Below are 72089 nucleotides of genomic sequence, written 5' to 3'. Positions count from 1 at the left end.
CCAAGAAGGTTGTCCGGTCTTTCCCAAATCAGAAGCCCTGGGTTGATGCCGCGCTCCGGGTCAAGCTGAGAGCCTACACTGTCGCCTTTAACTCTGGGGACCCTGAGTACAGGAAGGCCAGATACGACCTTCTGAAGGCCATCAAAGCAGCGAAAAGGGCTTACAGGACCAAGGTGGAGTCCAGCTACCATGGCTCTGACCCCAGGCGCATGTGGAGTGGACTTAAAGCCATTACTGACTACAAAGGGAGAGGCTACAATGAGACCCAGTCCAAGGGAAATACATATGTGAGGATGCTGTTCATTGACTAAAGCTCTGCATTCAACAGCATCATCCCCTCCAGACGGGTCTCCAAGCTTGTGGACCTGGGACTAAGCACCTCCCTCTGCAAGTGGATCTTCCACTTCCTGACGGGGAGGCCACAGGTGGTGAGAATCGGTGACCGCACCTCATCCGTACTGATCACCAACACAGGCACCCCCCAGGGCTGTGCGCTCACCCCTCTCCTGTTCTCCTTGTTCACTCATGACTGTGTGGCAACGCACAGCTCCAACCTCCTTGTTAAGTTTGCTGACGACACAACCATCGCGGGCCTCATCTCTGACAGTGACGAGTCAGCTTACAGAGAGGTAATATATTACCAGTAATATATTACTGCAACAGTAATACATTTCACTCCTACAATATTCATAAATAATTGTTGAATGAAAATGGTCAGTTCGATTACTTGAAACATACCCTGTACATAGGCCTGGGTTTCTGAGATGCTGCCACCAGGGTCTGAAGAGATGCAACCCTGATTGCTGGAGAGGGCCAGCTCCTCAACGGGAGTGAAGTCCTGTGGAGGAGGGCCCCCCCTTCTTTGCCTCTTTGTTCTTCCTGTTGGCTACACTGTTGACTCTACTTGTTGGCCTTAAAATATGTGCAAGTATTGCCTACTGCTACTTATCGGTTTAAATTATGTTTTTATATTTATTTTTTATTTGCTCCCACGATCGTTTGCCACTGCCAGGGTTGCAACTAAAATAATACAGAAACAAAAGTTTAACATTATGGAATGCACAAGTATAATTATGATCCCATCTTGTGCCTGGGGCAGTGATATCAATAAGTCATGTAACTTAGGCATTTACAGCGTCTGCTATTTTCTGCCAGCTTTGCTTCCTTGATTTGGCACCAGCGACTGTGTTGCTTTTTGCCTATATTATATGTTTGTATTGCTGATGTTTGTAGGATTATTGTCTGCTCCTCCTGCATGAAATATGCGGCTCTCGTTTTGACCATGTTTGCGATTGGACATTGTTAGGTATATTTATTTATCAAGAAGCTCACAGAGTCGTCGGGTTCAAAGAAGGTTCAATGGGCCTCATTCACCAAATGTTCTTACGAACAAATTTGTTCTCAAACCCCACTTACGCAGTTTTCATGAAGATTTTGGCATTCACCAATGTTTTCTTATTTGGGATTTGTTCTTCGGTAAGAACAGTATTTATGCACACCCAAGAGCACTCTTGCGCACAATTGAGAGCTGACATGTTTGCACAAAATATATAGTTATACCTTTTTCGTCCGTTCTAATTTCAAATTGAATATTTCTCTCCTTTATAATTTTCGAACAAATAATTATTTATTTATTTTTTGTTTGTTTTAATAAATACACAATACACTTTCACTTCTGCTCATTTGTAAAGCACTTTGAATTTAGCCTAATAGTTAACGCTCACTTTGAGGACTGCCTGAATACCAAGAACATTTTGCTGGAGCGATCCAAAATCCAAAGGGTGGGGATTCCGCCGTGTAAACCTGAACGGTTTACCTGAACCTGAACCTGAACGGTTTACAGATCGCGATTGGTCAAAAATCAATCGTTTTCCGAGTACGGACAGTTTGTTGGAGTGGGTGGAAGCAACGAGATTGCGTGCATTGTTTTAAAAGTCGTTTGCAGCCGAGACATTTTAGTTATTGCTAAAAACATTGTTGTTTCTTTTGCAAAGAAATGGAAAGGAAAAGAAAAGGAGAAAAGGGTGGCGCAGAAAAAGCAAGAGACAAAAAAACAACAGGCTAAAAGCATTATACATTTTGTATTACTTTTAGCCGATATATAGGCTATATATTTTAAATGAAGGAAAAGAAATGGGCAAGAGAAAAAGGCAAAGGAATATATGCACAACATGTTTTTTTTACTTTAAAAATTAAATGTGCTTTTCAAATGCAATTGTCTTATTTGTTCTGTTCTGTGCAGCCACATGTTAAACGGGGCAAGAGATGGAGGCTGTGGTGACAGGGTCCAGTGGAGAGAATTTGACAGGTGCAGCAATGCAACTGTACACTCTATGTTAACAGGGTTATTATATGGAAGTGTTTGTTGAATTGATTTTCATTATTGACTATAGTTAACTGATTATTGTTCTTTTACAACATTTAAAAGCAGATGTAGAAACAGAGAGAAGCAATGAAAAAGAAAGTAAGGGAGAATTGCCATATTCATTTTTAGATACTGTATTGAAACTAATTTTGTTAACAGTCTTCGATAGCACTGCATGATAAGTCTTTGAAAAAGTGTTTGAAAGTCCCGGGCTGGTTTTCGGTCCCAGTCCGACCCTGGGCCTGACCATGGACGGATTTAGAAACCACGTGCCCCTGGGCCTGGATGTGTCAAGGCCTACCCCCCCTCCCCGCCTTTTTGTCAGGAATAATATTGATATTATTGTTTAAAAACGCAAAAGTACTCGAGTAATAAACAAAATAAACGATGTTTATATTCCAATTATATTTAATATTGTACATTTGTAGCTCACACAACCCTCTCTCTCTTGAAAAATGACCATCATAGGCTTAGCAATATTATGTCTTCAATAAATAATGTGTGTTGGGGGTGCTTAGACACAGCTCTAATGCTATTGTTTTGCACTTGCTTTTTGGATTTCTCCCTACAAAGTTGAAGGGCCCATATTGCTCATAGTACTCAGCCCCTCTAAAGTACTATAAACTGAGGGGATAAACACTTGAAAGGTATCGTTATGTTTTCTTTCTTGTGACATCTTCAAAGTGAATGTTTGGGCTATTTTTTTTTTTTAATCAGTAGGACTTTTGGGGCCCTGTTAAAGACATTAATGACTTAAGCCTAGCATATACCGGCTATGGCGCATCGTGTCATATCATCATATCAATACAATACATATCAAGTTAATAACAGCGACTTCACGCAGAGGCTCTGGGTTAGGGGCCCCCTGAGCTCATGGGCCCGGTAGGGCCGTTGGTCAATCCATCCCTGGGCCTGACCCAATCAAATCCAGGAACCCCCCCTTCCCCTGATTCATAATATCGCCTCCCACAGGCCCTGAGAAACGAGCTGTTGGCTAATGCGTATGCTGGTTCAGCATCGTTAATGTTTAGCATCGCTAAAATGGAAACACGACCAGCAAAGCGCAAGGGAGGCGCAGGAAAGTTATGGGAGTAGGCAAATTAACAAGGACTCTCAGTAAGGAAGGGAGGCTGTGTGTGTCTGTGTGTGTGTGTGTGTTTTATGCGCACCCAAGATGAATCTTACAATAGTTAAAATGAACAGTAAACTGTTAAAGTTGCTTAACCAATATTAAGCAAAATAGTAATAACAATAATGGAAATACAATATCAAATAACAATCAAAAATACCATAAATATACAGATCATTACTCTGAAAATTAATCAATTATTTAAGTGTAAGATCAACAGATAAAAAAATAAAATATTATTATTATAAAATAATAATAACATAAGTCTTGAGACCCCTCTTGAACGATCCAAAACTATCACATCAACACAGAACACTAGGCAACTCAAATCATAGAATGCAGGCATATTTTAAGAGGACTGTCTGCAGGGAATGTGTCTGACCAATCATGGTGGGTGTGGGCCGTCTGGGCCAAAAATGCCAGGGCCAATTTTTTGTCCCAGTCCAGCCCTGGTTCCTTGGGTGTCTCTCTTCCGCTTAACCATATTGGGGTGCAGTGTTTCTCTCCCTAAGCAGAAAAATATAATACACAGCAGTATTCTTTTCAGACTGTATAACAATCTTGCTCAAACATTTCCCTACTTTTTATACAAAATGAAAAGAACATTAGCCCAAAAATCAAATTAAAATACAGTTGATTAAATCAGAATGAAATCAATTGCTGTTGATAAAATCAAGATATATGTAACAATTAATGAGACTATGCAACATTATAGCCAAGTGGTATGAGTACACTGGACACAACGGGAAAACCTTAAAGATAGGGGGGAAAACCCGCCATCACTGAGTGGTCATTCGACATCCATGCACCCTATCGGCAGTATCATTGTTTAACACTTCGCAAGATTTTCCTTAAACAAATCATGGTGATTTCACTCAACATCACACGTGGACTTCATTATATATAGGACCTGCAACGTTTAGAATATCATCATAGGCTTCCTCAATACGGTTCTGCAGGTGTTGATACATAGTCCTGGTAAGGCCTGCATGTATCAGCCGGGCCATTAAGCCTTTAATGCAGGTTATGCAACAACAACCACAAGTAACGAGTGCAGCCACTAGCAGGGTAAGGGGGATCATCAAGGAAGAGATCATTGTGCTCCACCTGCCGAACCATGCCTCCAACATACGCTTGAATGGATTCAAACCCTGCAGTCAACTGATTACTTGCCTTATACTCATCAGGAACCCCCCGTGGTATTCCTATACCATCTATATAGATATGAGGGTCAAATGCTCCTCCCGGTACCTTAGAGCGCTTCTGCCTGGTGATACCCTTCCTTGAGGATTGGTTAGCTAAGGTCTAGAAGTCTGATTTGGGGAAGAGATGAAACGGAATGAGTAGTTGAGTTAGTGCGCAGCTGCCCTGCCAGTTAGCAGGAAGCTGAGGGCGTAGTCTCAAATCCCGACACAGCCAACACAAGTCTGCTCTCATTGTGGTGTGGTTAATGAACCAAGTTGCCGCATAGCTACCGTGATTCTCAGTGATATCAATGGTGTGGCTACAATAAGTGTGGAAGAGTTCCTATATTGTAGCCTCCTCCTGTTCGTAAGAAGCAGGTGTAATTTCCCTGATACACTGTCACTGATGGTGGCACATCCGTTCTCTTAACTTGAGGGAACAATAGGGACAAAGTCTTACACTGTGGTCGTAATGGCGAGTAGGATGTTCTGAAAAGTAGCAAAATACATAGTAAGCCTGCAGGATCCTTCTCAGTCAGCCTAACGCCAGGGACACACTGGCTGCAAAGCACCTGGAAGCGCCGAGAAGCGCCACGATCGGCTACGACTGAGCAAAAGCTGTTCTCACCAGAAGCACATTTCTCCGCGCCGGTCACCAAGCCTTTCAGCTACTCTTAGCTTTCTTTTACGCTGACATGGTACATGAACATGGCATTGGCTATATCCCAGCATTGATCCTTATCTAGCCTACGTTGTCCTTGTAAATTTGTTGCTGGGGGTCATACAACTCCCTGTGCTTTTCAACTTCGAGAAATTATTTGATGTTGTTCATCTCCTTGAATTTCTCACTGATTTTAGAAATCGACTTGGGGGTTTTCTCTCGGTAGGATATGTCTGCATGCGGGTGTGTGTGTTGTGTGCAACGCGTGAACAAGAAAAAAAACTGTTCCTGTGTCTGGTGGTTTCGGTGTACAGAGAAAAAATGCCTCTTCGCTCAATTGGATATACCTACAACCAATCAGAGCAACGTAGTATGTTGTTTGTTAAAAACAAATTAAACCCAAGTGCTCTTTTATGACGTTGATTACGTTACTGTGGATCATCTGTCCATCATCGTATAAAGCCCGCCCTGACAATTTAATTGGTCCGAACAGCTCCTGTTCAAACATACTTTTTCCCAAAACTAGTGACCCCAGAACCAACTTCCCGACCAAATTCAACATGTTGAATATCAGAAATCCTGATGTGTGGGGGGGAATCCCAAGGACAAATGCTGAGTTTATCACGTGAAACGAAATATCCAATCAGAAAGCAAGCTGAGAGAAGACGGAAGCATAACAAACGGAGTCATGGCGCAGCAGAAAGTTAAATGGAAATGATTTGTGGCAACGGCAAACCCTTTTCTTTTTTTCCGTGAATTTTCTGTGAAAGTCATTGCAAAGACTATCATCGCAATGTCTTCCTGCATATCGTCCGCCATGCTTATTCTTAAGTCTCGAGAGATTTAGCAAGATTTCTTATGTTAACAGTCGGGACACTAGTTGGAAATCTGTTTGTGTGTGGTGTGCTGTATTTGTCAAATCACACCACACACTGTAGGAGCGTAAAAATCGTTTAGTGTGTCCCCAGCATAAGGGAACACTTCTTAAAGCTGCATGGAGATAGGAAATACAAGAACACAACACTCGCTGAATTCAAAGTGAAGAGATCCAGATTTGATGAAAAGGCTACTCTGCCTGTTCTCGGCTTTGTACCCATCGACAAACCGATCCTCACAGCATCGTACAAAGTTGCGTACCTGATCGCATAGCAGGGCAAACCACACATCATTGGTGAAACACTCTTAAAAACAGCTGCGTTGAAGATGGTGAATATCATGCTGGGAAAAGCTGCTGAAGATAAGTTCTCAAATTGCTCTTTCAAATGACACTATCAGCAGCAGAATAGACGACATGAGCGATGACATCTTGGCTCAAGTAATTGCAGATCTGATTTCAAGCCCAGCAAATTTCAGCCTCCAACTCGATGAGTCCACAGACGTTTCCTATCTAAGCCAGCTTGTTGTATTTGTGCGCTGTGAAAGACATCATAAAGGGAGATTTTTATTTTGTAAGCCTCTTACAACACCAACCAAGGCAGCCAATGTGAAGAAACTCGTGGATGACTTCTTCAGACAAAGATATTTGGTGGAATATGGTTTCTGCAGTTTGTTGGAATGGATTTCCAGCCATGCTGGGACGACACTCTGGTTTTGGAGCGCTGGTGAAACCCGATGCACCACACAATTTTTAAGCATTGTGTCCTTTACAGGCATGCGTTGGCAACAAAAACCTTGCCTCCAAATCCGGCACAAGTATAAAAAATGATAGTTGAATGTGTGTGAACTACGTGCGAAATAGTGCTATGAAGCACCGCATCTTCAAGGAGCTGTGTAATGAAATGGGTCCTGAATTTGAGGTACTTCTGTACCATTCTAACATTCAGTGGTTATCCCGTTTTTGTGAGAGTACCAACATTGTCATGTCGATTGCTTCGAAATTCTGAGTTTATTCTCATTTTGGCGTACCTGGCCGATATTTTTGATGCTCTCAATCATCTAAATCGACAGATGCAGGCGGTAGAGTCAACATCATCGAAGCAGAAGAAAACCCGAAGGCGTTTACAAAAGAACTACCTTTATGAAACAACGAACAAAGAATAATACATTCGCAAACTTTCCCCTGCTGGACAACTGTGTAAGTAAGATTGAAGTCTGGAATTGGAAACATTTCTGTACCTGTGGAGCCTAAGCAAGCAATTGCCATGCACTTAGATGAGCTCGCAAAGTCTCTCAACGGATACTTCTCCACCAGAGTCATATCCAGCATGGGTGAGACAGCCGTTTAGTGTTGCAACAACAGATGTCAACGATGAATACCTCGACAAAATCATTGAACTTCAGCAGAGCCAGCTTCAACAGTAACTCTTCAGAATAACAACACTCTCAACGTTTTGGTGTCATGAAATCGCACTATACCCTCTTATTGTTAAGAACGCCCTTGAGATACTCCCACCGTTTGTTACAACGTATCTTTGCGAGAAATCCTTTACGAGGATGGTAGACCTGAAAACTAAGAAAAGGAACAGACTTTGTTGCGAAAATGATATGAGTGGCACTTGCAAAGGTGAAGCCATGCATTTCTGAACTTGTATCTGAAAGGCAACAGCAAAAGTCACATTGATTTGCAGTTAATATTCATTGAGTTATGTTTGTGTGAAATTCATGTTTTGTTGGTTTTGTTCTTTGAACACAGTAACAGTGTGCAACTGATGCATGGTTCATTTTGTGCGCTATTAAAATATATACCTATGTTTTGAAGAAATCGTATTACATTTTTCCAATTACGAAGGGTTTGGTGAATGCACTGATGAAGCTTGCAGGGTTCCGTACGTCCAATAAGGTTAAGAACCACTGGTCTAGTGGAAGATCTCTGTGTCCTCATGCAGAGGGTAAGCGTTTGGAATCCTGTGTGTAGAATTTTGAAGGCAACTTCCATTTGGGGTTGTCTGACCAACATCCGGTAGTGGCTGCTTTGCATAAACACTGCTTCAACCAGCTACACCACCAAAAACCATCCTGGCACTTGGATGCCATTTGGCAATCCACCTAGTTGATGCATGCGTCATCAGTCGGAAACTACACTTTTCACTCTTTATAACTAAATTAAGGTCAAAACACTAAGCAGGTGGTAAATTCCATTTAGAATATATTTCTGACGGTCCTAATTCAAAAGAATAGGCTACTATGCATAGGCCTACAATACTGATAGCAAACATGTTAGGAAACAGTCCGTCAGCATTTTTGTAGGATATATCTGCTTCTTAATTGGCCTTGCTGACAATTCATACATGCCCCTAGGTCACAACCAAATAAAACGCTGCCATATTCATGACTGAACTCGCCCAGTATAGCCGCCCACACTGCCCATTTGAATGAGAGAGAGAGACGGCGATATCTCGAGAATATTTCCATTTTAGGCTCCGATCCTTATGGCCAAATTCTACTGCTCCGTTTCACGGAGACGGACATAGGGAACGCCCTCTCCGACATGGAATGCCCTCTCCGAGCCCCTTGGAGAGCTGTGCGTGCACCTCCTGATTCACACATTCACTGAGTCACTTTACGGATACCCCTTGGCTGTGATTGGTCTGTATTAAGAACCGCTTGCGTCAGGGGCGGGGTTGCCGTGACCAACAAGACAAACAGAATCCTTTGACCGCCATTGCTGTAAGTTTACAATTCATATTTCAGCTAAACAGTACATGTAAATCAGCATCTGAATTAAAATGTGACAATAAATGGGCAATGTAGATGCTGAAAATGTGCTTATTTTATTGATGAAACGGCTAATTTGTAAATGTGCGCCGACTTTTCGATAACTTAGCTAGCATTGCATTGCAGCACCACCTACTCTTCTGGCAGTGAATTTTTTTTTAGCACCCACAGCTTCGGAGTACTATAAATTCAACCAATCCGTCCGACTCCGTCTGTCCGTCCGTAACGGAGTTGAAGTAGTATAAATCAGCCGTATCTGTCCGCTAGTTAGTCATTTTATGGATACCCAGTATGGTCAGTATTAAGAACCGCTTGCGCCAGCGCCGTGACCAACACGACAAGCAGAATCCTTTGACTGCCATTGCTGTAAGTTTTTACAATTCATATTTCAGCTAAACAGTACATGTAAATCAGCATCTGAATTAAAATGTGACAAGAAATAGGCAGTGCGATAACCTAGTTAGCATCGCAGTGCAGCACCACCTACTCTTCCGGCAGTGAATTGTTTTCAGCACTATAAATTCAACGAATCCGTCCAACTCCGTCCGTCTGTCTGTCCGTAACTGAGTCGGAGTGGTATAAATCGGCCTTTATTTGTTACCCCCAGTTCTCTTTTGTCCCTTATTATCTGCCCCTGGCTTGCCCCAATTAGCTTTCCATGACATATAAACATTTATCTTGTGCATAACCCCTCCCAGGGACGGACTGGGAGTCAAAATAGGCCCTGGACTTTGATCCAGACTGGCCCACCAGAACTGGTCCTGTATGCGCCACCACAGCGAGCGCCTTTCTAATGCATGCAAATTCAGTGCGTGATGTGATGCTAGTGTTGGAGGCTCAAAAGTGGTTCTTAACGGTGTAAGAATTAACAGGCTTGGAGTCGAGGAAGTTGATTATAAATGCTTTCGTCTTTATTGCATAGGCTCTTAAGGAACACACGCGGAACTTCTCTAGCCAGAGAAGTCTGACATGTAATCAATAGACAAGTACTTTTATACAGCCCTACCCACGTCACACAAAAATCTTGGCATTCAGACAACACATACTTGTTCAAGATAAACAGATGTATCCGCTCTATTTGTTGGGTTCCTATGATACCAGGGTCGTTCTAACTAGGGGAACACGCTATCAGGTCATCCTGACCTGGCTTCCTGATGGTAAGAACATTCTAGCGGGAGCGGTGAGTGAACCACAAAGTAGTTCTGAATATGGGACAACAACAATGTCTCAACTTTAGACTATTTCCTTACTGGGGCTGTTTCTCAGCCTTAGCTGACCTCTGTCCTGGGCTACTCCCTGCACGTACCACCTCACCCTCACATAGGCCCAAAAAAGACCCCAACATACCCCCCTTATGTGAACACTCGTTTACATACTACGTCAACAATCTATTTTTGGGTAACCTTTAAACATTTAAACATTGAAAAAAAAAAAAAAAACCTTACAGAAGAAACAATTTCTTTTAATTTTTGACCTATAGGTGAGTATATGATTAAGTAATAAGCTAGTGTTTGTCTGTAATGGAGCTGTCCAGATTGTTGTTGTGTAAACAAGGTGCCCATTCTTAAGGAAACCTTGGTTCAGTCTACTCATGTGGTTGTAAGCCTGCAATATGTGTGAGTATATAACCTTCCTTCTGGCGTGATAAGTACTCCCGATCCTCAAACACAGTTTCACAAAAACACGATGGTATACGATCAAACATTAAGTCCACATATACAGTTTACAGCAACATATGCAGTGCCCAAATATCTGTTCAGAATTGCCTTTGTTCCTCTGTATTATTAGATCCTGGAGTAAAACTCCCCCTTGCTTGCTAGGCCATGTTCTTTTTGGGGAGAAACCATGGATGATTCAACACAAATGGGTTTGGGAGGGCAGTCCTCCTCAAACCTACACTGATTAACACACAGATCAATGAGTCACTATACATCAATCAATTATACATAATAAAACAGAAATTAAACTCATAAAACAAACAAAATTATGTGCTTGGTATACTCATTGAGTGATGTTCCACGACCTTGAAGCGGCTCGATTGATTTGGCAACGCCTGGTGTGGCCTGGTTTGGGACATCATTCAGCCACTCTGACCCTCCGCTCCCTGACCCCCCTTGCCCCACACTGGGACAGTGTACAATTCCGGGGCAGAAAGCCTGTTTAAGAAAAAGAGTATGTGAGTCATCCGACTCCTGCTTCTTAGCTACAATGGGGAAGGCATAGTGGGTTTTGACACGAGACCGGAAAATGGGTATGCAACAGCAGAGAATCAATACAATGGCCAATAAGGTTAGCAGCACAGCTATCCCTATCCTTACCCAGCTAAACCCCCAACCTCCCAAGCTTTGTCTCATCATTTCAAACCATTCAGTTTTGTGTCCAGCATTATCCTTCACCTCCTGTCTCAGTGCTTTTAAATCAGTCATGGCTTGTGCAAATCTTCCTGTAGGTGCAGTGTTGTTCGGTATGAATGTGCAACATACCTGTCCAATCAGAGTGCAAACCCCCCCACGCTCTGCCAGCAGCCAGTCCAATACCTGTCGGTTCTGCCAGGTCATTGCTAATGTTGATGACAGCTGCTGGCCCAGGGCGGTGAGAGCCTCGTCTGTATAGTTAATGAAGCGCTGCTGATTATAATACAGGTAATTGATCCATTCAGTGTTCTTATTTACCGTTATCCAGGGCAAGATGGACTCAAACCCTGAAGCCACCTCATTTCTAGCTTTAAAATCATTGGGCACCCCCCTTGGCTGACCTATGGCATCGATTGTTACATCAGACGTGAAAGCCCGCCTCTTGCGAGGAGTCTCCTCCAGTTTCTCTGTGGTTTGTTTTAATTTGAAGTGGATCAACTGGGTGACAGCTTGTGCTATACATATTGCAATGAACTCTGCTTTGCTCCCCCCTTCTCCTAAAACATCTCTTGTCAGCCCACTTACCTCTCCCTCACCGAGCAGTTTGCTCAGGAAGGGGATTCTGCGGTGTGGGTGTGGGGTCTATGGGGTCTGCCAGGATCGTCCCCTGCTCGCACAGCTGCACGTCTTTTAGCGGCTGCACGAGTGGGGCTGTTGGAGGTCGATGGTCTCTGGTGCTGGCCCTCTTTGGTGAACCTTCCCTGGCTTGACCCCTGGATCTGGATCTGGTTTTACCTTCTCCTGGAATGAGATACAGTCCAGGAACAGGATACTTCTGTGGTCAGGGGAGTGTCTTATTGACTGTCATCATAATGGAGGTGAGTTTTATAGAAACCGGGACAGAGAGATGGATATATTGCCATAACAGCTTCAAACTTAGTGTGTTTAGTTTAGTCATAGCTTTTGTGAAACTCCATCAGAAACAATGTGGATGTAGTATATACATCACCAATCTCTATTTTCCTCTGCTACTCGCCAGTTGTTCTCCATGCACAGGCAGTGGACTCTGGGAGATGTTAACTCAGAGCCAACAAACATTGTTAATGTCATCAATAAACCCTGGTTCTATCAACCTAAACCACCAACCACCTAGGCATTTGTTAACAATTACTTTAGTTTCCCATTTCAAATGACAATATTGCTGTTGCATTCACCTCATGTGTCCCCGTTTCACTCACCCCCCTTCTTCCCAGTTGGGAAGCAACCAGGAAGGGATTGTTGTTATTCGGCAGCTGAGTTTCATTTTCTGATCCCTCAACAGGGAGCAGGGGTTGAGTGACTGTTCGCCGTTGTCCAGGGTGGCTTGGTAACTTTGAGCCCTGGATTTGGTCCTTGGTCTTAAGCACAACCTTGACTTCTGAGGCACGAGCAGGAAGCTCTCAGTCTCAGGCCCAGTTGGAGGACTGAGAGTTAACCAACGTCATTCTTGTGCTTTGCCTTTAGGACAGCACTGTCCTGTACTGTATCAGGGAAATCAGAGTCAATAGTTGTTATAGGTGTAACCAAGTTTGATGTGGGATTTATAACGGTGCTTCCAGATGGACCACATGGTTGACCCTTCAAACTGTGTTGTGGTCATCGTTGCTCGTGACCCTGTGTTCAGGCAGTGTTTCTACACGGGGGTGTTGACTTTTCCCCCGGTCGCCTTTAGTGGAGATTCGGCCACCAGGCTGGATACTGGTTGGTTTCTCCAAGGCTCGTCTCTCCTCCTTCTCCTTACTCGTATTCCTACAAAACATCTTCAACAAAAAAGCTTCACCATAGTCTAAGGGTTAGACTATCAAAATTATAGATGTTACTACTTAGGGTGTGCTTTGCTTGTCTATCAAATAAGTTATCAATTTAAAATTGCCTCTGTCTCTGAGACCATAGTCCAAATTTTTCCTATCCCCCCTTCCCCCCATCGCATAGTTCATATCTATGCGATTCCTAAGGGATAGAAAAAATATGTTAGTCAGTGACAACCCAAATTCTTCATATTCCTTCACATATTTATAATATTTTTACCTCTTCTTTAGAATCTCCTAAACCCGTGCCTCCGTCAACCGAAATTTACCCCGTTCAACAAGATTCGCAATTTTGTGGTGTGTGTAAATTGTGATTGGATAGCCCATGGTGAGTGTTGATGCCTTCTCATACATGTGGTGTATTGCGGCTAAACCTTGATAGCAAGGCGGCAAGGCTGCCTCAACTGGTGTTAGTTCACATGAATAGTACGCAAGGGGTTGCTTCCGCCCTCCGCTAGAGGACTGTGTCAACATTGCAGTGGCGTGGTGTGTGCGGTTGGATACATACAGGAAGATGGGTTTCTCGTAGTTCGGGAGGGCCAGAGCTGGTGCCTGTTGTAGACTCAGTTTGATATCCGTGAATGCTTTCTCCCCCCCCTCAGTCCATTTCAGTCTGGCCTGTAGAGAGGTGACTCCTGCTTCTTTCATCATCTCTCGAAGGGCAACGGCTACTGGGAAACTAGGCCCAGCGCCAGCCCTTCTGGCTCGCTTACCCACTGTCAATTTTGACTGTAGGCAGCAGGGGGAGCGACGAGTACTGCTTGTAGGCCGGACCTGAGTTGGAGTTTGTTCAGCTTCCGCGCATCCTCTCGGTCACTCTGCAGCCTTTTGTTTTCATTGTTCCTTTCTCTTAACACGGCATGGGTGATGTGTTCGCAAAACTGGGCAAAAGGCATGGAATAGAGACCCACTACATCTGCCAACCGCCCCTGAACAGTCTGTGAGGCCTCGGACGACCCCTTGTCGAAACATGGCTTGTTGCAGGACCTCGTCTTCTGGATTTTTTCCCAGTTCAGCTCTCCATTTCCCCAAGGTTTTGTGGATGAACGCCATTGGTGGCTCAGATGACTCAATTGTCTCCCCAGTGAGCTTGTCCAGCCTCACCCGATCCGGAAAGAGGGTTCTCAGACTTTACCAGACATCGGTGCGGATTGCATTAAAGAGATCTCCGTCTCCTGCATGTGAATCTAGGATGTCGGCCAGATGCTGTGAATGCATGACGTCACTCAAGCCTCCCGTTCCTAAGGTGCGCCCTAGGATCATTTTGACGTCTCCGATGGCTATGTTGTGGCCTAGTGTCTCTTGCTCGAACGCCTTAATCCACCTACTCGCTCCCTCATATGGATTGGGGAGCCGAGCAATTAAACCAGTCATGTCCATTGTCGTCCAGGGCACATAATACATCTGAGTTCCTCTGACCAGGATGGGTGCTTGATAGAATGCAGGAGGCCTTTTGGTACGGGCTGGCCTTCCCTGACTCATTTCACGGCTTGGGAGGGGTTGGACGGGGCTCTGGGCAAGGGGAGGGTCTGGGGTCGTGGATCGGGCCATGAAGATGGATGAAGACCTTGGGTTCTCTGCCTCACCCGCAAACAAGGTCTTACTGGGTGGGGTAGAGCTGCTCTTCTCTTTATCGTATGGGGGAGGGGAGGCTCTATCTAGAGTCCCGTGATCAGTTTTGGCTGCTAGCAGGCAAGCCTTAACTGTGTCACAATAGTTCCGTCCTTGATCTTTGTACAGCTTCAGAACTCCAGCTTCCTCTTTGTGTTTCCTGAGTTTTTCCTTGACCGAACCAGAATGGCTGTGGTTAGCGACCAGAACCCTCATGTCGTTGCAGAGGCTTAGATCAAAGGTCCCGTGCTCCGGCCATGCCGGTGTCATCTTGGCAGTGCACTTGGCCCATTTCCTGTTCATCTCGAGGAGACACTCTCGGAGAAGAGGAAATTGGAGGCTGAGCACCTCCTGGGCGGCCACGCGCGGAGGCCCAGCTGGCACGGTCTGGTCAGGCGACAGGATAGCTCTCGCTCCCCCTCCCATCGGGCTCGTTGGCACACTTATGATGATTTTGGAATGGGACAGGCAGATCTAGACTTAAGGATACGGGTGTTACTGGCCAGTTTACATACATATGCTATTTGCATACATTCATTTTGTTATTTATCGTTTTGTAAATGTGTTTGTTGAACGAGGCAAATATACAGCTGACAGTAATGGAGACACACATTGTTTTTCCTTTTTATTTTTATTCAAGGCAACAGTATTTCTACTCCTCCTTTAGAAGTTTTTCAAACAGCAGGGGTCCAAATGCCCGGATCAGCGTCTGTAATGTTCAGAGAACAGCATGTAAGACACTTTTACCACATTTGATCTTGCTTATTGTATTTTTTAATTACTTTAATTATTTCTCGACTTGAACATTTTTACTAATTAATTTCATAAGTTTACATTCGGTAATTTCATCAGTTAAATTATTGTTCTCATATTCTCCTATATATTCATTCTTTTCTTCTATTGCTGATTTACGATATTCACACATTGCTCAGGGCGACGCCTTTATTTTGAAAAACCTTGCTCACCCCCTCCCATACAACTCACTTTTCTGAAGTGAGCCTGGAACAATTGCGCAACAGCCGCAATCTCCCATGTTTCAGACTCAACTTTGCTGATTTTGTCAGGGTTTTACGTGTTAATATCAAAACAGTCAATAGTCGTTTTTTACCTGACTCCATTTCACACATGTTTTTAGCATTTTAACTGAGATTTTAGTCTTGCCTTCCTCTTTGCTCCTTCAACAGCTTTTTTGAACACAGCTGCCTTAGGAACTTTCGGAATTTCGCAAGACTTTAATTTTTTGGAATACGTCATAAAAACACAGTTTTCTTATACATTATATACATTATCTACGGATATCCATCTACTAAGTTTTTTATTATTATTAAGTATTAAGATGAATCATACGGATCGCTACTCCTAACTCACTTTCGACTAAGAAATAGCTGCAGCTACTCTCTGCTTGTCACTTGCTGTTAATAGTGTAACTTTAGACAGGACGGATATTACAATAATAATTTGTTTCTGAGGTCTGTTGAAAACGTTAGTCACGCAGATGCTCGTCGAATTGTTAACATCTTTGGCTAACATGATTTTTCCCAACAGCCTTGTTTTGAAGCGTAACACAATTACAGTCATCACACACGTATTGATAACCATTGGTTGGTCAATTGGCGATTTGTCCAGACTTTTTGATTTTTACCGTTGCTAGATTCAAAAAGTCCTAAAAAGTTATGCCCTCAGTTTACTCGAATATTGTTTACAGAGGCCCATATCATATCCTTGTACCTAAACATCGAGTTATAATAGAGATCGCCGGATAAATCCTTGCCCGAGTTTACAGGGTACGACAGTAGAAAAGCTTTTAGCAAGGAACATTTAACATTCAATCTTCCTTTCATTCAGGGAAACATACATCCTAGCAATTCAAACGCATTTGTAACCAATCCTCTCCTCCATAGCCTTTTCACTTTATCTAGTTCAAGATTCGTATCTAGGCATTCATAAGGTTTCACAGGTTTTTCCATTGCCTACCTTATCCAAATGTAGATGTGGCGAATCACGTCGGGGTCACCAATTGTTGGAGGCTCAAAAGTGGTTCTTAATGGTGTAAGAATTAGCAGGCTTGGAGTCGAGGAAGTTGATTATAAATGCTTTCGTCTTTATTGCATAGGCTCTTGGGAACACACGCGGAACTTCTCTAGCCAGAGGGGGGGGTCAGATGGCTGAGCGGTGAGGGAGTCGGGCTAGTAATCAGAATGTTGGCGGATCGATTCCCCACCGTGCCAAAATGACGTTGTGTCCTTGGGCAAGACACTTCACCCTACTTGCCTCGGGGGTAATGTCCCTGTACTTACTGCAAGTCGCTCTGGATAAGAGCGTCTGCTAAATGACTAAATGTAAGTGTAAATGTAAGTCTGACATGTAATCAATAGACAAGTACTTTTATACAGCCCTACCCACGTCACACAAATATCTTGGCATCATTCAGACAACACATACTTGTTCAAGATAAACAGATGTATCCGCTCTATTTGTTGGGTTCCTATGATACCAGGGTCGTTCTAACTAGGGGGAACACGCTATCAGGTCATCCTGACCTGGCTTCCTGATGGTAAGAACATTCTAGCGGGAGCGGTGAGTGAACCACAAAGTAGTTCTTGTCCCATAACTGAATATGGGACAACAACAATGTCCCAACTTTAGACTATTTCCTTACTGGGGCTGTTTCTCAGCCTTAGCTGACCTCTGTCCTGGGCTACTCCATGCACATACCACCTCACCCTCACATAGGACCAAAAAAGACCCCAACACTAGTTAGGGACTTCCACGCTTAATGCGAGTGCGAGCGAGCAAAATGTTTTGGCTGATTTGAGCAAAAAATTGTTTTGGGAGCTTTATGTAAAACAAACAAACATAAGTTTTTTTCAATTGATAAAACAATGCCTAGTGAAGGTAATTACATTTACTAGCCTGGTTTTCCATCTTTATATTGTCTCTACCAGCTAGCTTTCGATCTGTCAGTGTCACTTGTGTATAAGCGGCATTAACGGTGCGTTCACACTGCAGCGGGGCGGGCAGAGCGGGGCGTCGGCTTTCAATTCATTTTCAATGAAACCAGGCGTTGACACACGCGTAGGGCATTGTGGGTAGGCGAGCGGGGCGTCGACGCTTGCGTAGGGCATTGTGGGAAGGCGAGTGGGGCGGCGAAAGTTTGATCTTCTCAACTTTATGTAAATGAGGAGCGTGAAAACGCCAGCGATGGCCAATCGGGTTGGTTTCTTGTTTCTTGTAACGTAGCAACTGTTGGTCATGGTAAGCATTTCTAGGTTTGACCATTTCAAGATGGAAGAGCAACTCATCGTATGTGTGTCTTCATACCCAGTTTTGTATGATACGTCTATGTTCGATTACAGAGACGTAAACAAAAAAAGTGATGCCTGGCACAGGGTTGCTGAGGTTGTCGGCGTCCCTGGTGTGTTGTATTTTGTACTTTAATTCAGTTTCTTCTCATTGTGTAACTTTCTTCTGTGCTAGCTGCATAGTCTAGCTAGCTCACCCGTCACACGATTGACATTCAACGCTGAAATGCTGGCAGCCAGCCACTCGCTATCCATACAGTGAATGTGTAGTGACAAGTCATAATGTAGCGATTGATTTGCAGAGATTGAGTAATACAATAAAAGGTTACACATGTCAACGTTTATGTCTGATGCATCTTTTTTTCCAGCCGGAATAAGACCCGTTACATAGAGTGCGGGTGGCATTTATTCTTTCACTCGGCCTAAAAAGATCATGTCAGATCTAGGATTTGTGCTTAATGTGTGTAAAAGATGTATTTTGTCTGCACATTTGCCATGACATTATACGAACTACAACAGTGATTTAAGAAAACTATAGCTCTGAATGAATCTGTCTGAAACGCCCCCGAGCGTAACGGTGTGTTCACACTGCAGCATTTTTTACCACTCTGCACCGCCGGCCTTCCCACAGTGCACCACGCTCGGGGGCGTTTCAGACAGAGTCATTCGCTGGCGATTTTCACGCTCCTCATTTACATAAAGTTGAAAAATCCAACTTTTCGCCGCCCCGCTCGCGTTCCCACAATGCCCTACGCGGGCGTCGACACCCCGCTCGCCTTCCCACAATGCCCTACGCGGGTGTGTAGAGGGGTAGGACCCAAACGCAGGAGAGAAGCATGGCATTGCGAGAACAGAGGTTTAATAATAAAAAAACGGGACACAGAACGGTACTCACACGCAGACAGGTAGCAGTAGCAGTAGTAATGACAAGACAAAGACTGGACACAAAACAGAAACCTAAATACACAGAACCAAACGACACACAGGTGGACTCAATGACGCTAACGAGAATGAGACACAGGTGAAGACAATGACAGGAAAACACTTGGACAGGGCAAAACCCAAAAAAACAGGGGGGGCACGGCTGTGGCCGTGACAATTATAAGCGGCCGTGACAAAGCGTTGGTATTTGACGACTTGGGAATGAGAACGGGTTGCTATTTCCCAACTCCATTCAGTAGGCTATCTTTCTGGTGCAGTTCCCATAGAAGTCAATCAGCCTATATTAGCTGTAATGTTTCGTATGTAGGCTGTGTTTTGTCTGTACAAAGAGCAATAGTCGATCTCCCCTCCTAATCATCAAGTAGTGAATCAACGATTTTGGGCATCAGCCATTTTAAAATATGTATTTTTTGTCAGATACTTTTTTTGTATGGACAAGTGTTATTTAGAAAAGACAAATACAGTAGCCTATGTATTTCCCATGTATCTTTAATGTATCAGATATTAGGCAATGCATTGTGATATTTATTCTGTCGCCCTCAGTGATGGAGATGCACATAAATACACGTGAAATTGTCAGAATCATGTCATATGTACTTGATGTTCTATGAATTATTCAATTTTTACAGTACTTCAACCAACTTGTTTGCCTGTGTACGTTTTAAGATATTATTTTGGAAGTGTTGTTGTCCTTCACAGTGGGCAACCAGACTTAGGTTGCACATTGATGACACAACAGTGGGTGGTGGGCTGGGCATCTGGCCAGTATGTTGTACCACAGCAGGCCAGGGCTAGCTGACAGAAGAAAATCAGCTGATGAGGCAAAGACATGCTAATGAGTTGCATAATAGCTAAACCCTAACACTTCATCCTCGGCAGACAGCCATGGAGCAAAGGAGAGGACTGTAACAGAGGGGATTTGGAGTGACAAGCAAACATCCTGCCAAGAATGAGACAGAAATGTATCTCAGTGAGAGCGATAGCCTGCCTGCAGTGTGAGGCACTCAGCATTTTGTGGATAATTGTGACTTTCCATTAATCGTTTGTTAATCTCCATGCCAGAGCCCTTTAAAATTCTTAATTATCAAATATGCTGCAGTGGAGATGTTCAGCATGACAGGTGGAATGCCAGAGACTGGGGGAGAGGAAATAAAAAATGAGAGTAAGTAAGAAGGGGATGGGTGGAAATGCTACAATGTACACACAATGCATGCCAATGTTGGTTCTACTTGATTATTATCCTTACAAACAGTTCACTCGACCTTCATGTGTAACTACTTGACCTTCTCAAAGTCCATTTGTCAAAGTTTTAAAACCCTAACCCTAACCCTTATATTTGATTTATTAACACAAAGAAATTGAGGCAATGTGTACATTTACATAAATACACCTCTTTCAGCCATTTTGTATTTGATTCAATTGCCAATTGAGCCATTCCCAGACATGGAATACACAAAGTTCAGTAACTGGATAAGAAAAAAAAAAAGCTGTTTCTCCAATGGCTAGCATTGTCAGATTTGGTCCAAGTTCAAACAGCTGTAATTCAGTCATATTTTGACATATCAAGGTGAAATTGTTTATGGTACTTCAAGGGCGTGTCACCTTAAAGCCTATTAGGTTTGAAAACCCATCATTCAAAATGACATTTGATTTAGTGTCACAAACATATTGAGGCAATGTGGACATTTACATAAATACACCCCTTTCAGCCATTTTGTATTTTATTCAATTGCTATAAGTAACATTTTTAAATACGTCAATGATACATATCCGTACACAATTTCAAGTTAATTAGACCTTTGGTTCAAGAGCAGAGGAATTTTTAAGGTTTTCCCAAATTATAACTGTACAGGAAAATCCATCAGGCTGACCTTATGGGTCCTTGAGGCTTTTTTGTTCGCCATGAGAAATAAGGCATGCACACCAAGTTTCATAAGAATTTGAGCAATGGGGTGGAAATGCTATCACTTGGTGTGGGGGGTACCCACTCAGATGTATTATCACTGTGCCAAATTAGAAAATTAGTTACCAATACCATGTTGAGTTATTGTGGCGCAAGGAGAAGAGGAATAATAACAATTATAATAATAAAACTAACGAAAACAATAGGTTTCCTCCTGACGGAGGAACCCTAACTAGAGAGGGTACAATTTCTGGGGAAATTGTGGGGTGTGCTTGCATCGGTTGCAGATGGGTCTGTTTTTTTTACAATTTTACAACTGATGTTTCTGTATATATTTAAAATAAGTATTTATACTTATTTATGAAGGTGAATATGGCATAATCAAAAAGCATACATTTACTACTGCTCGTTTACACTTCAAAATACTGAGAGTGAAGTTGTCGAATGAAACAGGGTTTTTATTCAGCCTCACATAGTTGAAACAGTTGCATCAAAATGAAGAAATTGAGCAATCCTGTGTAAAAATGGTCCTAACCTACAGGGGGGTTTCCAAAATCCTATTCCCCTTATGCAGTAGGCTACCTACTGTACAAAATAAATACTGATTTTCTGCATCGTTAAATAGTTTATTCAAGTCTGTTGTTAGAGCATTGTTATTTAGGATTGAAACATTTGTGAACTAAGCAAGATAACTTTTGGTTGTATAAGATGAACGCAGGTCTATTTGAACATTTTAGGATGTAGGATATAAAAGAAATGGGATTTCCTATGTGCTTATGTTAATCACAATCGGTAGATCAAGATAGGGAGGAGGGGTGATTTTAGGCGGGCAAGATGAGCTTGCCGAAATTCACACTCGAGAAAATTGCACATTAGCCTATGAAAACCTGAACAAAACACAATTATTAATTGTCTTGGAGGAGTCCAATAAAAGGAGAGAAAAAAATAAGTATGAAGAGCAAACGTAGGCTAAATAAAAATGTTACAACTGGTATTTCTGTATATTTTATATAAAAATGCATACTTAATATTTATGAAGATTGCATAGATTTAAGAGCGTACATTTGCTGCTGCTCACTTACAATTCAAAATACTAAAAGTGAAGTGTAGAATGAAACGGTTGTCTTCTCATTTCCCCTGCAAGAGTGAAAAGTTGGATCAAACGAAGATATTGGGCAATCCGGTGTAAAAATGGTCCTAACCTCTATGACTTAAACGTCCGCAAACTCACGCATTAAGCCTACTTATATTTAAATTTATTCATTTAGCAGATGCTTTTATCCAAAGCAACTTCCAAGAGAGAGCTTTACAAAAAGTGCATAGGTCAATGATCATAAACAACGAGATAGCCTGAAAACCATTGTGGGCAGACATGAGCATACATTGTGATAAGCAGTGGGTGCCAATGGGAATAAACACAAGAGCATGTAGTTAAACAAATTACAAATTAAACAACATGAACCTCAAAAGTGCAAGAGTGTACCTGTAGGAAAGGAAGCAACAGTAATATAATTAAAGCGAGTACAAGTAGTTAAATCAGTTACAACTAACCAACAAGTGCAACAAGTCCCTCAATAAATGTAATTGTGTTCCTGGAGGAAATAAACTAACATCGGATCCACCAAATCTTTCTTAAGTATCGTTGTACTCCCGAAACAAGTGCTTTTTTAACCTTTACTGAAGGTAAAGACAGGAGAAGAGCTTGGGTTGGGAGGCAGGCGCTCTTGAGAGGTGGGACTACCAGACGGTTGTCAGAAGAAGATCAAAGCTGGCGTGTGGGGATGTAAGGCTGGAGGAGAGACTGGATGTAGGCAGGTGCAGTCCCGTTCACCGCTCGGAAGGTCAGTACCAGGGTCTTGAATCTGATACGTTGAATCTGATGGGTAGCCAGTGAAGGGAGATTAGGAGGGGGTAACATGGGAGCATATGGGTAGGTTGAAGACCAGGTGGGCGGCTGCGTTTTGAATCCTCTGGAGAGGGCGGGTTGCGCATGTTGGGAGAATGGCGAGAAGCGAGTTGCAGTAGTCCAACTTGGAGAGGACAAGTGGCTAGCAGCTGGGAGAGCTTATCATCCATGGTAACCCTGAGGTTTCTGGCAGAGAATGAAGGGGTCACCGTCGCAGATCCCAGGGTGATTGAGAGATTGTGGGAGATGGAAGGTTTGGCTGGGATGATGAGAAGTTTTGTTTTAGCGAGGTTCAGCTGGAGGTGGTGCTTAATCATCCAGGCGGAGATGTCTGTGAGGCAGGCCTCGATTCTGGCTGAGATCCCCGGATAAGTCGGAGGGAACGACAGGTACAGCTGCGTGTCGTCAGCATAGCAGTGGTAGGAGAAGCCATGGGAGGTGATGATCGGTCCAAGTGAGGTGGTGTACAGGGAGAAGAGGAGGGGTCCAAGGACAGAGCCCTGTGGGACACCACTGGAGAGCCGGTGGGGGGCTGACACTTGGCCTCCCCAGGAGACCTGGTGGGATCTTCCCGGCAAGTAGGTTGTGATCCACTGAAGTGCAGTGCCAGAGATGCCCATCTCAGAAAGTCTAGCAAGCAGGATCTGATGGTTAACCGTATCAAATGCTGCAGATAGGTCCAGCAGGATGGTGACGGATGACCTTGAAGCAGCTCTGTCAGACTGGAGGGCAGTAGTGACTGACAGGAGGGCAGTTTCTGTGGAGTGGCCAGTCTTGAAGCCTGATTGGTTGGGGTCTAGTGGGTTTTTCTGAGACAGAAGGTTTGACAGTTAGTTAGATACAGCACATTCAATTATTTTTTCAAACAAGAGTAGTAGTGATACTGGTCTGGAGTTGGAGGACGGCAGGGTTAAGAGGGTTTTTTGAGTAGAGGGGTAACCCGGGCCTGTTTGAAGGCAGAGGGGAAGGTGCCAGAAGTAAGAGAAGAGTTAAGGACATTGAGAAGAAAAGTTATAATAGAGGGAGAGATGGATTGGAAGAGAGGAGAGGGGACTGGATCAACGGGACAGGAGGTGGGGGGGTTAAGAGAGGATGAGGTCAGAGATCTCTTTCTCGAACAGGGGAAGGAAAGAGTTTAGACATTTAGTTGGATCAGTCATAGAGGGTGAGTGAGCAGGAATTATAGGTTCAGGGAACTGGCTACTAATATCAACAACTTTCTTCTCAAAGAAGAAGTAATTTGCTGACAGTGAAGAGGGGGGGGGGCGGGGGAGGTGAACTAAGGAGGGTTGAGAAGGTAGAGAAAAGTTTGTGAGGGTTTGAAGCAGAGTTAATTTTGTTTAGGAAGTAGCGAGTTTTAGCAACAGTTATGTGAGCAGAAAAAGATTTAAGGAGGGAGTGATACTTATCTCAGCTGCGCGAAGGGTGGATCGTTCTTCACGAAGAACATCTGTGAGCCCCGGGCAGGAGGGAGAAGGTAAGAGGAATTGGAGGGAGAGAGAGAGAGAATTGGATAAAGAAGTGATCAGAAATGTGTATTAGGGTTGCAGAAGTTAAGTCAGTGATACAGTGACATGGCAGGATGAGGTCAAGCTGTTTTCCTGCCTTGTGGGTCGCCGGTGTGTTCAGCAGCGTCAGGTTGAAGAAAATCAGGAGAGACATAACGTCGACAGCCTGCGTTCCTTTGAGGTGGATGTTGAAGTCCCCAAGGATCATCAGCGGGGTTCCATCATCCGGGAGGACGCTGAGGAGCATGTCCAGTTCCTCCACAAAGTCGGATAGTGGACTTGGTGGGCGATAGAGGAAAACTAAGAATGCTTTGACAGGATCAGTTAGCATCACATAATGATGTTCAAATGATTTGGCAGTGACAGAGAGTGGGGTGGATGTGTATTTAAGATGTGGAGAGAGGAGCAAACCTGTCCCACCACCTCGCCCGGTTGAGCGGGGTGAGTGAGAGAACGAGTGGTTGACGGAGAGCGCAGCTGAAAATGCGGTGATCTCTGGGCGAATCCAAGTTTATGTCAGCGGATGGGCATCATAAACCCCCTATCCACCAAAGTGAAACAGGAGATAGTTCGGAGCTGGTGCTAGAGCCAGTTCGGAGCTGGTTAAAGAACGGAGCCTTCTAAGAACCAGTTTGATTTTCCACGGGCTAAAGAGCCACCATAGAGCCACGTCATTACGTCATTGTATACATCTCATCTTTCGTAGCAACGCTAGCGCGGAAGCGCCAACCACAAAGCAGATCCCATTTTGCTGTATAGCGCTTGTGTATTACATTTGTGTTAAATATAGACTCAATAGCTCATAACATTTGTGTTTGTCATCTCACTCATTTTATAAGATCGGGAATCGAACCGGCAACCTTCTGATTAATAGGCTGATTTCCTAACCGCTCAGCCATCTAGAAGGTATTCTAAGGAAGTTGTCAACGGCAGTATTTCAAATGGAATATAAATACAGTAAGATTGACATTTATTTAGGGGGAAATGGCTCATTCAAAAGAAGTTTGCTGGAAGCGATCGTAAATATTTCAAATATTTTTCCATATAATTTTACCTATATTTAAAATATATTCCACAATATATTGAACACATATCTGTACATTTATTTCATGTATATCTTTCCATATAATTAGGATTACCCCGTCTTTAAGGTGACTTCCCCCTTAAGTACCCTGCAAAGTTTCACCTTAAAATGTGAAAATATGACTGAATTAGAGCTGTTTGAGCTTCGACCAAATGTGACTATGATTGCCATAGGAGAAACGTCTTATTTTATTATTCAGTAACTGAACATTGCAAAGTCTAGATCTTGGAAAGGCTCAATTGGATGAGAGGTTGTGTTGGTAAATGAAGGGTTCCAGGTTCAACTCAAAAAATTTTTTTTACAAAACAGTTTCTAGTTTTCTGGGTAATCCCGGTGTAACTATCTATTATGTCAATTTTACAATATTTTGCCATTTCGAAGGAGGAATTCGCCATTGCTGCCTGCAGCTATATTTTTTACATATAATTCAAATATGTTCTACCATATATTAAACATACATGTGACACTATATCTTTACATATATTACCAATACATTTTCCAATATAAATCGGAATACATTATGGTGGCATTTATAGATATAAAATTGCATATATTTTGGGATATATATACACATATATTATATATTCATGTTGAATATGTTGCAATATATGGAAAACGGCAATCATTGCTGTATTCTGCAATATATTTCAATATATTACATGAATATATATTATAGTTTATAATATATTAGTAATATATTTATCATCAATATATTATCCCATGTATTTTCCAATATACTACAATATATTTTCCTTCCGTAAGGGGGAATATTGCATTCATTCATTAAGAACCCCCCGCGCGCAGGCGCCTTAACTGACAAGTGCTGCGGTAAACCCTGCTTAGTATGACTAGTGCAGTGCCCGTGCCCGTGATGCAGCCGGTGATTAAGATGGTGCGTTGTTGATCGGTGACAAATACACACACATTGAAATTATAGATAGATATTGGGAGTCAGATGGCTGAGCGGTGAGGGAGTCGGGCTAGTAATCAGACAGTTACCGGATCGATTACCCGCCGTGTCAAAGGATGTTTTGTCCTTGGGCAAGGCACTTCACCCTACTTACCTCGGGGAGAATGTCCCTGTACTTACTGTAAATATTGCAGTGTCAACATGCACAACATTTATCAATCTATAAAGGCAGTAATCTGTCTGTTACACTCAGCGTGAGTTGCTTATTTATAGTAATATCACATTGCCCATACATCTCCAATCATTAACACACAGAGGGAACTGAATTCAGTTTCTTCCTGCAATGCATGATCTTGGATGTTTTCCTTCCAGAGGTCAACTCTTCCTCATCCAGACAATGAACTTTCAGGATATCATTTGAATATCAAATTTTGATAAAGAATACTTGCGACACTTTTTTCATAATTCAGCAGAAAGCTTCTCATCAGCACTTCATGTAGCATCGTAACTGACTTGGAATCATGTTTGAATATGTATGAGTCTAACAACATTGACACACAATTTGACCAGAGATTTCAAAGAATTTCCTTTATTTTGCAAGGTTAACTTTCCGGTATTCTCTAACTCTGATATTTCACTATTATTGTTAATTAGTTGGTCTACTACTGGGCAAGTTTAAACAGAGCAAGTCAGACAATTATAATCCTGGACACATTAGTTTACAATAATACCTCCTCTGTCTGCACAGGTGCAGAAAAGCCGAACCACTCAAAAGAACTGTTCCCAAAATTATGATCTCTATCTCACTATGGAAGAAGGCATGCCACTAACATTCTAAATAAGGACATTTTATCTCATCTGGGGTCTCATTTATAAAGCTTGCGTACGCTCAAAACAGGGCTGAAAATGTGCATACGCCACTTTCCACCCCAAGGTTGTGATTTATAAAAAACGAACTTGACAGGAGAGTGTGCGGTCCTCCACGCAAACTCTGACCCTCCCGTAGGCCTACACACATTTTGGAAACAGTTGGAATTGGCAATGCAGATGACCGCACTGTAGTCAGACTGCAGAAAGTAAAGGTGGGAAGAACGATTACTCGTAATATTTATAAACGTGTGTTTTCCTCACACACGTTTTTTTCACTCGATTTCATCATTATTATGAAGATTAAATCCAGCAGTGTTATTTGTGCTTGTACTGAGTGATAATTGTTCCATAAACACCTTGTAATATCCAACTCAAATTTTAAATCAAAATTCAGCGCTGTCTTTCTCACCATCAGATTGTCCACTACGGGGGTGTACTAAGGGGAGATGCCCGACTGCATGGAATACAGGATAACATCACATATCCTACATTTAGATAACTGCAGAACACATTGGATAACTAAATATATTTCTTTAATATTGTGCATATATCATCATGTCAAAAACTGGAAATATAGTCGTTAAGCTCCAGCGCAATCGCTACACTCTACGTCCTCGTTATCAGTAGCCTGACGTTGTCACACTCATAATTCTAGTCAGAATATGAGTCTGATAACTCTCCGTTGGGCTGTGAGTATGGGGCGGGTTTCAACCGAACTTGTAAAACAAATGCCTCTTCGCTCAATTGGATAGACCTACAACCAATCAGAGCAACGTAATATGTTGTTGGTTGAAAACAAGCCCCCACCCCTCGCCCCTCGGCTTGAAGCAACGGCCCCGGTGGATGTAGGTGGTATTGCATGTACGGTTAAGTTTCCGACTCTTCCGGTCGTTTTTATTCTATTACCTCCATTCAACATTTACAAAACTATCTCCCTCAATAATTTTTGTTTGATTCTCGAACCTGGCTCATACTACTAGCTTTTTCATAGAATAATTTTTCCCGATTTTTGCTAAGTTTGAAACCAATCCGAAATGGGTAAACTAGCAACCCATTTATTTGCTTAGTCAATGAAAGTTGCCTGCAAATGTGCTGGCGGATACTAACAGGGCACGAGCACAAAAGTTCATATTGGCCGATAGCCGATTTACATGAGCTCTCGGAGCTAGGGAAAAAAAGAGCCACTGTTTAAAGTTAGACAGGAAGACACGGAAGTGGAAAGATGGCCGCGTCCAGTCTCGCGATGTCGCTTGCCTCACTGCGCCACTGAGCACTTTTCATAGAAATGAATGGGGAAGCCATCTTGGAAGACAAAAGTAGTTTACTCTAGTTATATTAACTTTATGGTTGAAAACTAATTCAACCCAAGCGCTCTTTGGTGACGTGGTTGATTACGTTACTGTTGATCATCTGTCCATTATCGTATAAAGCCCACCCTGACAATTTCATTGGTCCGAACAGCTCCTGTTCGGATATAGTTTTTCCCCAACCGAGCTTCCCCAGACCCAACTTCCCGACCAAATTTGTTTGTGGGCAGGACTAAATTGGACTGGCAGCCAGGCTACGTTATCAGTCCAGACTTAAATAGATTACTGTTCATAACAAAACGCTTTTGTTTTCAAATTGTATTAACGCGGTATCACTGGCACAGTTTACGCCATTCGCACAGTTTTTTTTATTGGTGATCCACCGGCAGCCAAATAATGTTGTTTTCAGGCCTCCGCCAATAGGCTATGGCCAAATCCCGATACTCCCCCTTACCCTTTGTTTTGCGCATTCCCGTGAGAGCTAGTGGTGTCCCAATACTCTTTTGGAGCTAGGGGTAGGGCTAAGACGAAGGGGTTTACACCCCTTAAAACCAAGTAAGATCGGGAGCTTACTTGTAACCTAGGGCTATGTGAATACTGCGCGACCGGCAACAATGTAATATTTTCGGCATAATTAATTGATAAAAAAATTATGCGAAAGTACCATTTTTCAGAAAAACGTAATTTTAAAAGAGAATGTTTTAGACATAGATATATTTTTGCTTGGGTCTATAACTTATAAGTGTGATCTATCAATACCAGATGGTATTTTGTACAAATGCAAACAACAACTTCAGTATAATTTCATTTTGAACACAAGTTGAACAATGTTACTTTCGACCCCATCAGTTGAGACGAAAGTAACACAGGGGTGGGTCAAAAGTAACACAACGATACAAGCTAGATTTTTTGTGTTACTCTGGTTTTTATTACATATACCTGACTATGACCTTGTTAATATGTAACTGCAAACATATTTTGTCCATTAGTTTAGCAAAAAAACTACTTTACATTTCAGTTGCATTAACTATTTATTATCATTTTTTACTGAATCAGACCTCTGTCTGTCTTTCTGACCCTCACTCTTGGCATATTCTGTTAATATAATATGACATAAACATGTTTTAATAAATGCTTTCCACAAACATAAATTCACCACATATTGCAGTAGCGGCGGGACAAAAGTAACAAGTGTTACTTTCGTCCTGACACGAACTCCTGACATTTAAACCAGATTTACTTTTATACTGAAAAACTCTGACAAGGCAACCGTCAGAATATGTTAGAGCACTAAATAACCTGTAGATTGATCTGTGACTGTGACACATAAAACGTGAAACACAACTTCTAATTAGCAAAAAAGGACCGCCTCAATAATTCACTTTGCGCACTCGAAAAGTGCTTTCCGCACCTAACAGCGGCAAACGATGACGAAATCACGTGAAATTTGGCAGGTCCATCAATGGTTGCATGCAAGTTGGTGCTGTCATAACTTGGAAAGCAAATTAAGTCAGGGCTCTGAGAAAATCGCTTTGTTACTTTTGTCCCGTGTTACTTTCGCCCCCGCTCTCCCCTATCATTGCATAACACTACTTGCTTTGGAGATATCGATACGTGCTAGATGACGTACCCGTAACCAAGTGGCGTCCCATTTCTTAAAGGTCACATGACATGAAAACTTCATTTTAGGAGGTTATTTAACATTAAATGAGTTCCCCTAGCCTGCCTTTGGTCCCCCAGTGGCTAGAATTTTCGATAGGTGTAAACCAAGCCCTGGGTGTTCTTCTCCGCCTTTGACAAAATGAAGGCTCAATTGCTCTGTTTGAAAATCTCCCCCTAGTAACGTAGATAGGAGAAAGGTTACCTCCCCTTTCACTGCTTTGCCCGCTGAGATCATCTGGCCCGCCCATGAGAAACTAAGCTACCACCGTACAAGGGCGAGTGCGATATCGGTTTTTACTGGAGAGACATCATGGCGAGCAAACAAACGAAGCATAACAGTTGCTCAGTGCTTGGATGTACAAATGCAAGCACAAATCTTTTTTGAGTTCCTTCATTCGAGCCTCTGCACGACCAGTATCTTAATTGTATTTTCGCTGGAAATGCACCGACACAACTTCCCAAAGTTTTGTATGTCTACTCCAAACATTTCAGCCACTACTGTTTCCTGAACTTGAGCCAACACAATGCTGGCCTTTCTGAAATTAAATTCTGGATCATTACAAAATCTCCTTGGTTAAGCTACAAACCTTGGACAAGTAAGTTAACTGACGCTATATCATTTTGTTGCTTTAATCTATATGGTTACCTAGCTTGCTACCCTTAAAATGTGGCTGCAGCTAACAGCTGAGTTACTGTTGCTAATGTAAAGATAAATGGCATCAAGTGTGTGTGTGAATGCAAACGCTGTAACGCCAGTGTTGTACACTTCTTTGTTATTTGGATAACCGTTATGCTGTTGGTGTTATGGCGCTCGCGATATCCGCCTTTACAGCAACGGGGGGCTACGAGCCATTGCGATACATCCGTTGTAAACATTAGCGCATGTTGCCGCCCCTCTCCTCCTCATTAGCATTTAAAGCTACAGACACAGAAACAGCGCGTTTTGTGGAAAGCTCATTGAGGGACTGCTCGTAGTGGCTGTAACTATGCATCAAGGCTGAATTTCGGGAAAGATACTTCAGATACAGTATTAAGGAACTATTAAGGCCTATATAAAAGCATCCAAAAACAGCATTTCACGTGACCTTTAAGTTTATGTAGCCTTACCCCTCAGTTTCGAGGGCTAGGGGTAAATTAAGGGTTAGGGGTAAGGGGGAGTAGTGGGATTCGGCCTAACAGTGTCTGAGAAGTTGTCACGCGCCATAATTTACCGTAAAGAACAATCGCATTCCAGGGTCATTAATATACTGGATTAGCGTTCATGGGGTGATTTGCATTGACCATTTATGGTAAAAAATTGGCCTGTTCAGGGTGGGGTGAAATGCTGATTCACGTACGCACACTTGTGGGTAATCTGTGATTTATAAAGGGAACATTGCTTACAGGTGTGCGTACGCACGGTTTAATAAATCAGTTTTTGGGGGGGCGTACGCCTTTTTAGGCTTTTGGGCATACATACACTTTTAGTAAGAATCCTATGCATAGTTTTTATAAATGAGACCCCTGGGTGGTAAAAATAGTCCCATGCAGGTAGCAAACTTAGACCAATGCAGTCTGGTCTAGTCAGTGCGTCAATGAATATGTCTGTTGATGTGCAGAGCCACACACTGTGTACTTTACTGTTAATGTAAGCACAAAGGCCAATATTACTAACCCTGAAGTTGGAGAGCACTGAATCGAACACAGTCTTCATACATAATGGAATTCCTGACCATCTACATAGCAGATTGAGCATCACAGCAATAGCAATGTTGTTGTGTCAAACCCAAGTATGTGGCAAAAACACACTTTTTAAATTATTTCTTTCTTTCTCTCCCTAAGCGTTATACTTTTTTAGCAGGTCATTCTGCCAGTGCCTCTTGCGATCAGGGAAGGCGTTGGGCACACGGATCTTCTTAAAGTCCTCAATACACTTCTTCAGGTCCTTCTCCATCATCTTCCGGTCCTCCTCTTCTTCTCGCAGGGGGCCTCCGTTTTCCTTGGCGGTGGAACGGGGCAGGGTCGTCAGGACAAGGGTCGTAGGTCGCCGAGGGCTGAGATCCGGGAGAGGTGGTGATGGAGGAGGGGGGGTGGAAGTGGATGATGGTTTAGAAGAGGGGGGCAATGGTAGGACTGGGGGGGGAGGAGGCAGGTCGGGAGTGTCAGGGGCAAGGGGTGTAGATGGACGTGGTGGAGTGTCAAGTGGAGGGCCTTGTCTCAGGTCCAGGCTGGTGTTGGTCTCTGGTTGACTATATGCTTTCCGGGGTAAGGGGACTGTGGTGGGTGTAGTCTTCAGATGGGCAATAGCTGGAAGGTCAGAGGTCATGGGTTTCAGAAACACAGGGCTTCCACCTGAGGAGATAGAACAAAAATAGCAGAAATACTGAAGTAGAGGCAGAAACAGAAAGAAGTCTGCATGAATATTGAGTTGAGCCAAATAAACACCACAGGAATCTGCTATGTATTTATAACCACAATCTAACCATCCATTGAAAGAGAGAGACACATAAAACAAGAGACCTTAACAATGTCATATTTGGTTCACTTTTAAGTTTCTACAAAATAGATAAACAGAGACAAAAAACTTCACGTAAAATACTTGATACCTTTCTGTCTTTATTCTGTTTTAGTCAGCCTCTCTTGCTCTAACATATACATTTTGAATGAGTTAAGTCTGCTTTATTGGCATTAATTTTTAGGCTACACATAGTTGCCAAACAGTTGATTTGAAAGATGTAAGATAAGATAATTCCTATTGAGTTTTAATTGTATTGAATTAATTTCTGCAAAACAGATAATCATTGATTGCTTTCTGTCTTTTTGTGTGGTTTAATATTTGTTAGAGGCGTTGCTGGCAGGGAGACTAGCTCTTCACTGGCCTCCACTGAAATCTTCTTACCATAGGGACTGAGGTAAACTCACCCTGGGAGACCAAGTAGAGGCACAGAGGGATGTAGAGTAAGGAGGTTAAGTGGGTGACAGCGGCACTAGAGGTAGCGAAAAGTAAAAGAGGGTGTGAAGAGGAGAGGGTGCCAAAGCAACATAAGGAGAAAGTAATACACTCTCCTGCCCTCTCTGTATAGGCAAGCCTGCCTCTCGTCACTTGCCTTACAAGGAACACTCATGCCAGGTTGTATTAGCTGGTGCTGACAGCTTCCAATGCATGCACACACTCCTGCTCTCCACAGGGCCACACAGTCACAATGGATCACACAGGGTCTCACACAGACATTGACAGGCGCACACACACACACACAGCCTGTGTGCTCCCTTCTCCAGCAGGGCTCATTGGCAAGCTTATATAACTGGAAAAACTGTGTGTGCCAAATGGAGGCAGCACTGAATATTCTGCAGTACTCTGCCTCTCTGCATGCATAGCTGATGTTTGTGTGTGTTTGCAAGTGTTTGTGTATGTCTGTGTGTTTACTTGTGAAAGAAAAAAAGAAAGAAAGAGAAAAAGAAAAGTAGGAAGGAAGGAGTGGAATGAGAAGGTAAAGCGAGAGTAGGGTGGCTCAATGTGACACAACATTTTTCTTGTGTGTGTATCAACATTTACATTTATTCATTTAGCAGACGCTTTTATCCAAAGCGACTTCCAAAAGAGAGCTTTACAAAGTGCATAGGTCACTGATAACAACAAGATGGCCCCAAAACATTGCGGTTAGCCAAAATATGAAGCACATATTGTGAACAACCAAAATAAGTGCCAAAGGGAAGAACCATAAGAGCATGTAGTTAGTTTGTTGTGATTGCAATCTCATTATACATGTGAGAGGAAATACATTCACTCCATATCCCCCACTGTGACTCCAGAGGGAAAGGAAAACATACTGCATTTGTATGCTCTCGTTTCTCTCCTTCTCTTTCACTCTTTCTCTCATAACATATAGTGGTCCCAAAACCGCGATTCACAAAAATACACAAACACTCACCTGCATTATGCTCTTTCTGCCTGTAGGTAATACTGAATTATAGATTCATATGTATATATACTTTAACGGTCTTAGGTTTACTGGGGTGACTTACTGGGTACCCACACAAAAGCCATGGGTGATGTTACTGGGGCAACCTACAGTAAACCCACATTTTTCGGTTTTCATCCCAACTAGTCCACCTAGTCACAGTAGCCTATTGGAGACATGTTCTACACTCAAGAACTGAAACCAGATATTTTAAGAACTAAATATTACTCCATGGGCTCAATGGAAGAACCCATCTGGAATCCAATACTAATAGACACCCCAAGGGTCTTCAGGTGATCTTAGTCTCTCATTTTGTGTTGGTGACTGATTGCTAGTGTGGTGCCTTGAACACAGTGACACTCTCATCCCCATTGCAACGCCATAATCCTACTTGAGAGACATAGCATTACAAATGCAGAGTGGTAAACAGGTTTGAGACGGCGTTAGAGACAAAGGTGTGCTATTTAATGACATTCCAAATTAAGCATTACTGTAGTTGTCTCTCTCACAGTCACACATACACATCTGTTCAATTGAATTGATGTGTGTATGTGAGAGAAAGAGACCTATTAGAAATGATGAGGTGCATTAGAGATACAGCTTGAGTACGTCTAAAGAGGTGGATTTAAAAATAGAGATAAAAATGTTGAAAGTGAGACAGAAAGAGAAAGCTGATAGTTTTGCTTTTTTATTTCTCTAAGGTGACGGAAAGGAAATTAAATTTTACCTTGCCTCTAAGTCTGGAGGATGTATGGGGGGGGGGGTATGACAGAGGGATGGAGGGATGGAAAGATGCCTCACCAATGGGGACTATTTCTCTGTGCCACTCGTAAACCCACACACTCCCATGCTCACACAACACACACAATAATATACACACACACACATTGGAAAACCGTTGTGTTACATTTAGCCACCCTACTTACAAAACCTCTACGTCTTTCTCTCTCTTTTTCTCCTTTCTCCATGCAACCCACACCCATCCTCTCCACTGTTACCCTACATTTGTTTCCCTCTGCCAGTTGGAAAATTGGTTAACTGTGTCTTGAAGCCTAAGAGAGTGTAAGAGAATATAACCAATCCATGTCTTAATAATTTTGCAATTCACAATACCTAAAAGTTATATTCATTCCTTGAAATCCCCCTCCTTGTTTATCCCCCCCAAACTTCTCCCACAGACTCTTTTCTGAGATTCTTCTTTCCCCTTCCTCAACCCTTCTCCGACTGTCTTCTCAACCTTATATCCCTGCTTAAATACATTGATGTGTATGTGGTCGTGTGTGTGTATATTTGTTCCAGGGCGGTGAAAAAGTGAGGACAGGCCTGCGAGTCCAGATTACTCTAAATTAATAAGATTAGAACCACAATCCCAGATGGTGGACGTGAAATTTAGCCCAGCCCTTATACCCATACAAACACAAACACGCATGTGCACACACACACTACTGCTCCCCAGCTCTCAGCGCTCACTCTCACTGCATACAAACACAGACATACACTCAAAGAGAGAGCTTATAACATGCAGTGCATATGTATATAAAAGATTCATAAGAGATTGAGAGAAGTGGGTTTTGGCTATTTTTAAAATGTTTGTATCCTTCCCTCTCTTGCCCTGCATGCCCCTTGTCCTACCCTTACCCAATCTTTCCGCTTTTCTCCCCTCTTTCCCACCTTCCTCTTTCCGCCCACCGCTGTTGTATATTGCCTACTTCTGAACACTGTAATCACAGTGCTAATGGATGCACTGCAATTACCGTCCATCACTTTCCATTATGAAACGGCTTCTTGGCTACAGCTACATCAGAACACAGAGAAACAGAGAGATAGAGCATGACGGGTGACGGTGGAGAAGGTGATAAAGAGAGGAAATGAGAAAGAGACACATGGACAGAAGAGGTGTAAAAAAACCTTGGACCTGTTATTATGGTGTGACAGCTCAAAAACCTTAACCACAACAGACTTGAATGAGTGTGTGTGTGTGTGTGTGTGTGTGTAAACTTTAGTGTGTCCGTGGCAGGTTACTGAAGCGCAGTGCTTGGTTTACTATAAATAACTGAATGCACAATGCAACAGTGCCCCAAGCCTCAACTACTCCACAGTACGGAGTGGACGTTCAGACACGCCAGTCAGGCCATAATTAAAACACACATATGTACACACACACACACTCAAACACTCACATACTTATATGAACATGTCCATGAATATATGCACGCACACAGAAGGAAGTTTCACATTCTGCTGGCCTGTTCAACCCAAGGCTGTTCCTACTAAGTGCTCCATCAGACACAGCTGGTACTGGAAGGGATGGATACCCGGGGATGGCAGGATGGTGGGGGGGATGGCAAGAGGGTTGAAGGAGGGCAAATGTTGGGAGGACAGAAGGGTAGGGTGGCAGGAGGGTGGGGTTGGGAGGGCAAGATAGGGGTGTGGGAGAACAGGTGGGTGCAGTTAGGTGGGCCTTGGTCCCCTCTGTTTTAAGGGCCATTTTATAAAGTAGCAATAAACATTTGGGTGTAAAACAGAGAAAAAATTGAAGAGAGAGCAAGTGTGTGCTCATGTGTATGCGTGCATGTGTGTGTGATTGAGTGAATGTCTGTGTGCACGTGCATGTGTGTCTAGAGAGCCAGTAAGTGCTTGTTCAGCACATCAGGGAACCAGAGTGAGTGCTTCATTACCCCGCAGTGACTGCTAACCAGCCATCTGGCCCCGGGTCCTTACAACTACATACTGCAAACCAGAGCCACATGCACACACACACAAACCACAGACCCTGCGCCAATCCCAGGCACAGCGCAATATGTAATCAGATCCACAGCTGTCTCCAAAACAAAACAAACACTTATTCTATCAAACCATGAACTCAGGTGGCTGAGGGGTTAGGGAATCGGGCTAGTAATCATAAGGTTGCCGGTTCAATTCCTGACCATGCAAAAATGATGTTGTGTCCTTGGGCAAGGCACTTCACCCTACTTGCCTCAGGGAGAATGTCCCTGTACTAACTGTAAGTCGCTCTGGATAAGAGTGCCTGCTAAATGACTAAATGTACATGTAAACTTGCAGAATGCAAGAATGCAGAGCCAGTAATTAGTATAATAATAATGCTTACGTGCACAGGTATCAAAAAATAGGTTGCAGCAGTTTGTCTTTCAACTACAATTGCAAAATCCGCGATGTAGTGATGGGTCATTCGCGAATGAGCCGGCTCTAAGAGCTGAATCGCATATCTTAAGAGCCAACTTTATTTTTAATAGATTAATATAGCCTATAGAAATTAAATGATTAAGTAATAATGAAATAATGAATTATTTCAATGTATTTGAAATAATTGACTAATTAAAAGAACAAAATAATTATTATATAGGCCTTAAAGGCGCACACACATTCGTTTTGACGGTCTGATCAGCCTCACATTCTGTTCTTGTCAATCATACACGCGGTGTCAACCAATTACCCAGCTAACACATGACGTTGCGGCAACGTTGCCAGTAAGTGCTCAGTTGGTAACCCGCGACGTTACCTTCTGGCAACGTCGTGGCAACGTCGTAGCAACGTTATAAAGGGAATGTTGCCAGTTGGTCCCATGGGCAACGTTGCCACGACGTCGTACCTTGGTCGGCTGGTTACGTTATTTTTAGACCAGTGGGCAACGTTGCCGCGACGTCGTACCTAGGTCCGCTGGTTACGTTATTTTTAGACCAGTGGGCAACGTTGCCGCGACGTCGTACCTTGGTCGGCTGGTAACGTCATCTTTTGGTCCGTGGGCAACGTTGCCTCGACGTTGTACCTTGGTCGGCTGGTTACCTTATTTTTTGGTCCCATGGACAACGTTGCCGCGACGTCGTACCTTGGTCGGCTGGTTACGTTATTTTTTGGTCCCATGGACAACGTTGCCGCGACGTTGTACCTTGGTCGGCTGGTTACGTTATTTTTTGGTCCCATGGACAACGTTGCTGCGACGTTGTACCTTGGTCGGCTGGTTACGTTAATTTTGGTCCCGTGGACAACGTTGCCGCGACGTTGTACCTTGGTCGGCTGGTTACCTTATTTTTAGACCCGTGGACAACGTTGCTGCGACGTCGTCCCTTGGTCGGCTGGTTACCTTATTTTTGTCACAGGACAACGGATCTTGAGTGCAATATAGTGGTTTATATATATAAATGTAGACAATGCATGTAATTCATGTGCTGCTCAGCCCCAGCAGGTCATTGGTCATCAATGTTCTCATATGCAGACACATAGCGTAAATAAAAAGACAGAATGCGGAATATAATTTAGTCTTTCATTCTTTACTATAAACATGTACAAAAGCAATCAATGTGTGATCATGATTAAGCAAACATTATTTGTAGGCTATAGCACACCAAAGCTGTATGACACACAATGCAAATGTGTGCTCCAATAGTTTTGTAATACAAAATGGTTAAATGTGACCAAAAGGTAAGCGACTCTTAAGAGTTTCATTTTCAAAGACAAGTCATCACAAAATATTACAATTCTTCCTTAGCAAACCTGCCCCTCAGTCTGCCCCTGGGCAACAACTTTGCGCATGCCCATTTCAACGCATAGCTGAAACTGGGCTTCCTAAACAGTTTTTGCCGGGGTCCTACCGTCTTTCACACAATGGATTTTACCTGGAAATAAGTTACTTCAAAGGTGAGTTTCTTTACAGACATAGTTTTAAATATATAAACATATTTTTAGAAATTGGATGGGGCATATAGGTTAGAAATTGAGTTGTTTATAGCGTTATATCAGATTCACATTGTTTACGTTGGGATTTCGCTAGCTAGGTTAAACCCTCCAGAAAGTTATTTTGAAATACTGAAAATGCATACATGTTATCTAAGTTTAGCGTCTCAAGAATCACCCTCAAAAGAATCAGTGAAAATAAACGTTCAGAACTGTTAGAAAACCTTGTCCCAAAATAGTTTATTTAGCTAGCTAGCCCTGAATTTTCAAAGACGCTAACGCGTGGCTGATCACGTTCACAGTCGGTCATGGCATGTACAGCAATGGCGTCTGTAAAAGTATCATGTCACTAATTCTTCCAATTTGTACATGACATTTGTTTTTGGATAAGTTTATTCGTTTTAACCTTTAGATGCGTGAGTTCTAAATATGTCAGACACTTTCACCAGAGTACGTGAGTTATTTTTCCAAAACTGAAGCTATGTAGCTTTAATTAGCTTTCGTTACCTAGCAACCTAAGATAATACTCGCACCAATTCTACTACTTGCTAGTGTTACTTGTTAGCCTACTAATTGTACATTTTGAAGCCATACTGTAGTGTTTATTATATAGTTTCTGCCCATCGGAAAATAGTTGGTTGGAATGTTCAGGATCACACATGTGCGACGCTACGCTGTGGGGCCCTGCTTTCGAACGATCACATATGTGCGATGCTTCTTCAGTATCAATATACTAATAGGCTACTATGTACGTAAACTACATTCCACTTTCATTTCTGTACAGGTGATCCGACCACCATCACAAGTACTGTGTCCCTTGGAAATTATGGTAAAGTAATGAATGACCGTTTATAACAGTGACAATAATTGTATGAGCCATGGCAACCTTAAAGGCTATGCTTTGAAGCAAAAGTATGACTTAAAACGTTTGCATCACCAGATGCCATACTTCTAGGTGTCAACTCTGGTCTGGTGGAGGAGAACCCATAGGGCGCCCCGGAAAACAGCTGGCAGCCAGGCAAGTGCAAATATAAGACACTCAAAAAAATACTCATACCATTGCCATCGTAAGGCATACCTAATTGTAAGGCATACTTAAGTTGTTCTGATCGTGGGGGGAAACATATTTGTCAAAACAACAAATGTTGTCTTACTAATGCTTTGTATACCCCATTCAGCTGTACCATCTTGGGCAAAGACCAATCAAGGTAACATTTGTTATGTACATCAATGTTACAGCTAATCTAGAAGAACCACAGTGTATGCCAATCATGCAAACTCTTGTAAACTTGTTTTACTTGTCTTTAATTACAGACACATTACAGGTTATGCTCCGGAAGATGGAGACATTGGAAGAGAACCAGCGAGAGGCTCTCCTGTTCAGGCGACCACAGGGCAGACACACTGAAGAGGTGCCAGTGATGGACCTACAGGTGGCCCAAACACAGGCTGAACTTCAAGACCTTGAGGAGCGCCTTAAGGTGCTGGAGTTGCGAAAGAGAGCGGTAAGTGTTTGGAGATCCCACAAACTATGGCTTACACGCATTCAACGTTCACATTGGTGCTGACAATAAGTTCATGACTTTTAATTCCAGACGCTGTGATGAAGTAGAAGACGGGACTGGGAGAGAAAGCTGTGGAGCTCCGCATAGAGGAAACACTCAAACACACCCCGGCAGCCCATTCAAAACCATCCAGGTGAATGAATCATGTTTGCAACTTCCATATCCAATCTTTCACATGATGACACAATGTTGTTTATGACACAAATATAGAATCACATAATATTTTAATTGATGATGTATATTATTTTAGATGTGATTTTTTAAGACTTGTATAGCCCCTTTTCACACGTGCGATTATGTTAATCGAACACTAACTTATTTTGTGCTTCCTTGTCAGGGCCAACAGACAGGACTCGTAGCGGGGACTGGAAGAAGATTTTAATTCATTTTTTGCACTTTGTTTGTTTGGCACTTTTGTTTTGCAGTGGCACTTTTTATCACGTATGTATATATTTTGGCCATTTTAGTTTTTATTGTAAATGTTACATGCATACTTTGTGCATTGTCATTTTAGCATACGCTCTTATTTACAGTAAGTACAGGGATATTCCCTGGAGGAAAGTAAGGTGAAGTGCCTTGCCCAAGGACACATCATTTGGCAACCTTCTGATTTAATAGCCTGATTCCCTAACCGATCAGCCATCTGACTCCCCTTTAGTATAGGTAGACCACATATTTAGGATTCCTATATGGTGAATGTATATACCTTCCTGCCAAAGTAAATTCCTTGTCTGTGCAAACTTTCATGGCGATTAAAACACTTTCTGATTCTGAAATGCTGCCTCATTTATGATTTAGCTTGAGTCAGGCTACACATCACACAAACATATTCCTCCTAACGTTGGCTATCTATTATACCAAAACAAGTAGCCTTCTGGGCAAATGAGGTCTGCATATGAAATATAGGTTACTTCATTATTAAGTAAATTGTTGACGTCGCAGTTACGGGCTAGGAACGTCACAAAATTACGTTGCTAGGAGGTCGCGGTTACGGACTGGCAACGTCACAAAACAACGTTGCTAGGAGGTCGCGGTTACCGACTGGCAACGTCGGAAAATAACGTTGCCACGACGTCGCGGTTACGGATTGGCAACGTCCCAAAACAACGTTGCTAGGAGGTTGCGGTTACCGACTGGCAACGTCGGAAAATAACGTTGCGACGACGTCGCGGTTACGGACTGGCAACGTCAGAAAATTACGTTGCTAGGAGGTTGCGGTTACGGACTGGCAACGTCGGAAAATAACGTTGCCACGACGTCGCGGTTACGGACTGGCAACGTTGGAAAATTAACGTTGCCACGACGTCGCGGTTACGGACTGGCAACGTCACAAGATTACGTTGCGGCAACCTACTGGCGCCCCACAGATGCACGGTCCCGTATGTTTGGTCATCGCGTGACGTTGCGACAACGTCAGGGCAACGTAAATGTGTTAGCTGGGTATACTGCATGAGGGAGGACCGAGCCAACTCACACACACACAGTCAGACGAGTAGTTGAAACTCGGAGGAGAGCCATACAACACTCTACAATGCGAGTAAATCACTTGCATATGCCACCAAATTTCACGCTGGGCGACAAAAAATTATCTTTAATTAGCTAATGGATAGTAAATTGTTCAAATTCACCCGCCTGTGACTGAGTTAGAAGTCAATAAGAAGTTTAGCGCATATTTCAATGACGCACCGCGCTTGACGGCGAGTTAACATGATTTGCTGCAGCTCAACAACGAAAACGGAGATTGGCAAAGTAACGGAAAGTCACTAGATTTGACGCTCAACGCTAGATTTTTAGTCGCTAGCGTGAATCAAAAGCAAACTGTGAGGTTACTGCACCCAGGAAGTGTCGTTTAGGCAACAATCTGTATTTATAAGGCTATTTAAGTCATTTGTTGAATTCATGCAGTAACTTGGACAAGCAACGCACGTTACTTAAATAAGTAACTTTAATAATATATTTAATATTAAGAAATAATATTATGTAACGCGTTATATTACATAACGCATTACCCCCAACACTGGTCAGCACTAGAGAGGTGGCTGAAGTCAAGTAGCAAGAGAAATCCATTTGCTAAAAAATGGTAGATTCAATCCATATGCAACATAAAGAATAATTCAGACAGATAATATACTTGCATTGTTCATGCATTTCATGTAAAAAGTCTGGCGAATAAAATAAAAAATTTACTAGCCAATGGCGGCTCAAGCTTCATTGTGTCCGTAGAGGGTTGGCCATAGCAAATCAATGCACATTGTGGTTAAGATAGAGTATGATTTCATTTATTAATTTAATAGGGGTTATGCGGAGCGCTCAGCGTTCGAACCGGAAAACAGATGTAATCGTTTCCGCTTCCATCACTTCTGTACACATCTGCAGCGCTAGATGATCCAAATAACTTATATTGACAGGGAAGTTCAAGGATTTTATAAGTTGTATTACTCTCTACATTGGGGTAAGTGTGACAGGAATAAAGTGATGAGTTCATATAACGTTATAATAGCCTAACGTTAGACCGTTTCCCAGGAGGTAGCACTAACACTAGCTCTACACATTAACTACAACGTTACACTAGGCTACATAGCTACACAACTAGTGCTAAGTTATCGATGAAATATATGAATTTAGCAAATTAATTTAAGAAGCTTATTTTAATTTAGTGTCATATCCATATCATTATTCTGGTTTCTATAGCTAAAACCTATCGTTCCTAGAAGGAATTACGTTTACTAGCCTACTACTAAGCCAAAAAAAACGTTAAAGTTAGCAGGTGTATAAGATTACGCTACCGAGAAAATTGACCTGTAAATAAATACTGTCACACTGGTAGTTGTTGCAGTTGATGGCCAAACACTGCATTCTTTGAGTCCACTTGGACTTCTACAGGTACAGTCTTCGTTTGACTGTTTTAATCGTCTGCGAGCAACAACAAAAAAGGCTACTCCCCAGGGTACTCGGGGCTCTGGAAGTCCGTTTGGAAATCCTGTGTACATGGGAAATTGTAATTAAGGGTAGCTCCTTAAACACCGGCTATAGTAGGTGTTCTTTACTACGCTGTGTTTACCTCAAAAGCGGCCGGCCGGAAGTAGTTACATCTGTTTTGTAGAACCCGGAAGAATGTTGCGCATAACCCCTATTAGAATTGTTAACACACCTATCATAGTCCAAGTCATAGTTACAACATACATTTTTTTAAAGAGCTGTTTGGGAGCCAAAAGACCCGGCTCTTTTCAGTGAGCTGAGTCAAACGAGCTCATGAAAAAGAGCCGAAATGCCCATTACTACGCGATGAGGACTTAAACGTTTTCTGGGACTACAGAGAACCAATGTACACCCTGTAACATGGGCCTTAAGGATTGTGGCACCTTTGCAGATACTCTGAACTCATTCTAGAGGGCTTAACTTCACCAAATAGCCAAAGTCAACAAAGCATTATGTCCTGACAACATCAGTAATAAGAAGCTCCTGGAGACCTGCTTCAAACAACTATCCCTGTCTTCTGTGAACTGTTCAACTGGTCCTTTACTTCCAAGATGTAGCTCTTACATCAGTGGTAGGGGTGGAACGGTACATGTATTCGTACCGAACCGTACGGTACGGGCGTCACGGTTCGGCTCGTGAAATTGCACGGAGAATACACGGTATAAAAATGTATAAAAACTTGCATGCAAATTAATTAATGTAATGCGGAACTACTGTAAGATATTCGTGTTCTTTAGGGACAAGCTGTAGCCCCGCCTTAGCTCTGAAACTGATGTAGCCGAGCTGTGCCTGAGTGAGTCAGCCAGCAGCAGCAGCAGCAGCAGCACTAAAGACGTAGCCTATGCAACGCTAGTGGTAAATATGAATGTTCGTAGTGTAAGTATAGCGAAAAATAGCCTAAACTTTCCTAGACTTTTAGCTGCGGTACTAATGCTGAGGGCTCGCTGATATTGCTGTCTTACTAGAACGTGCATTTAGTCTAGCAGACGCTTTTATCCAGAGCGTAGTATCTATGAGTTGTTGCTAACATGTGCTGATGTTGTACAGAACCCAATAAATTCCAAATTTCCAGGCCTCTCTAGTTTCTACTCTGCCACGACCTTCTGTAGCTTCTCAGCTAGGTGAGTGCTTGTGTGCTGCTCATACATGGGCCGTGTCTGTAGAACTGACGCTTTCATTTCCCACTCTGTCAATAAAATGAGCAGTCACCGTGAGGTAGCTTTCGGTAGCACGAGAAGTCCAACCATCAGTCGTTATTGAAACGGAGGGTGCAGCTGACAACTCGCGCTCCATCAACGTCCGTGTTTTGTTGTATATGTAAGGGACCAGGGCCGGCGTACTGTATCCCTGCCTGTGTTTGCGATGTTGCTCAGCTACTAGCCTATCGTGTCGTGGTGTAGGAGGACTGATCGACAAGCGCATCATACATTTAGCTAAGACTTGCACGTACAGTAGTTAGTCTGGAGCCCTGCTTCTGCATTTTTGTTTTGCTTTCCCCCCCATTGTACCGAACTCGTACCGAACCGTGATGTCTGAACCGCAGTACGAACCGAACCGTGACTTCAGTGTAATGTTCCACCCCTAATCAGTGGTGATGAAGAGTTGAATGTCTGATACTTTTGTGAGACAATCCAGAACCTGGCAGATCAACTCCAGTTGGCCTATATGAAGTGTAGAAGTCTCGATGATGCTGCTCTTACTTTCCTGCATCATGCACTCCCATCTGGAAAAACTAAAAGCACATGCCAGGCTTGTGTTTGTGGAATATCTCAAGTGCCTTTAACAGAATGTAACCACATCTGTTGGAAATACAACTACTAAACATGAGTAAATCCTTGATTCATACTGTAGATAATTAAATTCCACACACACACAGGGTTCTGTCAAAATACTTATGCAATGTACGTATTCTGTGATTCGTTTCATTATTTTATTTTATGCTCTATTATACAGAAATATCAAAGTTATCTGAGGAAATACAAGTTTAACTAATCTGTTATACTTTAATTTATTTAATGTCATCATCACAAAAAAATACATTTTCTTTGAGTAATGTGGGATGGTGGTGCTGCGGAGGATCCACCGCTTCCTTCTCTGCTGCTGGTGGTAAACCTTTATGGTGGATGGGCTGCATGAGGATGTTTCCTTTGGTGTGGATGGGCATGCTAGACGATGTTTTGTATTGACATGACTCAAAACATTGATCACATCAGTGGATCAGATCATCTTTCATATTCCTGTAAATACTGCACATGCCTGTGTGCATGCTACATTTTGGATGTGTCTGACACCACAAAGTTCTGGAAAAGTGAAGTTCTATTCTATTTGCTATGGCTTTTGCAGTCACTCAATCTCAACCACAAATGTGTAATGTTAGAGAGGCAAGACACAAGGTTGACTCACAGGGCAGATTCAAGATCTACATTGTCATTGTTTGACAATTATTCAAAATTAACAATCACCCCTTCATATCACTCCATCCCTTCCATATCACTCAATCTAGACCTCCATACAACTTCATCCTTCAATGAGAGATAGAAGCAAGAAAAACAAATATAAAAAAACATTATGGATATTTGTCTAAGGCTGCAGATTTCGTTTAGCTGACAGATCTAATCCACTTGCTTTAAACCTACCATTTTTTTGAAGTTTTATTAATGTGCTGGCCTTATCATAAGACACCTAGCTACAGTAGTTGGGCTTGCTAAAATCGCACTATGGTTTCAATAAAACAAAACAAATAGTCAAAGTTTTCATAAAATTATCATAAGTGAACAGATAATTGTACCAGAATTGTTTTGAACGTAAAACTTAAATATGTTGAACAATACTTGATTTACATATAGCTATGTCGCGCTACTGTTTCGTTAAACAAATAAGCAGAGTAACAATTTACAGTTCGTTTTTAAGGAAGTTATGTGTGTATAACAGAGTTAATATAACTAGAGTAAGCTACTTTTGTACTTACTTTGCGACAACCAGTCGCGAGCATAGATTTATATGGTTACGAGCGTGTGAGCTAAGGCATTGCAGTGGAAGAATCTATGGGCAGAATAGCTTTGGCGACTTTTCATATTACAAATTCGCTGTCAATCAAACTGAGATGCAATCTTTTGACAGATCCTCCAATCATCACGCTGAAGTACGGAGTCCAGGCCAGCCCACTCCTCCATTCACCCCCAGAGACGCTGAGCGTCTGTGAGCGGGACATAATCGCAGTATTTCATGTTCCTGACTGTGTTTAATTTGAACAAATAACCTGTGTTACATGTAAATCTACAATTCACAATGCATGTTTGTCCAGATCTTTGTTAGGTTATTTTTCAGCAAGATATCTAGCTAACTGAAGCTGAGTTGAATCATGATATAGTTTAGTTGCTAAGCTGTAACGTTCTACCCACCTAAGTCGATCCAGTTTGCTTTGACAAAAGAAGTGGAAACAACTAACGTTAACATTTCAAATTATCTAGTCAATCTGTTGAAAACAGTGTTGTGTAGACACAATACATTTATTTGCACGTTTTTATTTCAAGTCTCCGTCTCCACCTTCTGTGTTTCAGTTAGTGCTGTTGCCCGTGTTGCGTTTCTGCTCCGCAGCTTCACTCGTTGAAAACCAACCAATCAGCGCGCAGCTCATCTAAATATTAAAGGGGCAATTGACTGCAATACCAATTTTACCTTTTCATAGTTGAATAACGACAGTTCGTGGGTAAACTGAACATACCGTGATTATCAAAGTCCATTGACACCTCTTTCCTATTCAAATCTCAAAAAGAAAAAATTTGGCTGTAAAACGCTAGCTTTTCAACAAAGCTACCGGTCCTACGTAGGACCGGTGATCGCCCTCTTATTGGCTCTTGTCTGTATCTTTGTCACGCCCCAGAATTTACATCCAGACCAGCCCGAGGTAGCGTCTATCTCCGATACTAGTTTAGCTGCGGGCTGCACTGTGTAGGCTACTTATAAGGAATTACAAAGAAGAACGTTTTGAATTATAACAAGGATATTGAAAATGGACCACGGTCGTAAATGCTGTGTTCCAGGCTGTACAGGGAAGGCTAACACTCACAGTCTTCCCAAGGAGCCAAACATTCAACAGGCATGGCTGCTGTTGTCTATGAGAAGATCCCGGCGAAGTTTGACACTCAATCATTCATTTGCTCTGAACATTTCACCCAAGACAGTTTTGACAACCTTGGACAATTTCAAGCAGGATTTGTTAGGAAGCTGAACCTGGAAAGAGGTGCTGTTCCGACCGTATGCTCATTGCAACCGCAAGCTATAAGGACAGTATGATGTTGTGCTAACAGTTATTAGCAATGCCAACGTTTCCTGTATATAGAGGGTTTTCACGGACGCGTCATCAGACCGGAAGTCGCCATCTTGGAGGCACTCCCCATCACAACACTGCACTGGCACTGAAGTAAATCCCGATCGGCGAGGAAAATGGTGAATTATTGCCGTGTTTCAGGTTGTTCAAATAGGACAGATCGAGAAAATCATTTGGTTTATTATCGACTTCCAAAAGTTATTAAAAACCAGGGAAAGGAATGCCAGAGATTGTCAGAGGAAAGAGGCGCTTGTGGTTGTCAAAGCTCAACCAAGACTAATAACAAAATAGTTTCTCACCACTTTTTATCAATAAATGATAACATGTAGGCTTATCTTATCTTATGAAACTAACTCAGATAGTGTACAGTGTAGGCCTACATAGCAAACTGGGGGTCTTTGAAATGAAAAGAAAAACACGATTGAGTGTCAGTTATGGTTAGGTTGATTTAAGACGTTATTGCATTACTTACTTTGGCCTTCACAACACAACGGTCGTTGAGGACTTGGTACTGCATCTCCCTCACCCATCCACACACCATCTGATTATAGGCCTCTAAACCTTTGTAAGCTTTAAGGTCTTCCGCTGTATATGGGCTCGGCGAGAAACTAGGTAGTTCACAATATCTGGATATACGACTGACGGCAGAATCGCAGGGTCGTCACAGATCCAAGAAGAGGGAGCTGACTGGTAAGGATCTGCAGCGCCAATAAATCCAATTTTCTCATCATACCGACGGTTTTCTTGCGGTCCAAGGCCTTCCCTGTATGCCTTAGGATCTTGGACACGTTTTGGTGGCCTTTTCGGTTGTTTAGACATGGCTAGAGTTGTACCAAAGAGTATAGAATTTGCGTCATTTTCGTTGTACTCCGTTGAGTTGTTTACATCGAGTGCCTCCAAGATGGCCGCGCATCCGGGTTACTGCCCAGAATGTGACGTCCGTGAAAACCCTCTATAGCATACCAGGTAGAATGCTAAATACGTTTCTACACACATCAAATGACTCTAGCTAGACTAGCTGTAGTCGGCATTAGAAGGGAAGCTTCCGAAAAAATAGCCAGAAAACGAACAGCAGTCTGGCTTATTGCTAACGCCTGTCTAAATAATCTATTTGAAAGAACTGGAGAAAGGCAGGTTATAGATACAGGATACGTTAGCATTGCTAGTAACTGTTACTAGCAACACCTAGACTGTAGGCATGTAAACAAGTTTAGCTTGCTAGTTAACGCAAGAGCATAGGTAAAATGTGTGATCATTTAGCATTCATGTTCCTGACTGTGTTTCATTCAAATAAATAACCTGTGTAATGAAAATCTACAATTCACGATGTTTGTCCAGATCTTTGTCATGTTATTTTACAGCAAAATATCTAGAGCTAGCCTAGCTAGCTAACTGAAGCCGAGTAGAATCACGATATGGTTTGGTTGCTAAGCTGTAGCCTAACGTTCTACCCACCTAAGTCAATCCAGTTTGCTTCAAAAACGGAAGTGAAAACAAGTAATGTTATCATTTCAAATGATATATAGTCAATCTGTTGAAAACAGTGTTGTGTAGACACAATAGATTTATTTGCGCGTTTTTATTTCAAGTCTCCAACTTCGGTGTTTTAGCGAGTGCTGCTGTTGGCCGTGTTGCGTTTTTGCTCCCAGCTTCACTCGTTGATAACCAACCAATCAGCGCGCAGCTTATCTAAATATTAATGAGCATACCATAAAAGGAGAAAAGCTTGTGTTTTTTCCCGGGAACATTTCAGAGGATCTGTCAGAGGGCATAGAACAGCACCCGGGCCATTTTCAACCCAACCAATGTTACATACCCTATTCGGAGACCTTAAGGAACAGTGTGAAATACCCCCAAAAAAACTGTCAATTGCCCCTTTAATGAGCATACCATAAAAAGAGAAAACCTAGCGTTTTTTCCCGGGAACATTTCAGAGGAATTACCAGAGGGCATAGAACAGCACCCGGACCATTTTCAGCCCATCCAATGTTGCATACCCTATTTGGACACCTTAAGGAACAGTGTGAAATACCCCAAAAATCACCCATAAATCACCCCTTTAATTCAACTCGGAGTAAGGCAACTCTGAGTTTAGCGCGTGCATGAATACTACCAAAAGCCAACATAGAGCTCCGATACTAGGATTCACCATGGCACCTAACGACAAAAATGTTGTCCTACTTCACAACACTTAAGATCAGTTTTGGAACTGTGTGCCCCGAGGCAAGTAGGGTGAAGTGCCTTGCTCAAGGACACAACGTCATTTTGGCACGGCGGGGAATCGATCCGGCAACCTTCTGATTACTAGCCCGGCTGTAGCAGTGTAGCCTATACATTTGGCGTGGGAGACAATGGCTGCCAAGTAAATGCATATATTTGAATGCAATAGCCAGTCCATACATTGAACATTTAACCCCCACTATCCGTTAATATTACAGGAGAAAAAGTGGTGGACTTTTATGTTACATATAAAAACATACTACTACGAACAGGTAATGCATATTTTGCTTAGGCTATACGCTTGTGATTGTAGACTCGACGTCACCATGGTTTTAATCATATTCGACATGATAGAAAGTCTAAATATCAATTGGTGCCTTTTTCAACTAGTAGTAACAGTTTTCCTCAACAGAATGCTTTTCATCAAAGGATGACGATGATTAAGATGATGAAGAGACATAAATGACTGTTGCCACAGAAATGGATGCAGAGAATTATGTATGGTAGCTACTGGTAGTTCTCTCTCCATGTACTTTTATTTACAGGCTTGTGTGGAATTGTCAGTTACACTGATATTATGAGAATAATGAATATAAAAATGATTTGCACATTCTGACAACAGGGCATGGATGCTGTATACAGTAAGATGTTCATTTAATGGCAGGTAAATTCTACATGTAGAACTGTGAAATGTAGTGTAATCTCGTGTATTCTCAGTTTCAAGTAAATGAATTGTACAAACTGCATCTCATGAAAAAAGTGTCAAAAACTGACCAAGAGATGGACTACTTGTACTCAACTATTTAGGGTAGAAGAATAAAGGCTAATCTTGAAAAAGATTTACTGGAACTCCAGTTACAGGAGGATGCATGGCCACAGGTGATGTTAATGGTAGGACCAATAACCTATATGAATGTTAACTGTTGAACTTTCTGAATTTCTATTTTGACCAAGAGATGGTGTAGAAGAAAGGCTGATCTTGTAAAGCTATCAACCTGCCCCCACCTTTTATATGGTAAAATATAGAGTTACTGGATGGAGTCTCAACTTGATGGCTCTCACACATCATTGTGTAACTTACTGTATTATTGCTAGTCATGTATTGATAAGTAAGGGTCAAGATTGTGGTGTGATTGGTTATTCGTGGGTATAAAAGGAATTGTGAAGCATTGTTCTGTTGATTCTTGATCTCCTGAGACCTTCTCCTCAGCTCTGGCTTGTCCTACTCTTTCTTCCTCAAGGGCAAAATATCAACCCTTCTCTTCAAAACCCCCAAAAAAGGATTGAAGGCAACACTGTTTTGATAAGTAATTTAATTAAATTGTTGAATTTGCTCTGCATGAAAATCTATTTTAAACTTGGATTGAAGATTTCAGAGTAGAAAACACCTGTTGAGTTGGTCCTTCTGTGTAGCATGTAACAGCATTTTTTTTTACTAAAGCAATCATTCGATCAGGATACAAGACTGGCTAGTAGGCAGGGCTGGACTGGGATAAAAAATTGTCCCTGGCATTTTTCGCCTGGAAGTCTGTAGAAATCTGGTAACTTATTGAACAAAATTAAAAAGAGTGAAAGAGTTCACATACACCAGAATGAACACCAGTTCAGGGGCAACACTGGATTTAACCCCTACTGGAGAGAGTTGTGGGAGACGACGACGATTGGTCAAAATTGAGGGAAAATTGCGGTGATTGCTTAAAATTGCAACGTTGCGCAGAATTTGCGGGAAATCGTTGAATTTGCGTGAATTGGTGCGATCGCAACATCGCAAATTCCTGGAGGGTCTGGATATTATGAATCAGGGGAAGGGGGTTCCTGGATTTGACTGGGTCAGGCAGGCCAGTGCCAATAAAGAAAATTAACCAATGGGCGGCTGTCAGTTCTCTATGGGCCGGCCCGACCCCCCCAAAAAATTCCATCCAATTATATTGGCAGTTCGGCCAAAAAGTGCATCTGCCCACCGGGCAAATGCCCTGTATGCCAGATGGCCAGTCCAGCCCTGCTAGTAGGGTTGGGTGACGCTTCAATTTTTTCAATTCCGATTCTGGTTTTTGAATCCGGTGGTAGAGGAGCTATTTGTTCAATAAGTACGTTTCATAGAACAAAAGTAGATGTGTTGTGGTCCATTTGAAACCAGTTCTCCGTACGTCGCTAACTCAGTTAGCTGGATTTGATTGTTGACTATTTGTCATTAACTTGTTTGGTTCTTCGTAGCTCTGGACTTGCTGTCATAGCAACAGGTCCGTAAGCTTAAACCTGCTCGGGAGCAGATTTATTTTATCCAAACACGATTAGATTGAAGCTTTATAAGCAGAGGTGATACAGGAAGTCTGTCACAGCCATGTCTTGCCCGTTTCTACTACAGGAACCTGTTGCGGAAGGTGCAAGAATAATTAGCAGAATTTAACATGAAACCAAATTAATTGTTCATTGCGTGATAGATAGGCTAGATCCTTAAGCCCAGCGCGATATGTTACTAGCCTATACTTTTTGAGAGATAGCCTATCGTTTTTCTTGTGAGGGTGTCATTTAAATCATAAATTTGTTGAAACCCCATTATCTGACATAAAAGATGATAAACAAAGTATGAAGAAAAAAAGAAAAACATAGGCCTAGCTTACTGCTACTTTTTGCCTGCCCTCGTTCTTGGATTTTGCAGACTTTGAGGTGTTCCTTGGCGTTCTGATTAAATCTTCAAATTCAGAGTAACCTTCGAGCAAGCTGTTGCTCTGTTGCGGAAAAAAACGGGGTGCTCCTTTTAGCCAGCCATAGACTTATGTGAGCAGCCAATAGCCAATAGCCAATAGCAGCGTTGCTGATCAAGGTTTCTACTATCGATACATACCCCCTGTTAGACCAACGTATAACTCAATCCAGCTATACTAATTAAAAACAACATGGATGTTCAAAAAACCGAATTAGCCAGATCATGATTAGCAAGATGATGTCATCTTGGATGTGTCATTTGATCTCGGATGTAATAAGCGACGTATGGAGAACGGGCCCCAGGTCCTTGAAGTCCTTTAGCAGTTCTGTATTGACAGCATGCCCTGAAGGGTTCAAACATGTGCATGCATATTTAGAGAAGCTCTAAAACCAACCTGGACACACACACACAGTCTGTGTGCACGCTTCCCCAGCAACCCATTCCATTAGAAAAGTAATTTGTGTAATAAGTGTATTATCAATGTAAAACTTTCCACCTTTCTATCGTTTTATTCTAATGTTCCCCCTTTCTCTCCCATCCGGTTCAGAGATTAGGCCTACTGTTTACTCTCAGAGTGCTGCTGCTGCAAATTAAAAAAAAATGTTTTGGTACAGTACATATACACTGTGCTCTGTAGAACACTCAACAACACCAAGATCAAAGGTCAGACTAAAAAACATTTTGTTAAAATATAAGTATTTAAACTCTTAGTTAAAATAGTTTCTGCACACATTTGAAAAACAGGATCACTTTATCCCCTTGTATATTTAGCATTTTAAAAGAGCCAAAGTCATACGGTTTATTGCAGAATTTCTTTATTAAAGCATCAACAGCAGACCTGCCATGCTAGTGACACAGTTAGACCCTTCTTGTGATAAAGCGTGTGCCATCAAGCATGCTTTGTAGAACAATCAGCCTCAGTTTTCACAATGGAGCATTAGGAAGTCATAGCGTCACGCCTCATCAATGCCCAATCGGGACAGCTCAAGTTAATCTGCAGCTAGCCCTCCACAGTGTGTGTGTGGTAGTGAGTGACTTCCAAAGGCTACTGTATGGAATATGGAGGTTGGGGGTCAACACAGGGAGGTATTGCTGGAGTATACTGTGGCTATAGACACAGGAGTCTGAAATTCACCCCTGCACCTCCGCATATGTGTGCTAACAAAAGTATTGGAGCCTGTGCTGATAAACTCTAGGTTTGTGAATATACAGACTCACAACCAACTTTTCCTGCAGTCCAACATGGAGGATTGCATGTGAAGGGAAACACATTCCTGGTAGCAGTATTCTCAGAAGAGTATGCATTCCAAACTCAGAGGTGAACAGGGATGAACAGAGCTGTGGTTGTTTGGATGTTCTGTGTGAGGAAGTCTGATGAAGCTAGACTGCAGAAGCTGGATAATTGTTCTGCCAAACTGGTTCAGATTCATAATGAAAAGATTCTTCTATTGCTATGAATAAATCTAAATATTATCTTTTATTTTTAGAGTTTGTGATCACAGTATAATTTAGGATCTACACAATTTGTACAGAAAAAATAAAGTCAATTTAAATAAATTTAGTGAATAAACCATAGGTTTAGGATAGGATCGAAATGACCCATCTCTGCTGCAAATTAACAACTAGTACAACTGTATTGTATTAGTCTATCTGTGTCTGCACCTAGACCTGTAACTCTCAACCGGTATTACGGGATTAGTGGAAGCACCACGAGGGCTGTAATCTGCTTTGACAGAGCCTGTTACCAATGTGTCCTGGTTGCTATTCTGGCCCTGTGGCCAGTCAGCTCCTCCCAGTTAAATCCCTTCTACACAAGAGTATGGATAGAGAGTGACTGACAGGAGTATAGTAGTGTGGGAGATTTGCAGGAGATTGGGAATAAAGGTTCTTGTAGTGGGGGAAAACTGGTAAAAAGGGAGGAAAGAAGGCAAAAGAGAAGAGAGATGTGTTTGTTTGTGGGAATGTGGGTAGATAGTAAAGTTTTGATAAGTAAAGTGTATGTCCTTACATGGATTATATTCTGTCACAGGAATGAGAGATGAAAGATTATTTATTTGTGAAATACTTTTATATCTTCTTTTAAACACTCACAGTTAGTACATGGAAGCACACACAACTGTCATGGGGTACATACAGTATGTCAGGCTCAAACCTCAGTTTGATTAACAGTATATATGGATGGGAATCCCAATAAGAATAGAAAATTACGATCAGACCAAATTGTATAAGACAGATAGCTCAACGTTTCATCTACCTCATCTATTTAGTTCTACGTTAGTCCCAAAGTAACATTTGTGTTGCCTAGTTTGTTGACATAGCTGTCAACAGAGTGTCAACAGACTCAAACAGGGTGCTATCCGATTCTAGCAACATTGAAGAGCACATCAGTCAGATGTGCTGCCAAGCTATTTTGGATTATACCTGACTCAGCATCTCAAATAAAAGCCCACACCAAAGAACATCCCAAGCAGCCTCAAAAACAAGAGAATCCCACTTTACCTGGTCAATATTCAGAGCTTTAATAACCATATTTAGTGTCTATAATATATAGTCTACGCAATAGTTTAGCAGTTTATTGTCCCAAAAACTTGACTGTGCTTTTATCAACTCCAGGAGAATGTGTGCTTTGAAGTTCTATGAAGATAATTATGTTTTTTAACTGTATTTTTTGGGCTGTCTGGGCACAACCCCCACTCTCTCATGCTGGTAGTCTTTAAGACTGCCACTACTAAGTAACCTCACAGACTACCCATGCAAACCACGCACGCAAACTAGTCTCACAAATAACCTTCACAAACCGTTACCATATTAACCCTGTTTCAGATTCAACAACGTGGAGTCGAAGACTGTGCTATAACTGGAGTGGAATTCCAGAATATCTCAGGGACACACACTTAGTTAATGAGATTGATTAAATAGGCAGCAGCTTAGAACTGTGATACTGAGCTAGACAGTAAGATTGACTATGAATAGCATGATCAGATGGAGAAACACTTAATTCCAAAATCAAAGCGCCAGCTTGGGTTTGTAAGACAAAATAGGCCCTGGCTTAACTAAATTGATAGATTAACTGAGAAAAAAACATTTATTTAGCTAATATTAACATGAGAAGATAGAAGAGATGGACTGTAAAGAGAAGCATAAAGAGAGCTATTGGCATTTGTGATGTAACACATATCTCCTTTTTGCCCACTCTTTCTATTAATGCTTCACTGCACAATCAATACTCAGACTACAACTGACATCTCTGGCAACTCCTTTTTCTCTATCTTCCAGTTCAAGACAAGACATCTTGATCCTTTAGAGCAGGGGTGGGGAACATACGGCCCGCGAAATCATTTGGACCGGCCCGCCATGGCACTGCAGGAACCATATTATTAGGTGCATTATTCGTTGGCAGCAGCACTATTTTAATATGTGGAAGAGGACCGTGGAGGCGCGCAGCGTTGCGTACCAATGTAGTGAGGAATTCCTTTCTAGCAAATCAAACCCAGAATACGTTGTTGGTTTGGGCTAAGCCCCGAATGTTTACAACGTATGGCTCCGCGCCGGATTAACACTCAGATCGATAAGCAGTCTAAAAAATGGTGGCAATATAAAAAATAATACGATCCCTTTCCATAATCATGATACCCTCCCAGAAATGTCCGATGCACCGCTAGTCAAAGCAGGCTGCATCCGTGCCAGCTAACATCACAAACCTCACCAAAGAGAAGCAGTTCCAGCCATCACATTAGGGGTGAGTTAATTAAATGTTTGACCAAATATAGCAGGCACATTTTAAAGTTGATAATTCTGTACGGCCTCCGAATAATTTTTATAAATATCCAAATGGCCCATGGCAGAAAAAAGGTTCCCCATCCTTGCTTTAAAGTTCTAATTTTCATACGGCCCACTATTACTAGATTGCTAGTTAGACTCTTGTCAGGTTAGTGCCACATTCCCCAAACAACTGCCCTGACCTTGCATAGGCTAGTACATAGCCCAAGATACAGTATCTAGAAGCTGTTTTCCCTTGACATTTCTTGCCTGTGTTCTCACACACCTAGACCATTCAAGTATCTACTCATCTACATAAGCTGAGTGCTAGACGGAGGTTTCCTTTCCACACCTATGTCTGACTTGCTGATCTCTTGACCTACAATTGTGGGTTGTCAAGTAGTGAACTCACCACCCCTATAACTGCCGGGTCCTAAACGGGTGTTTCTATAAATACTGAAAGTTGACTTGTGTTATCATGCAACACTTGTTCCTTGCTGCCAGGCTTGCAGTCTTCAAGGTTGCTCAGATCCAATATTTTGGTAGTTTAGTTCAGAAGCAAGCAAAAGACACAAAGAGAGAGAGAGAGAGAGAGAGAAAGACAGAGAGGGTCAGTTCTCCTGTAGTCAGTAAAGTCAGTACAGTACAGAGGGAGTCTTCCCAGCCCTTGAAAAACCCTGTGCCTAAACAAAGTTACACAGACAAGCAGGAGCTTCAAATGTCAAAAGAAGCTCTTTAAGTACATTGTGATGCCTTCCCAAGGTAGGTATATAAAGAGAGCAAGAGCAAGGCAGTTTTCAAATAGGGAGTCAGGGTCTGGCAGGGTGCTGGGACATAGACAGGAAATGTGATATTGACAGGGGGGCTGGGGCTTCAGAACTGGAGACGGGGTGAGGCCGGAGCTCAAGCCAGGGGCTGGAAATGTGGAGTCAGGGTTTGCTGTTGTGAGATCCCAAGGCTGGGGCTCAGGGGTGGTGGGGGACAGCGTAGGTCAGGGGGCTGTGGGGGTAAAAGCTTGTGAACTGTAGTTGGGAGCCACAAAGAAGATCAGGACTACTGGTGGTCACAGATTGAAGGGAAGGATGCTGGAAAGGGACAGAGAGAAAGATGCAGGGAGAGGAACAGAGCTGATTGCAAGTGTGAAGCATCTACTGGTCCTCTACTGGAGCAGGAAGGGACGTTGGAGAGGGAGGGGCAGTCGGTTGGAGATCAGGGTGGACACAGGGAACTGATTATCTCACTCACGGTAGAATACATATTCAGTGTAGCTGGTCCAAATTTTGTCATCCGTCTGCTCATGTGCGAAGGCGCAGGTGCCCGTGGAGTTGCAAGCCACCATGTGGAACCCTGCATCAGCCAGCTTGTCGAAGGCCTGCTCCAGGAATGTGAACTTCAGGTAGTAGCGCGAGGTGTAGCGCTCCGGTGGACGATCAGGGTCACGGCTCTCATTCAGAGTCTCCCCAAACACCTCCTTCGCCAGTGAGGTCTTCCCACACACCATGATGCGTGCCACACGCCGGAATTTGGCGTCAGTTTGGCTGTCCCGTCCTAGTGTGTATGAGCCCCGGTAACCAATGGTGATGAAGCCTGAACGTTTCCCGTCCCCTCCCTGTACAAGACCAGCACAGGCAGCGGCGGCAGCACCCAGCGAGCTTAGGTTGCGTGAGGAATCGATGCCTGGTGAGGAGTCCTCCGGGTCGCTTTGACATCCTTCCTCCCCTATAGAGTTCTGCTTGCTGAGTTTGGGTGCCAGGAGTTTGACGAGCTCTGGAAGGTTAAAGAACTCTGCCTCACGTTGCAGCCTGCCTCGCTCTGGGAAGTGATCTGGCAGCACTAGCTGCTGGTCTCTCATGAAGTCCAGGATGTAACGGAACAGGAAACCGTCACGGTCTACGAAAAAGCGTCCCTTGGTGTCACGGGCCAGCCCTTTAGTGGACTTCCTGCTGAACATATCCCAGAGAAGGGAGTCGGGGACACTGGTGAGGGTGGAAAATCGTGTAATATACACCTGGCCACCCACGTTAAGCTCCACAATCTCTGGAAAAACGATCTCCTCCCCAGGAATACCACTGGTTTTATCTGGCAAAGCCATGCTAAAGTCCAGTCCAAATTATGGGGTTGGTGAGAAAAGCAAAAATAGGCAAAGGATGGGCACAAACAGAGGTGCTTGTTGTTTGATGGTTGATTGGATAGATTCAGTCTGAATTTAATTTAAATAAATGTTGATAGATGTAGGTGCTAAAATGTATTTAAATAGTTGCTGAAATCTAGCGTCAAAATAAGGAATAGATACGTCAGTCCCGTCCTGATAATGCAGACTGATAAGCGGCCTAATGGCTCTGCGGTTATCCTTTAAAAAGCGCTTAACCGCTGTAAAGCACTATCTCTAACGCTGCAAACATTTAACTCACGTTACAGCATTTCAGCCAACTAATGCGACATGTACGATGTAGTAATATAATACAAGCTATTCTAACTACAAAGGTTGTTCCTACTAACTAAAACATCGTAGGGAACTTCAGATAGCAGTCAAAAGGAAACATGTCTTTGTTTACGCGTAAAAATGGAAGGCTACGGTCCGGATTGTTACAAAGAAGAAATATACGCCCTATTTGTTTTCTGTAAAACTCCGTTCCCTCATTAATTAAGCAATCATGGAGGAATGCTCCTAGTGTCCATAACAATTTCTCATAATTCTGCACGGTTGTCTTGACGCCCAATTTTTTTTTACTTCAGAACAATCCATAGTTCGAGACATCAGTGGGTTTTCCGACCAGGATCAAAATTCCAATATAGCAGCTGGTACCGACAATGTGTGAGCTGATCAACACAGCCAATACAACCAATGACCGTTCCATTACTGTCTACTCGATTCCACTAGGCTGAGTCTGTATGTCTCTCCTCTCGACGTAGTATTTTATCAGTCTATTGCCACACTAAACTCTGCTGCGACTGTGCCATCTATTCCCGGTGTAACCCCACCCACTGACTGATGACGTTGCAAGGCTTAGAACAAGCACAATGTTTGTTATATAGCAGTAACAGTTACACCAAAACCCTTATTACAGTTTTTTCCGATTGCTTCAAACACAAAAATGTCAAATAACACACAGTTAGTGAAACCTGACACTCAAGGAGCAAAACAACAGCCCAGATCTGCACAACTATAATCACATTCTGAGCCTCACACTATTTGCAAAATACTACACAGTTTTGCAAATAATTACCTACACACTTTTCTACATTAGACACAGAAATATAAGATTGGCACTTACAGTTTTTTCCAATTGCTAAAACACTATTTTGGAAACTAGGCTGTTTTTTTTATCAAAATACTTAACACAATTCACAAAACCACACACCCAAACTGCAAAATACCTCATATATCCTGCAAAATGAAACACTGCAATTAAAACTACAGAGGGTACAATTTCTGGGAAAATGGTAGGGTGTGCTTGCTTGCATCGGTTGCAGATGGGTCCATTTATTAACTGTAATTTTTGTATATTTTATAAAATGCCTACTTATTATTTATGACGATTGCAAAGATTTAAAAGCATAGCCTACATTTGTTGCTGCTCATGTATAATTCAAAATACAAAAAGTCAGATGTAGCATGTCCCTGTACTTACTGTAAGTCGCTCTGGATACGGGCGTCTTCTAAATTACAATGGCCGGGTTTCCCAGATTCGTTAAGAAGCTCTTAATCTTCTAAAGAACGTTCTAAGAGCGTTCTAGAGCGCCCTTAGAACGTTCTTAAGACGCTCTTAGCGTTAAGAGCGTCAGAGCGTTAAGTTTTCTTCTACAGTAGTGATATTGTCAAGCATTTAGCCCACTCATATTGCATTCATTCATTAACAACCACCTTTGAAACAAGCTGAACCCCCTTGAAACAAGCTTGTATAAGTAACAACATTGTCACCGGCAGTATTAGATGGATTTGCGACTGAAACAGTACCATCTGCTAACTGAAAATATGCCCCCCAAAAACGTAAATAAGCTTGACATTTATTTAGGGGGAAATGGCTAATTCAAAAGAAGTTTGCTGGAAACGATCATTGTCAGGAACAACGCAAAATGCGATATAGCCCTGTGTGGAGACGCTGCCCTTGTAAATTGTACTATTACAGTAGGCTACAGTAGGCCTACTAGACTACTGCTAGGTTCGTCTTGGTAGCGATTGCGTTGGTTGAATTTGATTTAACGTTCCGTTGTACGGTTTAGGCTGAAATGAATTATTTTCATGACAGATTGACAAACTTTAGGTTGTGGCATTGAAGTTCAGGTTAGTAGTCAGATAGTTTCACACATTGAAAGACTTTTGATTTAAGTAAGGGGAGTACTGAACATGTTCTGTCGCCGTTCGACTTCCTAAACAGTTGTGGATGTTTTTGTTAGCTACTAGTGTGTCTCGCGTAGGCAACAGCGTTGCAGTGAGCTACACTGGTTTGAAGCCACAGGTAATGATAATTTCACCAACAAATCGTTTACTTGTAATCTAATGTCATAATAAATCCTACAACAAAAATGTATTTGTGAGAAATGTTTATTAACGATTGAAAACAGATTAATCATAGACCGCTGTAGTATATGTTGCCCGGGCAACATAGGCTAATGTCATGATGTTAATGGGTCAATGACATCACATGCATATTTTGGTGTCAGGTGGCTGAACGGTGAAGGAATCGGGCTGGTAATCTGAAGGTCCCGGCCGAGTCAAATGACGTTGTCTCCTTGGGCAAGGCACTTCACCCTACTTGCCTCGGGGGGAATGTCCCTGTACTTACTGTACTTACTGTAAGTCGCTCTCGATAAGAGCGTCTGCTAAATGACTAAATGTAAAATGTAAATGTCCGAGTGCATTATTTCATTTTTTTAATGTAATCAATTCATGACATGTATCAATTTACTCTTTAAAACCTAATTAGTTGTAATACATTTCAGTACATTCAAATAATAAATATAATTTTATGCTTTGGCATCTCAAACCTCCAGAATGTCAGGTGGCGCAACTGTCCATGCAAATAAGGGGACTAAGAAAACTAATAAAAAATATATTTTATGATAACAAATTCAAAATAAAATACTTTGGCATGATTTTATGTTTGAAATCTTTTTAATGAACCACATTTTTTAAATGCCAATAGTTTTTAAGCCATTGAGATAGCTGAACAACTTTTGTCCGGTCATTTGTATGTTCTCAAATGAGTGGCACAACCGTAAACATGGGAACTTTATTGTGAAGTAAACAGGTTAAACAGTAAACAGGATATTAAATGCATTTAAATCCTTAAATGCATTAAGCCTTTATGAGTCAGTGAGTTCCATGGCCAAGTCACGTCCGTAACGTTTTGTATGTTATGGACGTGACGTTACGGACGCTACACGATGTTAATTTTCACAATACACTGTTCACAATGTCAATGTTCTCAAATGAAAAGCTGACAATCGTGTTTTTCGGCATGTTATACCCCTTTCACCTACGTGTTTCAGTTAAGCGGACATTAGTAATCTCTGAGCCAGAGCCTCTTAGTTCACGGCACACCCAGCTAACTCATGCAGACTGGGACTGCTTTTGTAAGCACACATAAAATGGGATATTAGCTCTCTACCAGTGTTTAACAAACTGTAAAAAATTTGTATGTAGTTATTACGTAGTATTGCATTCCATATGCCATGAATTTAATATTTAAAACATCTAGGAATACTTTTTATGATGCTTATGTCAAATGAATTTTATGATTAAACTGAAGCCTATGTTTATTTTTCAGTGAATCAAACTAAAACATGAATTTGTTGTTCAATCCATTACAATGTATCAATGTAATCTATTGCATCTATTGTATAGTGATGTATCCTGTTTTTGATCAATTTACTACTTTTACTTTAATAGAAACTGTTGACCTAAACACTTTGTGTATTTAAAAAAATAAAAAATATTATTCAGCATATTTTCTGTCATTACTAATATTGTCAGGTGGCACAACTGATTATCGTCAGGTGGTGCGACCATGTAAAATATTAAATTTGACCATTTGAAAAAATTGAAATACAGTGCCCTCCAAAAGTATTGGAACAGTGAGGCGAATTCCTTTATTTTTGCTGTAGACTGAAAACATTTGGGCTTGACATCAAATAATGAACGTGAGACCAGAGATCAACGTTTCAGCTTTTATTTCCAGGTATTTACATCAGGATCTGATGCACAACTAAGAAAATATCACATTTTGTTTGAATCCACCCATTTGTCATGTGATCAAAAGTATTGGAACAGATATACTTAAAACATATTTAAGTGAATAAGACTTAATATTTAGTTGCAAATCCTTTGCTTTCAATAACTGCAGCAAGTCTGTGACCCATTGACGTCACCAAACTTTTGCATTCTTCCTTTTTGATGCTTTCCCAGGCTTTCACTGCAGCCTCTTTCAGTTGTTGTTTGTTTTGTGGGGTTCCTCCCTTCAGTCTCCTCTTAAGCAGGTAAAATGCATGCTCTATAGGGTTTAAGTCTGGAGATTGACTTGGCCAGTCTAATACCTTCCATTTCTTGCCCCTGATGAACTCCTTTGTTGTTTTGGCAGTGTGTTTTGGGTCGTTATCTTGCTGCATGATGAAGGCTCTGCCAATCAGTTTGGTTGCATCTTTCCTTAAATTGGCAGACAAAATGTTTCTGTAGACTTCCGAGTTCATTTTGCTGCTGCCATCATGTGTTACATCCTCAATGAAGATTAATGAGCCCGTCCCAGAAGAAGCCATGCAAGCCCAAGCCATGACATTACCTCCACCGTGTTTCACAGATGAGCTTGTGTGTTTGGGATCATGAGCAGTTCCTTTCTTTCTCCAAACTTTAGCCTTTCCATCACTTTGGTAAAAGTTAATCTTTGTCTCATCAGTCCATAAAACTTTGTCCCAGAATTTTTGAGGTTCATCTCTGTACTTTTTGGCAAATTCCAGCCTGGCCTTCCTATTCTTCTTGCTAATGAGTAGTTTGCATCTTCTGGTGTAGCCCTTGTACTTTTGTTCATGAAGTCTTCTGCGAACAGTAGATAGTGATACCTTCACTCCTGCCATCTGGAGGTTGTTGCTGATCTCACTAACAGTTGTTTTAGGGTCTTTCTTTACAGCTCTCACAATGTTTCTGTCATCAACTGCTGGTGTTTTCCTTGGTCTACCTGTTCGACGTCTGTTACTTAGTACACCAGTAGTTTTCTTCTTCTTCAGGACATTCCAAATGGTTGTACTGGCTATGGCCAATGTTTCTGCAATGGCTCTGATTGATTTTCCATCTTCTCTAAGACTCACAATTGCTTGTTTTTCACCCAAAGACAGCGCTCTGGTTTTCATGTTGTTTTCACCTCTGAATACAGTCTGCATAGACAAAACCTATCTTACCCAATCTGAACCTGAGTGTAGACATTCAGTGGTATTTATTGATTGAATAATGTATGTAATAGGACACACCTGGGCAACAAAACACACCTGTCAGTCACATGTTCCAATACTTTTGCTCACGTGACAAATGGGTGGGTTCGAACAAAAAGGTGATATTTTCTAATTTGTGCATCAGATCCTGATGTAAATACCTGGAAATAAAAGCTGAAACGTTGATCTCTGGTTTCACATTCATCGTTTGATGTCAAGCCCAAATGTTTTCAGTCTACAGCAAAAATAAAGGAATTGGCCTCACTGTTCCAATACTTTTGGAGGGCACTGTAGGTCACAAATACATGTAGCATTTATTTATTAATGTTTCATTTAATTTGTAATTTATGTATTTTGTATGTAGGTTATTTATTTAGTTTGGGCCCCTATAATCCTCCATAGTTACCTAGGATTGTCGTGTCGTAAATAATTTTGTAAGTTCCCGTGTATAGTGAAAATAAATCAGAGTGTCGAAGTGAAGAAAATCCTAAGTCCGAACAAGTCAAAAATAAACTAAGTCCAAAGCTTGAAAAAGATTCTAAGTGTTGACCCATCAAAAATCAGGCTAAGTCCCAACGTTGAAAATTATTTTAAGTCCAAACCAGTCACAAATCAGGCTAAGTCCAACAGATGCACTGAAACTCAGTGTATTGATGCAAAAGTTTTATTCCAACACAGGGTAAAAAAAGGTATCCAAGTGAGTAAGCTCCCAAGAGCAGACTGGCAAGTTCTCTCCAAACATCCACTTAAATACTGTATTTTCTGCCTATTATTTGTGTCATTTTTTGCTATTGGTACAATACTGTTGGTCACAGATACATTATGCATCCTCACATTATTGGTACCTTTCTGTTGATGACTATTTCAACGCTTTGTCACCCAATTGGCCCCAATACTACGGTTTCTGATTACAGAAGCTGTGTCTCGTTGGCATCTCTGTCCTTACATAAATCTGACCATGTCCAGGCTCGTGTTGGGTGCACACACATCTTACACTTTCTTATAGTTGGTATGGGATGCTCGTGCTTTATAAACATATGAAAACCCCTAGACACAGACCAAGGCCTGACCTAGGTAACAGCTTCAGACTTGGTTTTCAAGAGTTCCTGAAGCTCGGCCATAAATGTACGTTCTAATTTACGGCTAGGCCTCTGCATTCCTTTGAGTGGTAATTCCCCATCGTCCTTTGCTAAAACCAATGTCTCACACTTCTATTGTTTTTACTCAGTCACAGCTTAGCATCAAATTTCCCATAATACAACTTAGAGTATAATATAAGGAATAACTGAGACATTCACTTTTCAATTAGATAGTTCCATAAGTGTAACCCATCTCCATCATTTCAGAAGGGTGTCGTAATTTTCTTAATCAGTCAGAAGGGGCGAAATCGGCCCGATTATCCTGTAGTGTGTCCCCAGCATTAGTTAATCTAACTCCCTTTTGTAAACAGGTAAGAGATTTGATGGCAAACAGTCATCTCGCAAAAGGAGTGTCAGGTTTAGCATTTTGTGTGTGAGGTTTTCAGTTTTGTGTGTGTAGTTTTGAGAAAGCAGTTATTGTTTTGAGAAACGTGTCTTAACAATTGTGAAAAACTGTTATCTATATGTGAGAGAACAAAGGTTGTGCCCTTGCCGAAGGCAAAGCACACCCAACTACATATAGCATTCTCAAAATATACAAAATACAAATAATTAGGGAATATCTATAATGGCTCTGTGGCCAATGACATTTGTCCCCCTTCTTCTGGTCTTTGCTAAATTGAACCCAGCCTCATCTATAAAGATTAACTCATTTGGGATTGCATGAGCATCCATTTCCAGTACTCCCTGAAAACAAAGAACACAAATCAGTCAATATGGTCTATCCAATACACTGGGAAATAATGTTGCATGTAGTGTACTGCAGTCAATATTGTACTTACATCCACATATGCTCGTCTGACCTCTTTGTTTCTTTGAGAGTTTCTTTCAAACGGCACCTTTTAAAGTTGTTTTATTCTGATTTGGTTTCACTTGACAATGCGAGCCAATGTGGACAGACTGACTCGTTGAATGTTGTTGAATATGGTGTTATCTTGGATGATGTGGCTTTGAATTTCTCGTAATCTGATTTCATTATTTTCCACAACCAAGTTTACAATCTTAGCATCATGTACACCGGTGAACATTTGGCCCCTTCTCCACCATGGTTGCGTCTCTAGGTCCTTTAGAAAAATAAAAACAAAAATATATAGGGATTGGACAATGAAAGTAAATTGTACAGGAAACTTTTACAGTTAGTGTATGACATCAGCCATTCATGAAGTAAACAGGTGTCACCCAACTGATACACTATGACATGGGGTGTACTACATAGTGTGAAATACATTTTGGTTACAAACCTGTACTCCAGTCTAAATGTCCGGATGACAGAGGCGACAGTAAACCTGCTCAAGTTGGGCTGCACTCTGTCCAGCCTCTTACATTGTCAGCCCATGGTTGATGACATGATCAACTAAGGTTGCTCTTATTTAATTTGAAAGTTGTTGACTTCTTTGGCCATGAACTCCTCTACCAGCTCTACCCCTACCTCTCATTCTTCCTCCCCCTCTCATAGACCAATTATCACCCTACTTCACACAACTGTCAAGCAGTCTCAAGTGCGCATGTCGTTTGCAAAAGACAAACTTCTCCCCGGTCTATTACACTTGGAGTGTCGATCAGGTCATCATATATCTCTGGCCACTGGATTGCAGGGCTTGATATTAACTTTTTGAGGCTCTTGGCCTTTGGACAAATACAATTTACATCGAGGTGTTTGGTCAGGTGGCACATATATTGGCCAATTAGCTCATGTAGTGTCATTTTGAATGGCAGTGTTTTGAAATTGCAAACATGTGACTTTATGTCAGATTGTTGTGTCTTATGCAGAGAACCGTGTTCAGTGCTTTTAAAAAGTGCCATTTTGAATTGCAAAATGTGTGTATAGCAGAAAATGTGTTTAGACTTTTGGAGACTTGAGAAGTGTTTTTTCTCTCTGTGTGTCAGTTTAAATAATTGTTCTGTGCATGTCATTTTAGTGTGTTAGCAATTGGAAAAAATTAATTGCCTTTTCAAGACACTGCCTTGTAAAATGCCACACATGTGAACGAATGGATCAAACATGGGCGTCAGGTGTAGAAGCACTAAAGTGCTTAATTGTAAACATACCAATAGGGTGTAAGCATTGTAAAAAGGCAACAGGTCAGTGTACCTGTCCTCATCAAAGATGGAAGGCAATGTTGCAGGAAGAGGAAGACGGAGAGGAAGGATGAGAGGGGGAGACCATGGAGGAAGAGTGGTAGGGAGAGGTAGACCTGGAGGCCAAGGAAGAATAGGGCCAAATTTACAGTATCTGATGAAATTCGAACAACATTGGTTGACCATGTTGTGAACTATGGGGAAACATCGAGAAAGGCTGGACAGAGAGTTCAGCCCAACCTCAGCAGATATACTGTTGCAACAGTAATTTGGACATTTTGACCAGAGCACAGGCAAAAACTACTTTTCTCTACTGTTTCCAGTACAGTACAGTACAATGTAGCCTACTAAATGCACTACATCAGTATTTTTTTTTACCAATTCTCATTCTCTCATTCTCCAGTCATTGTCTTTCATATGGTGTGTTCCGTTTCTATAATTGTGTTTTCAATTTTGCACTACAGTGTGCTGTGAATGCTTGGTAGTGTGCAGCAAATGCTTAGTTGTATGTACTGTTATGAATGGTATGTGTGTGTCATTTTAAAATATGGCTGTGTGTACCAAATGAGAACACAAGTTCCATTTTGTGAACAGGTAAGAGATTTGATCGCAAAGAGTCATCTTGCAAAGGAAGTGTCAGGTTTAGCGTTTTGTGTGTGCAGTTTTGAGAAAGCCGTTATTGTTTTGAAAAACGTGTGTTAACAATTGTGAAAAACTGTTATGGTTAGATTTATTGAAGGCCAATGCCTAATACAAATATACTTCATTGGAAATTATTAACACGCTGCTAATAACATGTTTGCGTTGACCACTATAGCCACATAAAAATCATTCGAATTTGTGCAGACTGCAGAGTATTCTTCTCACAATAATCCCTGTGTGCTATTACAACAGCAACATCTAGTGGAGTACAGGAGCCTCAGCACTTCTGAATTGTACCTTGTGATCATTTAAATACTTACTTAAATACTTCAGTAATTGTGTATTTAATTGGGACTCCTCTAGCAGTTATCATTATTCTTCAGATGAGTGAGACAGCCGATTCTCTAGCTGACAACACACACACTCACACAGCCCTGACTCTGACTTACCAAGCAGGGCCAGTCAAGATCACACTCTCTCGCAGCAAAATTTCCCTCCAGTGTTCTCCAGTTGGTTCCAAAACGGTCTTATCTCTGAACAATCTAGAATTGTCAAGAGGTACCACCATTCCCGTGTGAGACTGAGGCTCTGGTAAAAAAGCCAAATCAATGGGGGTGACTCGGCTGCCACTGAAGCACTGGCTCCATTTGTTAGTGTCCTACTTGAAACATGCAGGATTAATAAGCGCCAGCATGGCACACGTCATAGTCTGTTAGCCCTAATACCTCAGTGTGACTCATTCCTTAAAAAACGATATCCTCCCTTTTGTAGCCTGGCAGCTGGAGCATATATTTCAAATACTGGATTCAAAAGCAAACTTGACCCTTGCTTTATAAGCAGGTACAGCTGCTATCAGCACCATCCTCCTTATAAACCTAAAACTGCAGCATGTCTTCTCTCCTTAAACCTGCATCACTGTCAACATTGGGCTACATAGTGGTCATAGTGTTAAAAGTAAAACAGTATCGTTTTACAGTGTCACTGACTTAACCTCTGTAACCCCACTGCACACCTCTGATCACTACTTTATCCAATTCTCTGTCTCTCTGCCTCCAACCCCTCCTACCTCCCATCCCCTTGTAACTTTCCGGCGCAACCTCCGCTCCCTATATCCCTCCCATTTCTCCTCTATTGTAACATCTTCCCTTCCCCCCATTGACGAGTTCTCGTCCCACCCCACTAACACTGCCACCGACTCGTTGTTAACCACTTTAACTGCATCACTTGACTCTCTCTGTCCGCTGTCAACCAGGCCTGCGCGATCTTCTCCCTCCTGCCCGTGGCTTACGGATGTTATTCGTGAAGAACGGTCCACCCTTCGGGCAGCTGAGAGGAGATGGCGCAAGTCCAAAGACGGTCTGGACATTGAGTAAAGTATCACTCCCTCCTTAAATCTTGCTCTTCTAACATAACTGGTGCTAAGACCCTCTACTTTCTGAACAAAATTAACTCTGCTTCAAACCCCCACAAGCTTTTTTCTACCTTCTCCACCCTTCTTAACCCACCTCCCCCACCCCCTCCCTCCACCCTGACACCAATCGACTTCTCCTCCTTTGAGAAAAAAGTTGCCGACATTAGCAGTCGGTTCCCTAAACCCACCTCTCCTACCCTCTCACCCTCCACGATTGACCCAACTAAATGTCTAAACTCTTTCTCTCCTCTGTCCGAGGCAGAGATCTCTGACCTCATTCTCTCTCATCGCCCCACCTCCTGTCCCCTTGATCGTATCTCCTCCCCTCTCTTTCAAACCATCTCCCCCTCCATCATGACTTTTCTTCTCCATGTCCTAAACTCCTCTCTTACCTCCGGCACCTTCCCCTCTGCCTTCAAACAGGCCATAGTTACCCCTCTACTCAAAAAACCCTGCCGTCCTCCAGAACTACAGACCGGTATCACTGCTACCCTTCTTTTCAAAAACAATAAAAAGCAACTGTACCTGTCGTTCCCCCCGACTGATCCGGGGATCTCAGCTAGGATTGAGGCCTGCCTCACAGACATCTCCGCCTAGATGACCGAGCACCACCTCCAGCTGAACCTCGCCAAAACATAACTTCTCATCATCCCGGCTAAACCCTCCATGTCCCACAATCTGTCAATCACCCTGGGTTCTGAAAAGGTGACCCCTTCATCCTCTGCCAGGAACCTTGGGGTTACCATGGATGACGAGCTCTCTCTCACGGCCCACATTGCTGTAGTCTCCCGGTCTTGTAGATTCACCCTCTACAACATCCGCAAGATCAGGAGATACCTCTCTGAGCACTCCACCCAGCTGCTAGTCCAAGCACTGGTCCTCTCCAAGTTTGACTACTGCAACTCGCTGCTTGCCCGTCTCCCAGCATGTGCAACCCGCCATCTTCAGAGGATTCAGAACACAGCGGCCCGCCTGGTCTACAATCTACCCAGACGCTCCCATGTTACCCCGCTCCTCATCTCTCTCCACTGGCTACCCATCAACGCCCGTATCAGATTCAAGACCCTGGTACTGACCTTCCGAGCAGTGAACGGGACTGCATCCGACTACATCAAGTCTCTCCTGCAACCTTACACCCCCACCCATCACCTACGGTCTTCTTCAGACAACCGCCTGGTGGTCCCACCGCTCAAGACCGCCCGGTCCCAACACAAGCTCTTCTCCTGCTTGGCCCCCCAATGGTGGAACCAGCTCCCCACCTCCATCAGGGACACTGACTGTCTCCCCACATTCAAGAAAAGGCTCAAGACACACTTGTTCCGGGAGTACAACGTCACTTAGGAATGCTTGGCTGGACCGGATGTTAGTTTCCTCCGGGATCACAATAACTCCTTTTGAGTGACTTGTTGCTCTTGTAGGTTAGTTATAACGAAGTTAAGTCTTGTACTCGCTGTGAAATATTTTACTGTTGATTGTTGTTTGATTGGGCAGAAGACTAGGCACAGAAATGGAGGGCCTTGTGAACTTCATTTTTTCAAACAAGAGCTTCCTCACCTCAATTTGGAGACAAGCCCACTTAATTTCCAAGACCTCCTATTGGTATTTAGCATCCTGTGTCGCTGATTGCAGGGTCTTAACACCGGTGTAAAACTCAGATGCAGCATAGTTTGCACGTTCACCTTATTTTGGACTTGCGCCATCTCCTATCAGCTGCCCGAAGGGTTCTTCTACAGGTACAGTCCTGAACTTTTTGTGGTTCATGTTGTTTTAATTTGTAACTTGTATAACTGCATGCTCTTATGGGTCTTCCCTTTGGCACTTGTTTAGTTTTTTCACAATGTATGCTTCATGTTTTGGCTGCTTGCAATGTTTGGGACTACCTCGTTGTTATGATCAGTGACCTATGCTCTTTTGTAAAGCTCTCTCTTGGAAGACGCTTTGGATGAAAGCATCTGCTAAATGCATAAATGTAAATGTATAGTTAGCTTGAAAATACATGCATGATAATAGATGCATTGGATTTGACTGATTATAGTGGAGTAGGAGAGGCTACATTCTTCATTGATTCCCAATGAATTGGTGTTGATAACGATGGATTGTAGCTGTTACGAGGGTTCTCTACGATGAAAATAACGATCAATCGTTATTTTTTACGTGCGTTTCCCGAACATGCTCGTAAGGAGAACCATCGTACGTGTCTCTTAAGTTGCACTTAACAAGACGCTGTCCATTGTACTGAAATGTGAATCTTCTGACGCAACTTTAAGACTTTAAAATTAAAACGTTAACCAAAATATTTAACGAATTACGGTACACAAAAAATATTTTCTGTCGCTATAGAAAACTTTAAATGTATCGTAGGCTACTTATTTGAGTACTTTTCAATGTACATTGTATGATGCTACATGAAGGCAAAGAAAATAAGGTGAACGTGCAAACTATGCTGCATCTGAGTTTTACACCGGTGTTAAGACCCTGCAATCAGCGACACAGGATGATAAATACCAATAGGAGGTCTTGGAAATTAAGTGGGCTTGTCTCCAAATTGAGGTGAGGAAGCTCTTGTTTGAAAAAATGAAGTTCACAAGGCCCTCCATTTCTGTGCCTAGTCTTCTGCCCAATCAAAAAGGTAGTGTCAAATTTAGGTTACCTTATAGCTTAAGCATACAATGTTTATTTAAATTCATTCGGGAGTCAGGTGGCTGAGCGGTGAGGGAGTAGGGCTAGTAATCAGAAGGTTGCCGGATCGATTCCCCACCGTGCCAAATGACGTTGTGTCCTTGGGCAAGGCACTTCACCCTACTTTCCTCGGGGGGAATGTCCCTGTACTTACTGTAAGTCGCTCTGGATAAGAGCGTCTGCTAAATGTAAAATGTAATGTAAATTAAGTAAAGGCTGAATTGTGTATTGTATCATATATTCAGTGTTGCCTGTCCAATCCTTACATGTTTTTTCACCTAGATCCATGTGAGGAGCAGGAGCAGGGAGAACAAACTCCCATAAA

At 42.3% G+C, this 72089-nt stretch overlaps 1 protein-coding gene across 1 annotated transcript; it reads right to left on the bottom strand.

Annotated features, from left to right (window-relative positions):
- Window positions 1-31624: 31624 nt before the first annotated feature.
- Window positions 31625-59370, bottom strand: LOC124488565 (BTB/POZ domain-containing protein KCTD12-like). Its single transcript, XM_047051254.1, has 2 exons — window positions 57638-59370; window positions 31625-32530 (listed from the first exon to the last, which is right to left on the bottom strand). The coding sequence occupies exons 1-2, from the start codon at window positions 58482-58484 to the stop codon at window positions 32016-32018; spliced, it is 1362 nt and encodes a 453-aa protein (XP_046907210.1). The 5' UTR covers window positions 58485-59370; the 3' UTR covers window positions 31625-32015.
- Window positions 59371-72089: the final 12719 nt, after the last annotated feature.

Source organism: Hypomesus transpacificus, unplaced genomic scaffold (genome assembly GCF_021917145.1).
Source record: "Hypomesus transpacificus isolate Combined female unplaced genomic scaffold, fHypTra1 scaffold_143, whole genome shotgun sequence".
Lineage (NCBI taxonomy): Eukaryota > Metazoa > Chordata > Actinopteri > Osmeriformes > Osmeridae > Hypomesus > Hypomesus transpacificus.
Note: the sequence above shows the minus strand (reverse complement) of the source record. Positions and strands in the feature narration are given on the sequence as shown.

Bases quoted from the DNA above. Each gene is read 5' to 3' on its own strand.
- LOC124488565 (XM_047051254.1), bottom strand. From the start codon at position 58,484: ATGGCTTTGCCAGATAAAACCAGTGGTATTCCTGGGGAGGAGATCGTT. The intron at 32,531-57,637 runs GTGAGTGAGATA...CTATCTCCTCAG, and splicing joins CACTGAATATGTATTCTACC to GTGGAAGCCCTGTGTTTCTG.